The sequence below is a fragment of the Lynx rufus genome, unplaced genomic scaffold (genome assembly GCF_022079265.1).
Source record: "Lynx rufus isolate CCGP_SWC_20201006 ecotype Redwood Valley unplaced genomic scaffold, mLynRuf1.p SCAF_1, whole genome shotgun sequence".
NCBI classification, from domain to species: domain Eukaryota; kingdom Metazoa; phylum Chordata; class Mammalia; order Carnivora; family Felidae; genus Lynx; species Lynx rufus.
The window spans coordinates 117,122,323-117,187,037 of record NW_025814823.1 but is presented as its reverse complement, the minus strand read 5'-3'; the positions used below and the strand labels follow the sequence as shown (position 1 = coordinate 117,187,037).

The 64,715-nt window shown below is 41.1% G+C and overlaps 6 protein-coding genes across 7 annotated transcripts; all 6 read right to left on the bottom strand.

Annotated features, from left to right (window-relative positions):
* Positions 1-21,484: 21,484 nt before the first annotated feature.
* Positions 21,485-23,872, bottom strand: LOC124527805 (protocadherin beta-15-like). Its single transcript, XM_047101077.1, has one exon. The coding sequence runs from the start codon at positions 23,870-23,872 to the stop codon at positions 21,485-21,487; it is 2,388 nt and encodes a 795-aa protein (XP_046957033.1).
* Positions 23,873-27,207: 3,335 nt separating this feature from the next.
* Positions 27,208-29,493, bottom strand: LOC124527744 (protocadherin beta-15-like). Its single transcript, XM_047100965.1, has one exon. The coding sequence runs from the start codon at positions 29,491-29,493 to the stop codon at positions 27,208-27,210; it is 2,286 nt and encodes a 761-aa protein (XP_046956921.1).
* A 3,626-nt stretch (positions 29,494-33,119) lies between these two features.
* Positions 33,120-35,507, bottom strand: LOC124527675 (protocadherin beta-18-like). Its single transcript, XM_047100852.1, has one exon. The coding sequence runs from the start codon at positions 35,505-35,507 to the stop codon at positions 33,120-33,122; it is 2,388 nt and encodes a 795-aa protein (XP_046956808.1).
* Positions 35,508-43,726: 8,219 nt separating this feature from the next.
* Positions 43,727-48,090, bottom strand: LOC124527549 (protocadherin beta-14). 2 transcript variants are annotated; one of them, XM_047100658.1, is made up of 3 exons: positions 48,064-48,090; positions 46,475-46,483; positions 43,727-46,093 (listed from the first exon to the last, which is right to left on the bottom strand). In XM_047100658.1, the coding sequence occupies exons 1-3, from the start codon at positions 48,088-48,090 to the stop codon at positions 43,727-43,729; spliced, it is 2,403 nt and encodes an 800-aa protein (XP_046956614.1). The 2 variants fall into 2 exon arrangements, with proteins under 2 accessions (XP_046956614.1, XP_046956684.1); XM_047100728.1 differs by lacking the exons at positions 46,475-46,483; positions 48,064-48,090 and having other exon boundaries at positions 43,727-46,123.
* Positions 48,091-52,089: 3,999 nt separating this feature from the next.
* On the bottom strand, positions 52,090-54,483 carry LOC124527456 (protocadherin beta-12). Its single transcript, XM_047100529.1, has one exon. It carries the CDS (start codon positions 54,481-54,483, stop codon positions 52,090-52,092), a length of 2,394 nt encoding a protein of 797 aa, XP_046956485.1.
* Positions 54,484-61,063: 6,580 nt separating this feature from the next.
* On the bottom strand, positions 61,064-63,457 carry LOC124527317 (protocadherin beta-10-like). The gene has a single exon (XM_047100517.1). It carries the CDS (start codon positions 63,455-63,457, stop codon positions 61,064-61,066), a length of 2,394 nt encoding a protein of 797 aa, XP_046956473.1.
* Positions 63,458-64,715: the final 1,258 nt, after the last annotated feature.

The following is a 64,715-nucleotide window of genomic DNA, read 5'->3' as shown; positions in this document are numbered from 1 at the left end:
TGGAAATCTTTAGATGACTACTTAAAAATGGGGTAAATAAAATAGACACTGATTACATTAAACAAAGGTTTTAATACAGCACTACCTAAGGTTGGGCAGGCCAAAGGGACCTCCTCGTTGGCCTCCCAACATTAAAGGACCCCCAAACAAGTCTAACTCTCTTTACCCCTGTTTGGAGACATGTAAAAAGTCAGAAGGTAGAGATTACAATGAGAAACTTAACCAGAAATCCCTTGGGGACATTGGTTAGGCAGATTAATCAAGATAAAGACTGACAAAAGAGCCAGCATCCCATGACTTGGCCTCTCACAGGGGACCCAAAGCCTTTTGCACAAGAGTGGTTAAAATGGTCAGAGGGTGAAGAAGAGAAGTTTCCAGGACTCCTTGATATGGAAGTCCCACATTATGTGGTACCAAAGCCCACTGGTGAAGCCATGATTCGGGCTACAATTAGGTTGAGATTACCTAAAACCTTAATGGTTGGTCGGATTATGAAAGACAGAATGTTTAAGCAAGTATTATGTAAAGATGTTGTGTTGGGGCACCTGGGTGACTCAGTCAGCTAAGTGTCCGACTTCAGCTCAGGTCATGATTTCATGGCTTGTGAGTTTGAGCCCCACATTGGACTCTGGGCTGACAGCTGAGAGCCTAGAGCCTGCTTCGAATTCTGTGTCTCCCTCTCTCTCTCTTCCCCTTCCCTGCTCGCTCTCTGTCTCTCTGTCTCTCTCTCTCTCTGTCAAAAATAAACATTAAAAAAATTTTTTAAAAAAGAGGTTGTGTCAACTTTACTGAATGTTTTATATGGGAATGGATATTCTATATGGCTGAGGAACTCTTCCTCTACCTAGTATAGTAAAATCAAAACCTGTGGATAATATCCCAATAGAGGCTACAGTGAGGAACATATAAGTTGATAGAATTATGGTAAAATTTTGTAGAATTGGTATCTTTGAACAAGCTATACATGAAGAGGTTGTGTCTTTTTTACCTGATTGTACTTGGGCTACAGACAGTGTATCTGACTGGGGAACATTTCTCCTACTTAGTATTATAAAACAGAAGACATGTAAATCAGCTCTCTTCAAGTAAGGCTAATTGGACATGCTAAATGAGAACTAGTAAGATTGCCTGAGCCACACAGTGTGGAATGGAAGCTAGAGTACTAGTAGGGACAAATTCTCTCTGTCGATAGCCCTATGTGGAAGGAACCTCGTCTGGGACTTAAGACAAAAGCCTGTGAGTGCTTCCCAGTAATGGCTATGGTGACTTTGGACAAGAGAATTTCCATTTGACAGGTATTTGCTACCTTGCTATCAGATGTTAACCAAAGCTATCCTGATTACTGCAGGACATAGGAGGTTCTTGAAACCTGAAATACCCATAACATCTAGAGTGATATTGAAAAACACTCTAATGAAGACCACAATGCCCAGACAAGTTCTATAATAAAATGGAAGTGATTTACTTAGGAGCATGCTGCCTGGGGAGTACAGGAGATATTTACAAGTAGGAGCCTCTTTTCCCCTAGGACTGACTCTGGAATTTCATAAGGACTTTCTGCATTCTACTATCACATGGCAGTGCTCTATAAAGAGCACTCGACTAACCAACAAAAAGTTGCTTGGTTTATGGATGACAGTTCCAAGGTGGAATGGACAAATATCCTGTTTGAAAGACTAATACCTTGATAAGGTGGTCATCTGAGTCCATGAAATAAGTGGATATTAGGGCGATGTAGAGAAGGGATGAATCTAGACATATTCCTCTTGCACCCACTGAGACACAAAACGCCACTAAAGACTGTTCTGACTGTCCACAAAAGACACAGAGACTACAGGTGGCTATATGGCAGATTCCCTGGTGGGAAATCCTTGAACATAACTGGCAAGTCAAGCTGATACTGGTAGCTCCAGGGGGCTACAAATGGGTGCTGACAGGAATAGATATGGACAATGGACTAGGCTTGGCTTACCTGGTGGTAGATGCAAATGCTCAGAGTGTTATGAAAGAACCAGAACAGAAAATACTGCACCAATTTAGACAACTGACCATCATTTCTTCAAACCAAAGAAAAAAATTGGTTGTCTAAAATAGGGACAGATAAAAGCAGGAAGATCTGGCTTACATGCCTTCACAGGTGTGTCTAAAGGACTGTCCCTACTGGCTAGATTTCTCTTGTTTTTCTGATGGCTCTGGGGAAGAGGGAGTAGGGGAGGTGCTGGCATACTTTTGTCCCCGTATCACCTCAACTATTTTTTCCCTGCTTGATACAGTAGTCATAGGACCAGGTCTGCAACTACAAGGTCTGGAATCAGGGATAATTCCTAAGCAAGAAACTGTAACTATGTTTTTAACCTTTATGTCAGAATTCCTAAGGGCCTGCTCAGCCAGGATGTACCTTCACCCCGTCTGGAAAAATTGGGGTTAACAGTGAATGCAGCTATATTGCTGGTGGTATATATAGCCCCCTCATTCTGCAGCTCTGCAACCTTATTCTATGTGAATAGGAGTGGACTGAAAGGGAAGTGTTGCTAGACTAGTATTGCTGCCTGCAATCTAGACCAGCACAGTGGCCAAATTTAATGTCCCTTCCAAGCATGGAAAATTTTGAAAATAAATGCAGAGAACAAACAATAATATCTATGACTAAAGGAATGGATAAATGGGTTATGTAATGAAGGAAATACAGTATTACACAAACACCTTGAAAGAAGCTCAGAGCAAGAGATTATATACAGACTTTCTTGTTATCAACCTTCTAATCTTTCTACTCCATGACGTATAGGTCAAATCATCAGCCACTGCTCATGAATAAATGACGTTATGAGTTGAATTATGTCTTTCCTGAGACGTTCTAACCCCTGGTACCTCAAAATACAAAGGCAACAAAGTTAAAATGCGGTCATTAGGATGGACTCCAATCCAATATGGCTGACGCCCTTATAAAAAGGGGAACTTTGGACACAGACACAAATGGAGTGAAGACTGTGTAAAGATACAAAGGGAGAATTCTACCTACAAGTCCAGGAAAGGGACCCAAAACAGATTCTTCCCCCTGAGGCTTCACAAGGAACCAACCTTGCTAACATTTTAGTTTCAGACCTCCAGCTTCCAAAACCACAAGATGATAAAAATGTCCATTATTTAAGCCATCCAGTTTGTGGTACTTTGGTATGGCAGCCCTAGAAAACTAATACAAATGCAAATCTATACCTCTAGGGGCACCTGGGTGGCTTATTCCATTAGGCATCCAACTCTTAACTTTGGCACAGGTCATGATCTCACAGTTTGTGAGTTTGAGCCCCACATCAGGCTCTGCACTGAGTGTGTGAAGCCTGCTTGTGATTCTGTCTCCCTCTCTCTGTGCCCCTCACACATTTGCTATCTCTCTCTCAAAATAAATAAAAATAGGGGCGCCTGGGTGGCGCAGTCGGTTAAGCGTCCGACTTCAGCCAGGTCACGATCTCGCGGTCCGTGAGTTCGAGCCCCGCGTCGGGCTCTGGGCTGATGGCTCAGAGCCTGGAGCCTGTTTCTGATTCTGTGTCTCCCTCTCTCTCTGCCCCTCCCCCGTTCATACTCTGTCTCTCTCTGTCCCAAAAATAAATAAACATTGAAAAAAAAATTAAAAAATAAATAAATAAATAAAAATAAACTATTAAAAATTCTATAACTCTAGCCATCTTTCTTTCCAGGAAAAGTGAACAATCCGTTGTACCAGTTGAAGTTCTCTCCCATGAGGGGGAGTTCACTCCCTTTCTGGGCCAGTCCTACAGGATGCAATTCTCTAGAGGTCTTATTCTGGCTTCTGCCAGATTTCTGTGTGGAAATATTTCTAGGTTAGGCTCAAATTTCCCATCTTCAGTAATTTGATCACAGGGCACTCCCACTGAGCCCAAAGATGGAGGGTGAAAGAGAGGTGGTAATGCAGGAGCAATAGGTGCATTGCCAGTCTGAACTATCCACTAATGAAACATAAGAAACATTTACATTCTCTAGAACTTGTCATGTATGATCTTGTATTATTCCACTTGAAGATGGAATGCTGATCCACAGGAAACCAATTTTATGGTTTGATGAATCCGGTAATATCTAGTAGTCAGGGGTTCAGTCTCTACCACAGTCTAGTAACAAACCAGAAGCTGTGTTACTAAGTTGGGATCTCTAGGAAGCTGACATGGAGATAGAGTTTGAGTGTAGGGTGTCTGCTGAGAGTCCTTTGGGATTTATACCTGTGGAATTGAGGTGATGGAGGCAGGATTCAGCAGACAGAGAAGTAGGGCGTTCTGGAGCTAAAATGGCCCATTAGAGTTGTTTTGTGTTAGTCTGAAATAACCAGGTCTTCATATTTCCACCTTGATCAGTGGCTTGATGTGGCTTACCCTGGGATGGATGCGACAGCTGAAGGATGCCCACTGATAGCGCTCCTGCCACTCCCAGACACAAGTCCTTCTCTGAAGGGGAATCTTAGTGGTGCATCTCCATGTCTTTACAGTCCACCTGCTGTGCCAGTCAGATCCTCTTCATACATATATTCGGAAGACAGCTCTTTCATGGTTCTGATGGTCCTCTTCCTGGAGGGAAACTTAAAGAGAAAGTTTAATGGGATGACCTACAGGCCCTGCTACTGAACCTGGTTTCAGGGTTAAAACTGACAATCATTTCCTCACTTCTCTACTGCCCACTTTAGGTTTCTTCCAACCCTCCACTAGCATCCCTGCTGATCTCACCAGCTTACCTGGTGGTGTAATCCAGACGTTCATCCCTGAGAGATCTGAGCCATAGTCACCATGCCCTTCTCAATCTGGGATTGTTGCATATGTCCAATTACCAAAGTAAATGGCCAAAGGTGTACCAGGAGGCATCTAAGTGGGTCCATGGGATGCCAAACATATTTTTCCTTGCCCCCCAGTGTGTAATAGCAGTCCTATTTCCTCCTGATAAGAGTCAAGTTGGTCACTTCTCTTCTTGTCTGCTGGACCCTGGTCACATAGAATCCAAAAGATTGAGGCTACTGCCTTAGCTTACATTATATTGGGAATCTTGCTTTGTTTCCTGGTGGAAAATTTTCCCTTTAGGGACAAGGGCTTCTAACCATGCAGAGCTCAGAGTTCAGAAATGGGAAGCACAAATTCCCCAAATTATTTGTTAGGAGCAATGGTAACTGAGGCCATTCCTGCCATATAAAGGGTTTAGTGTTGGTCTCAATTGCTGGAAGGTTAGACATTTGGCTGTGTATGGAAGCAGCTAGATCAGCCTTGGTAAGTGAGGCACAGACACTTGCATCATTGCCAATGTGTCCTCTTTGTTCATGTGCTCATCGTGCCAGTGGTATTCTGGCTGATGAAAAAAAGCTTTCTAAAGTTCAGAGGGTATATGGGGTGCCTGGGTGCCTCAGTCAGTTGAGGGTCTCATTTTGGTTCAGGTCATGATCTCCCGGTTTGTGGGTTCAAGAGCCACGTCAGGCCCGGTGCTGACAGCTCAGAACCTGGAGCCTGCTTTGGATTCTCTATCTCCCCCTCTGTCTCTGCCCCTCCCCCACTCATGCTCTGTCTCTCTCTAAAAATAAACATTACAAATTTTTTTTTAATTTTTAAAGTTCAATGGATATATAATTTTGTCTATTTCAATGTTTAGTGACTCTTCTTGGTGGGATGCCCTCTGGTGGCCATTAACTTAGCACATATAGGTTTTCACACTTTATGTTCACTCTCACATGTCCATCAACATGCTTCTAACCCAGAGCTCCTTATACTCAATCTTCCAACTTTTCAGACCTGCAAGATTTTGTCCTCTAACACCTTTATTCAATGAAAAGGAAGCAGAGCTCTTTGTAAGGATAGTGTAATACATACTGGATCACCAATAAAAAAAAAGAATAATTTTGTGACCTCTTGCTATTACCAGAAGGCAAGAAGGATGCTTTCAAAATAATGGGTTGAGTCAAAACCCAGAGAGGCCAGTTTAAGGAGTTTCCTGCTGGCCAAGTTGTGATTAATTAGTAAAAAAGAACCAATGATGTATACTTGATTAGAACAAATTAAGTCCATAAATCCATGAGTATATAAGGATACCAAAAAAAAAAATATGTTCATTTTCTCTTCAAATAATTACTAGTACATTAAGTTCAATTTTTAGTTTGTTCACTGATCCTTTTGCTAATATATATGTCTATACAAGATGTCTTACAATATATATGTCTATACACGATGTCTTACAAATACGTATGTTTGCTTGCCAATTGCCAATTTCTACCAAACAGTCTGGTTCGATTTTGATTGGGATTGCATCTCTATAGAGGTCAACTTTGTAGTAATGGACATCTTAACAATTCTGAGTCCTCCAACCAGTGAACATGGCATATTTCTCCATTTATTTAAATCTTCTCAACTCTTCTTTGCAATATTTTATAATTTTCAGTGTCGAAACTTTGCACATCTTTGGTTAAATCTATTCCTATTTATTTTCTAATGTTATAGCAAATGGTAGTTTTTAACTTTTATTTTCCATTTGTTGCAGTTATATAGAAATGTAACTGATTTTCTGGGGCGCCTGGGTGGCTCAGTCGGTTAAGCGGCCGACTTTGGCTCAGGTCATGATCTCGCGGTCCGTGAGTTTGAGCCCCGCGTCGGGCTCTGTGCTGACGGCTCAGAGCCTGGAGCCTGTTTCAGATTCTGTGTCCCCCTGTCTCTGACCCTCCCCCGTTCATGCTCTGTCTCTGTCTCAAAAATAAATAAACGTTAAAAAAATTTTTTTTTAAAGAAATATAACTTTCTACAGTATAGAAATCAACCTTATATCCTCACCCTTGCTCAGCCTACTACTCATTAGTCCCTGTAGTTTAACAATTATGTCATCTGTAAATAAACACTAATATTTTAAGTATCTGTGTCTTTTATTTATTTATTTTTAAAAAATGTTTATTTGGGGGGGGGGGGGCATAGAGAAAGGGAGAAAGAGAATCCTGTCAGCGCAGAGCAAGCTCCGGGCTTAAGCTCACAACCAGCTGAAATCAAGAGTCAGACGCTTAACTGACTGAACCATCCAGGCACCTCAGTCTTTTATTTATTTTTCCTGTATTTTTTTAAAAAATTTTTAATATTTATTTATTTTTAAGACAGAGAGAGACAGAGCATGAACAGGGGAGGGGCAGAGAGAGAGGGAGACACAGAATCTGAAGCAGGCTCCAGGCTCTGAGCCATCAGCCCAGAGCCCGACGCGGGGCTTGAACTCACGGACCGCGAGATCATGACCTGAGCTGAAGTCGGACGCTTAACTGACTGAGCCACCCAGGCGCCCCTATTTTTCCTGTATTTTTAAATTGACTAGATCCTCCATTATAATGTTGAACAGAAGCAGTGAGAACTTACTGGCCTTGTCTCTAATATAATGGGGAAGTACTCATTATTTCACCATTAAGTATGATGTTAGTTGTAGGATTTTTGTAGATATTCTTTACCACAGTGAAGATGTTCCCATCCTCTAGAGTGTTGAAAATTTCACAGAGTGTACTTTAAATTTTTCAAAGACTTTCTATGCATTTATTGAGGTGATCGCATAAATTTTCTCCTTTATGTTGCTAATATGATGAGTTACATTAATCAATTAATTTAACACATACTATGTTTATCATTTAGGATTTTATTAGTTTTGAGTAATGTAAAATTCTCACAACATGACCCACAAACCAGCAAGGTGCTTATTTCTCTCCTGGAAGCATCCAGAAATAGTCAGTACAGGCATAGTGTAACCACTTAATACAAAAGGGGAACAAAGCTACTAATTTGTTTATGTTTATTTTTGAACTATGTGCTCACTACAGAAAATACACCTTTTACAATGTAGAGAAAAGGGAATCAGAATATTGGAAAAGTTTCAAATCATGATATCCTGAAAAGGCAGTAAGAGTAAGCAGGTTTGAGTGCATATGGAAATTCAAACAGCTGTGCATTTCTATCCATCAAAGTAGGTCTATGAAGAATGAGCTCATGGAGATGTTTGTGGAATCTACCACCTCTGAAGGAACTGAGGTTAAGTGCTTAATGATCAGCTCAGGGCTGATGTTCAACAAAGCCAATAGTCAGGAAGTCAACCTTGAAGTTTCAAACTTCTGAATGGTTCTGCATCTGTCAATCTGCTACTTCCACACCCTTTTGAGATTAATAGCTTCTTCATTTTGCATTCCAAATCTCAGGCATGTTCCTCTTGTCCACTTATAACCTAAAACCATATAGGATTCTGGAAAATGTGGTTCTAAGCCTCATATAACACAATCCAGCACAATCATTATCCTTAGCTTTCATTCTCATGGTTGAAATGGGTCTCCAACTTCAAGTGTTGTGTCCAACTTGGAAGAGCAAAACACAGAAGGTGAAATTACCAAGTCTAATGAAACCATCCTTTTTGATAACTTGGCAGTTTTTACTTATATCAACTACCCATTGACCAAAACAATTAGTTATGTACTACATTAGCTACAAAAATGCTGTAGATCTCTCAACAGTAAGAATCAATTATTTGTCCCAACAAGTACCAAAGTCAATAGCACAATGACCACATGCATTGCATATAGTGGTAATTAGAAACAATAACAAAAATAATTTCAAATATACTTACATACTGAAAATACTTTACTTAAGTTCAAAGAGACTTCACAATAGAAATGATATAATACATTTTAGTGAATCATAATGCAAATAACATCAGAAGTTGTATGATATCGCTATAAGGGTACTGGGAACAACAATATTCATACCATAAAGGTTTATATTAGAAAATAAAAAGTAGGAATTATGAGCTAAAAAATATGAGAAATTATGAGCTTATGAGTCACTTCAAAGATGAGACACTGTTATAAGTATGGAATTTCTTAAACATTTTAAAGATTTCTCTTCCAGTATGAATTTCCTTACACATAATAAAAGATTAGAGTCATTGGAAGGTTTTCCAAAATTGACGACATTCACTGCATTTCTCTCCAATGTGACTTTTCACATGCCTTTGAAGCATGAAGGAAAACTAAAGAATTTTCCACATTTTTTACAGTCTTGTATCACAGTATGAGTTCTCACTAGCTCACTAAGCAATGAGAAAAACTTCAAAGCTTTTCCACTTTCTTTACATTTATATGGTTTCTCTTCTGTGTATATGTTCTCAAATATGTACTGAAATGTTAGGAAATATACTTTTCCATATTTCTTACACTTATATGCTCTCTCTCCAATGTAAATTTTCACAAGGCTTTGAAGGAATTGGATACAAGCTAAGACTTTCCCACATTCCAAACATTAACATGGTTTCTCTCTAGTATGAGTTCTCACTACCGAACAGATGCGAAGGCAGTAAATACTACATTTCATATATTCACAGTGTTTCTCTTCCAATGTGTAATATCATGTATACAGTAAATCATATACAATTATAAGGCATCTCTCCAGTGCTCGTGGTTATTAAAAGGAGAGGGAAAACTAGTCTTTCCCACATTTCTTCCATGCATAGAGTTCCTTTTTGATAGTTTTTCTCACCTGTTGAGTAAGCTTTGAGGAGTAAGTGAAGGTTTTCCTATATTCCTTACATTCATAAGGATTCCCCTCAATGTCAATCTTACATGTACAGTAAGGAATGTGGAAGAAATAAAGATTTACTCATAATCTTCTATAGTCAAAGTCATATCTTCAATATGAGTTCTCACATGTGCCTCAAGGTTTAAGGACAACTGAATATTTTCCCACATTTTTCACATTCATGGTATTTGTCTTCATTGAGAAAGCATTCTTCTAAGAGATGAAAAAATGGAAGACTTTTTCACATTATGTGAAATAAAGCTTATTTCCACCATGAGTTTTACATGTACAACAATGGATGAAGAATGAATAATGGTTTTCCTACATTTTGTATATTCTTTTCCAAGAATTTTCACATCATGAGCCCTACACTACCAAGAATAGCTGACAGGCTCTCTATATTCCTTAAACTGATAGAGTTTGTGCCAGTGTGTGATCCCATGTGTGTTTTAACAATGAATGATTAGTTAATGCTTTCTCACATCCACTGAATTCATAGCATTTCTCTTCAGTATGAGTTCTTTTTGTGTACACTTAAAGTTGGAATCTGGCTGAAGGCTTTCTCACACTGATTATTTTTATTAGATTTCTCTCTACTATGGAGTATCTTCTACACATTGCATATTAAAATCTTTTTCAAATATTTCCCAATTTGATTACATTCAGAGTTTGTTTACCATATGAATTCTTAATTATCTCTCCTATGTCTTGTACTGATCTTCTCTGCCATGACAAAAAAAAGATGAGGATCACCTAATACAAAGTTTTTCACATTATTGGTGAAGTGAAATAATAAAAACTTAAGGTCAACTGTGTTAAGGAAAGGCTGTTTATTCATATCCTGAGATACCCCCAAAAACGTTACGGGTAAAAAGTTAATTTAGGATATAAAATGGAATACAAAAAAATACACAATTAAGCAAAACAAACTAACAAAATCCAAACCCAGTGAACAAGAAACAAAGGAATGAAAATAGATGGTACAAAAAACTGCAGTAGGGGTGCCTGTCTGGCTCAGTTGGTAGAGCATGCAACTCTTGATCTATGGGTTGTGGGTTTGGGCCCAACATTGGTTGTAGAGATTACTTAAAAAATAAAATCTTAAACCACCACAACCCTAGAGAAAACAAGCAACAACTTCTTTGACCTCAGCCACAGCAATTTCTTGCTTGACATGTCTCCAAAGGCAAGGGAATTAAAGGCAAAAGTGAACTATTGGGACCTCATCAAGATAAAAAGCTTCTGCACAGCGAAGGAAATAATCAACAAAACTAAAAGGCAATCAACGGAATGGGAAAAGATATTTGCAAATGACGTATCAGATAAAGGGTTAGTACCTAAAATCTATCAAGAACTTACCAAAGCCAACACCTGAAAAACAAATATTCCAGTGAAGAAATGGGCAAAAGACATAGACACTTCTCCAAAGAAGACAACATCCAGACGGCCAACAGACACATGAAAAGATGCTCAATATCACTCATCGTCAGGGAAATGCAAATCAAAACCACACTGAGATACTACATCCCACTGGTCAGAGTGGCTAAAATTATTAACTCAGGAAACAACAGATGCTGGAGAGGATGTAGAGAAACGGGAAACCTCTTACACTGTTGGTGGGAATGCAAACTGGTGCAGCTGCTCTGGAAAATGGTGTGGAGGTTCCTCAAAAAACTAAAAATAGAACTACCCTACAACTCAGCAATAGCACTACTAGGACTTTATCCTAAGGATACAGGAGTGTTGATGCATAGGGGCACATGTACCCCAATGTTTATAGCAGTGGTTTCAACAGTAGCCAAATTATGGAAAAAGCCTAAATGTCCATCAACTAATGAATGAATAAAAAAGATATGGTTTACATACACAATGGACTACTACTTAGCAAAGAGAAGGAATGAAATCCTGTCATTTGCAGCAACGTGGGTGGAACTGGAGGGTATTATGCTAAGTGAAATAAATCAGTCAGAGAAAGACAGGTATCATATGTTTTCACTCATATGTGAAACTTGAAAAACATAACAGAAGACCACGGGGGTAGGGAAGGGGAGAAATAGTTACAAACATAGAGGGAGGGAGGCAAACTGTAAGAGACTCTTAAATACAGAGAACAAACTGTTGGGGGAGAGGGGAAAATGGGTGATGAGCATTGAGGAGGGCCCTTGTTGGGATGAGCACTGTGTGTTTGTATGTAAGCGATGAATCATGGTAATCTACCACCAAAACCAAGAGCACACAGTATACACTGTATGTTAGCCAACTTAGCAATAACTTCTATTAAAAACAAAAAATATTTTAAAAATTGCAATAGACACAATATAAATAATTACATTAAATATAAATGGAACTAACTCTACAATTAAGAGACAAAAATGATAAAACTGGATTTAAAAAAGCAAGATCCAATTCTGTGTTTACATATGATGTATTTAAAATATTAAGACGGCAATCAGCAAAACTAAAAGGCAATGGACAGAATGGGAGAAGATATTTGCAAACAACCTATCAGATAAAGGGTTAGTATTGAAAATCTATAAAGAACTTATCAAACTCAACACCCCCAACACAAATAATCCAGTGAAGACATGGGCAAAAGACATGAATAGATACTTCTCCAAAAAAGACATCTAGATGGCCAACTGACACATGAAAAAATGCTCAACATCACTCATCATAAGGGAAATACAAATAAAAACCACAATGAAATACCACCTCACACCTATCAGAATGGCTGAAATCAACAACTCAGGCAACAGATGTTGGAGAGGATGTAGAGAAAGACGATCTTTTTTGCACTGCTGGTGGGAATGAAATTGGTGCAGCCACTCTGGAAAACAGTATGGAGGTTCTTCAAAAAATTAAAAATAGAACTACTCTACAGCCCAGCAATTGCACTACTAGGTATTTATCCAAGGGATACAGGTGTGCTGTGTCGAAGGGACACATGCACCCCAATGTCTATAGCAGCACTATCAACAATAGCCAAAGTATGGAAAGAGCCCAAATGTCCACCGATGAATGAATGGATAAAGATGTGGTATACACACACACACACACACACACACACACACACACACACACACACACACAATGGGAGTATTACCCGGCAATCAAAAAGAATAAAATCTTGCCATCTGCAACTACATCAGTCAGAGAAAAACAAGTATCATATGACTTCACTCATACGAGGACTTTAATAGACAAAACAGATGAACCTAAGGGAAGGTAAGCAAAAATAATATAAAAACAGGGAGGGGGACAAAACATAAGAGACTCTTAAATACGGAGAAGAGGGTTATGGAGGGGTTGAGGGAGAGGGGATAGGCTAAATGGGTAAGGGGCACTGATAAATCTACTCCTGAAATCATTGTTGCACTATATGGTAACTAATTTGGAAATTTTAAACTAAATTTTAACCAAATTTTAAAAATAAATAAATAAAATTAAAAAAGAAAATAAAAAGGATGAGAAAGTAAAAGGAGGGAAAAGATATATCATATGAACTCTAAGCATAAGAAATATAGAGTGATTATAGTAATATCAGATTAACAGTATTACCAGACACTAAACGGGATGTTTCATACTAGTGTCAGTTCATCAAGAAGATAAAATAATCCGGGGCACCTGGGTGGCTTAGTCGGTTAAGCATCTGACTTTGGCTCAGGTCATGACCTTTTGGTTCATGAGTTCAAGCCCCGTATTGGGCTCTGTGCTGACAGCTCAGTGCCTGGAGCCTGCTTTGGATTGTGTCTGTCTCCTTCTCCCTCTGCCCCTCCTCTGATTGTGTGCTCTCTGTCTCTGTCTCTGTCTCTGTCTCTGTCTCTCTCAAAAATAAACATTAAAACATTTTTTTAATTAAAGACAAATTTAAAAAAAGACAAAATAATCCTTGTGCATATCTAATAACAGAGCTTCAAAATGTACAAATTTTTACAAAATGCTACACCAGAAGGGAGAAATAAATTATGATTGTGAATTTGTCTAAGAATTTAACATTTTATCTCAATAATTGACAGAAAAACATGTAGGAGAAATGGTAAGAATAAAGAAAAATCAAACAACATTATCAAGCAACTTGGTTTAATTGATATAGCATACTAAATACACATTTAAGCACACATGGGAAACTCACCAAGATAACCCATATATTGGATAACAACAAAACCCAATAAATTTCAAAGGATCAAAATCATAATGAGGATGTTTCCAGACCAAAACAATTATTTTCACTATGAAAAATGTTATCTCTGGATATTTGGACATGAAGCAACATACTTCCAGTTAACCAGTAGTTTAAATAAGAAATCAACAGGGAAATTACAGATGAATTCAAACTGAATGTTTCAAAATTCATGAAATGTAGGGGTGCCTGGGTGGCTCAGTTGGTCGAGCATCTGACTCTTGGTTTTGGCTCCAGTCATGATCTCACAGTTTCAAAAGTTCGAGCCCCCTGCCTGGCTCTGCACTGGCGGGTTCTCTTTCCTTCTCACTCTGTCCCTCCCCTGCTCGTGCTGTCTCTGTCTCTCTCAAAAGAAATAAACTTTGAAAAATTCATGAAACGTAGCTTCAATAATGCATGGAAAGAAATGTATAGGTTTTATTTATATATTTTGATCTATATATATATGTATATATTAAAGAAGTTTAGCAACCATTATCTAAATCTTCAGAGAAACTAGGGGAATAAAACTAAACCCAAAGTAAGTATAGAGAAAGAAATAAAAATATAAGAGTGGAAGTCAATGAAATAAAAAACAGAAATAGGAAAATAACAAAGAATAAGATTGGTTTTTTAAAAAGATTAATAAAATTGATACTGTTAAACCAATACTGATAAAGACAAAAGGAGAGATAATGTATTTTACCAATACCCAGAATGAAAAAGGCGCATTACAGATTCTAAATATATTGAACAGATGATAAAGGAGTATTAGCAATAACTTCATGTCAATAAATTTAACATCTGATAAAATAGATAAATTGTTTTAAAAAACACAAGTTACCAACTGACACAAGAGCAAACAGAAAGGGAGAATTGCAGCCTATCAATTCAAGCAATTGATTTTACAATTCAAAATCTTTCCACAAAGAAAATGTTAGCTACGTGTGTCTTTTGTGGTAAATTCTATCAGATACATAAAGAAGAACTAGTATCTTACACAAACTCTTTCATGAAAGAGAGGAGGAGCAAACAATTGCCAAATCATTTTATGAGACCAATATAACCCTGAAACTAAACCTGCTAAGAGTATAACATGAAAAAAATAGATAGGTCAATATTACTCATGAACATAAATGCAAAATTCTCAACAACATAGTAGCAGATCGAATCTACCTAACAGAATATTTTTCACACAGCTGCATGCCACTTGGAAGAAAATTGTAAACAATTTGCCTGGCCAGTCACAGCCATAGGTGTGCTTTTCTCTTCTCAGTCTGTAGGACTCCAGTTCATTGGATCTCCTTGGGTATATTTGTATTCTTCTATCCTTGCTGCAGCTATCCCATAATCAGAATGGAGAGGCAACTGATTCAGATTTCAGTGCTCAGATTCTAGCTCTGACTATAACACAAGTACTGCAATGGCCATTTGAACTTGCAAGTTGGAAACAACCAATAGGACCTGGACCAGGCTAAGTCAAGTGTCTCAGAAACAAAATTAATGTCACCCAAAAATGTAGTACTAAAGACAGATACTATTTAATGCAATATTCTAAAAAAAATAAAACTTAATGAACAAAATCAATGATGGACAAAATATCAGAATATTAAACAAAGAAAGGATATAACCACACACTTGCACAAACTTGGTCTCATCCTAATCCCATCCCTGTCACATTCTGATGTCACCTTTATTGTTTCCTGAACTCATTGAGGGAAAAAATTACCATACCTACTGTACAGTTCGCTCTCCTGGGCTGTTCCTTCAAGGACAAGAGGGCTATCAAACATCTAGATATAATAATGCTGGCACTGTTAAAATTACAAAAATAAAGCTCCTTTAGTTTGCAAATAGGATCTCTTCTAGACTACGTTATCAATGCCAAGTTTATTACATGCATTTATGCATTAAAGGAAAATATCTTTAAAAGTGGAAAAGCTATGGAAAAGCAATGTTACTCTAGTAGTTATATGTGCATGCAGGGCATCTCTACCATCTACTAAAGCTACTTCCCCCCGCCCCCCGCCCCCCGCCACACGCACATATACAAACATACATAGACACACAAACACTTAGTGCAGCCCTGGCGTTCTAAAATTGGGCCAGGCATTACCAGTCATGTATCATGAAAGATTTTTATTGCTTTTTCATGACTCTGCTGATAAATTGGAAGCAATGGTCTTTTTGAGGCATTCCAGATGAATCCAAGAAAGACCTAAGTATTTATTCTTGGGAGATGGCTTTAAATTCTATACTAATAAAATATTTGTGAAGTAACATAAGAAAGGAGTATTGAATACTGACACATGGGGGTCTCGGAGCCTGTTACAAAACACACATCTCTGTGTTTTGAAAAGGTTGTTAGGAATTTCTGATCTTTCTACCAAGCATATTTTACCTAGATATTTAGATTGATGATCTGCTTATGAAGATTTTTAGGACACATGACTCGGTAATTTATTTTACTAAGTCAACTTTTTGGTCCTGCTGCTTCCCTGCCTGAGAAGGAAACCAGTTCTGGATTATTCCATAAATATCATAGTCATTTTGTCAGGGCACCACTCCCACAGGTTTTAAAGTATAGCTTATCAGCTCACCTTCTCATTCTCTTCTTTAGAACTTAACCTTGGCATTGCTACTAGCCAAAAACATTCCTTTGAAAGTTCAGTTTTTATGTATGTCTGTATTAGCCAAATTGGAAAATGACTAAATGAAGCTATAAAGTCAGCTACATTATCTCTGAGTATTCATCTCATGGCTGCAAACTGGCTGCTTCAACTCAAGGCTTACTCACCAGTACATACACTGGTTATGAAAAAGGAACATGGGCAAAAGACCTAAGAACATGCCACCTCAGACTAACCCTCTGAGAAATATTTGCCTTAATTATACCAAAATTGAAAGCTTTTCACAGTAAAAAAAAAGCATCAGCAAAATAAAAAGGCAACCTACTAAATGGGAGATGATAATTGCAAATGACATACCCCATAATCAAAATATATAAAGAACTTCTACAACTCAACACTAAAAAGCAAATAATCCAATTTAATGGGAAGAGGACCTCACATTTTTTTTCAAAGACATACAGATATCCAATACATACATGAAAAGATGCTTGACACCACCAATAATGAAGGAAATGTAAATCAAACAAAATAAGATATCAACCTACACCTGTCAGAATAGCTGGTATCAAAAAGACAAGAAATAGCAAGTGTTGGCAAGGATGTGGAGAAAAAGGAACTCCCCTGAACTGATGGTAGGAATGTAAATTGGTGCAACCACTGTGGAAAACAGTATGGTGTTTCCTCAAAAAACTAAAAATAGAAATACCATACAAGGCAGTAATACACATTGGTTATTTAACCAAAGAAAACAAAAACACTAATTCAAAAATATATATGTACCTTTATGTATAATGCAGCTTCATTTACAACAGCCAAGGTATAGAAGCAACTTAAGAGTCCATCAACAGATGAATGGATAAAGATAATGTGATGTATGTATGTATGTGTGTGTGTGTATATATATATATATATATATATATATATATAAAACAGAATATTATTCAGCCCTTAAGAAGAACAAGATCTCACCATTTTCAACAACATGGACCTAAGTGTATTATGCAAAGTGACACATGTCAGACAGACAAATACCATATGATTTCACTTACATGTGGAATCTAAAAAAAAAAAACAAAAAAAACCTGAACAAACCAAAAACCGAAACAAAAATAGACCCACAAACACAAAGAACAAACTGGTGTTTGCCAGAGAGGAGGGAAGTGCCGATGTGTACAAAAGGTGAAGAAGAGTGGCAGACACAGGCTTCCACTTATGGAATGTATAATTCATGGGGATGAAAGGTAGGGCATAGGGAATACAGTCAACGGCATTGTAATAGTGTTGTAAGATGGTACCTACATTTGTGATGAGTAAAGCATAATATATGGAGTTGTTAAATTACTGAATTATACACCTGAAACTAATTTAACATTGTGTATCAACTATACTTCAATTTAAAAAAGGAAAAGAAAAAAGCTTTAAAAAAAGAAAAATTTCCCTTAAGCAAAATTCCCCAAAAGCACTTTCAAATCATTAACAACAGCTGAATACTATATTCCTACCTGCAAGAGATCATGGGAACATGAATATTTTGGCCTAGAATAGGGGAAGGCAAAGAAAAATGGGTTCAGAAATGGCTTTTTAGTAGTCACTTCTCTCTGCTTCCTATTGTTGCTGTAACAAATTACAAAAAAATTGTGATTTAAAAACTCAAGTTTAATATTTTACAGTTCTTTCTAGAAGTCAGAAGTGAAAATGGGTCTCACCAGGCTATATTTAAGGTAGGGCTGCATCCCTTTCTGTAGGCTCTAAGGGAGAATATATTTTTGCCTTATCTAGCTTCTAGTGCCTCCCTGAAGTCCTTCACTGGAGGGTCCCTTCCATCTTCAAACTCACCAAAGGCTGGCCGAGTCTTTCCTAAAACATCTCTCTGATAATGACTCTTATTAAGGGCTCTTGTGATTGCATTGGATTCACCTGGATTGTCTAGGGTAATCTAGTTTAAGGTCAGCTGATTATCAACTTTAATTCTATCAGCAACTTTAATTCCTTTTTGCCACTTAACAAACTTGATACTCACAGTTCCAGAAATTACTTTGTGGGGCCATTATCCTTCTTACCACACTCCATTCTCTGCCCCCCCAAAGATCCACATTCATTCCACATTAAAAAAAATGTATTCGGGGCGCCTGGGTGGCGCAGTCGGTTAAGCGTCCGACTTCAGCCAGGTCACGATCTCGCGGTCCGGGAGTTCGAGCCCCGCGTCAGGCTCTGGGCTGATGGCTCAGAGCCTGGAGCCTGTTTCTGATTCTGTGTCTCCCTCTCTCTCTGCCCCTCCCCCGTTCATGCTCTGTCTCTCTCTGTCCCAAAAATAAATAAACGTTGAAAAAAAATTAAAAAAAAATATATTCAAGGTCCCCAAAGATTTCATCTCATTATAGTATCAACTCAGTCCATAATTTCATCTAAATCTCATCAACTCAAAAGTTCCAAATTTCACCAGTGACATCATCTAAATTAGGTATGGTTGAGACTCTAATTATCTATCCTGAGCATAATTCCTCTCCATCTGTGGACCAGTAAAACTAATTATCTGTTCTTCAAACTGTATAATGACAAGAGGGCATATGTAACAATAGTTATTCCAGTTCAAAAAAAAAGAAAATGAAAGCAGTCATATGTTCCAAGAAATGTAGAAATCCATGCAGGAAAACTCTCCAGGCTCCAGCTCTGTCTTATGAGCCATCTTTTGCATGAGAGGGTAGTACATGTTTTAGCTAAGTAGTTTTTTCAGTCGTTTCTTGCTTATATAATTGTGAAGTACAACAGGTTTCTTTTCTATCATTCTCTCTGTATCTTCCAACTTATGCTGGTAATGCTTCTGCCGGTATAACATTCTCAAGAACCTTTTGAGTCCCTTGTGTATGTCACAGGGATTTTCTCTCCTATACAAAGGGCTGCTTCAGAGTTCTTTCCTGGGTAATCTCATCTCTATTCCTGACTTGGGCTGAGATGTTTGGGATTTCCATGAAACACATGCCTAATCTCTTTAAAAAACCTGCTGCATGACTGAATACTCTTACCTATTAATTCTTCCAAAGCACTATCAAAAGGTTGTCCTGTGACACCCTTGGCTTTCTCTCTAAAGCATGCTTTCCTAATAGTGACTTTCCTTTTTGAGCCCCTTTGCCATTTGAATAGGCTGAGAATTTCCCACATGACCAAGTTCTAGTCCCTTTTTGCTTAACAGTTCTTCCCTCCATCTGTCTCATTACTCTCATATTTTATTATAAGCATCAAGAAGAAATGAGGTTGTGCCTCCAACTCCTTGCCTGGAAATCTCCTCAGTTAAATAACCAAGCTGATTATTTACAAGTCCTTCGGTAAAAATGCAGGACACAACTCAGCCTAGTTTTCTGCTACTATATAACAAGGATTCTCTTTACTTTCCAATATCACCTTCTTCACCTCATTTCTTTCTGAGCCCTCATTATCAATGACTTTAACATCCATATTTCTACCAGCATTCTCTTTACAAGGATTTAGGTATTCCGTAAGGCAACGTATATTTTCTCCACCATGCTCATTTCCTCCTGAGACTTTGATAGCAGAATTGTTAACATCCATATTTCTACTAACAGTCTGTCCAAAACAATCTAGACTTTTTCCATCATGCTTTTCAAAATCCTTCCAGCCTCTGCCTTCCTTCCAGTTCCAAAACAACTTTCATGATTTTAGTTGTTACAACAGCATTCCACTCCCAGGTAACAAAACCTGTGGCATTCAGTGTTCAACTGCAGAAACAGAACCATTAGGAGATACAAAATGAAAGATTTGTTGCAAGGAAGTGACTTACTCAATTGTGAGAGCTGGCTAGGCAAGTCCATTATCTGTAGGGCAGGCAATTACAGGGCTGGCTGAAACTCTGGAGCACAAGCTGAAGCCACTGCCCACAGACAGAATTTCTTCCTCATCTGGGGAAAACTCAGATGTGTTCTTAAAGCCTTCTGACTTATAAATCACTCCTACACAGAACATCTGGGATATTCTCCCTATTTTAAAGTTAGCTAATTAGCAACCTTAATTCCATCTGAACCTAATTCCTCTTCACAGTATAGCATAACATCTTCACAGGTTCCGGGAATTAGGATGCAGATGTCTTTAGGGGGCCATTATTCTTCCTACGCACACCATTTTATAGCATTTCCAAAATTAAGAGGCTCCTGAAGGTTGAGATAAATTTTCTTTGGCTAACTAATAGTAATATACAATGTATTTTCTTTCAAATCCCTTAACAATAAGCACAATGTCATCATCCAAAGGCAAGTAGATACTGGCATATTGTATCATCAAAAGCTCCACTAGGCCTAGAATTTGGAACTCATTTGAGAATTACTCTGCAATCCCAGGGGACAACTGTAAGCAATGTATTACTCGATACTAGAGTCTTTAGAGTATCTAGGAACGTCCTCAACACAGTCAATCTGGGTATCAGCAAATCTGCCCAGGACTCTTAACAGGATTGTAATTTAAGTTACATGTAAGTGACAACCCATAAGTCTTTTCAACATTAATTAATATGAGAAAGAAATCATAATAAAGATATACTTTCATGAGGTGACATATATATTTCAGAGTGAAAATCTAATGATTACAAGTGTGATTTTTTAAAAAATAAATAGCATGAAAATATATACATTGATGCCTATTAGTAAAAGAAAAATCCAAACAGAACTCAGAAGAAACTAGACATTAGTATATACAAACTGATTTCACCCAAAACTCACAAGGGGTTATACAAAAGTTGTAGCTGTGTTACTAATAGAAACTAAAAGGATTCCAGTAATTTAAAAACGAAGTATGTTAAAAGGAATCAGACATTCTTATGTAATATCATATAGTCAGTAAAATACCTTCAAAATGAGAATTGTTTATTCTAAGAGGTTAATTTTCATATTATCCTTTAGGAATGAGTATGAAAATTTTAATCAGAAATGTGAATTTCCTGATATGAAATATTTGCTGATTATACAATAATTGTAAAAATAATCATAAGACAACCAAGCCAACAAAGCAAAGTAAATTTACTATGGAAAATGGGGGGGGGGGGGAGTAGAATTAAAATTACTACTGGATTAAAAAATAAACAGAAAGGTGAAGGAGACAAAGCTAATGTAAAAGCAAACAGGAAACTTTCAGATACCTAAACTATTCTGGAACGTTGGATTTCCCTCTGACTTCCTCCCAAGGTCCTGGTTTAGAATACTGGGGAAGAAGGGCTTCAAGAACTTGAACTCATTGGTCCCCGAGTCTCCCGTCAGACACACCTCGTACTGGTAGCTCTGGGACAGCGTCCCCGCGCCGCTGACGTCCACCAGGTGGCCCGGAAAGTGGCCCTCGGGCGCCGAGCAGCGACCCGCAGACGCCGCCCGGCTCCGCCTGCACAGCCGCACCGCCACGAACACCAGCACCGAGAACAGGAAGAGCGACGACACGGACGCCAAGGCGACGACCAAGTAGACGGTGAGCGGGTCGGCCCGCGCCTCGGCCGCCGCCACCTCCGGGAGCGGCAGGTAGGGCTGCGAGAAGCCGTCCACCAGCAGCACGTGCAGCGTGACGCTGGCCGAGCGCGGCGGCTCGCCATTGTCCCTGACCAGCACCACCAGCCTGTGCTTGACGGCGTCGCGCTCGCTCAGCAGCCGGGCCGTGCGCACCTCGCCGTTGTGCGCCCACACGCCGAACAGCCCGGGCTCCGTGGCCTTGAGCAGCTGGTACGACAGCCAGGCGTTCTGGCCCGAGTCGCCGTCCACCGCCACCACCTTGGTCACCAGGTAGCCCGCCTCGGCCGCCCTGGGCACCAGCTCGGTGCAGGGCGCAGAGCCGTTCTGCGGCGGGTACAGCACGAAGGGCGCGTTGTCGTTGTCGTCCAGCACCAGCACGCGCACCCGCGCCTGGCTGCTGAGCGCGGGCGAGCCGCGGTCGGCCGCGCGCACGCCGAACTCGAACGCCTGCAGCGCCTCGTAATCCAGGGACCTGAGCGCGAACAGCTGCCCGTTGTCCGCGTTGATGGACACCAGGGAGGCCAGGGGCAGCTGCGGGTCCGCGGGCGGCAGCAGCGAGTAGGTGACCTGGGCGTTGGCGCCCGAGTCCCTGTCCGTGGCGCTCACGCTGCCGATGTGCAGGGCGGGGCTGTTGTTCTCGCGGACGCGCAGGGTGTAGGTGGTTTGGCTGAAGGCGGGGGCGTTGTCGTTGACGTCGGAGACCGTCACGGTTATGTTGTGCTGCGTTTTCAGCTTGGGGGTCCCCAAGTCGGTGACGGTGATGGTGATGTTGTACTCGGGTCTTGTCTCTCTGTCTAACGCCCCATTTGTTACCAGGGTGTAGAAATTCTCTTCTGATGGCTTCAGGACGAAAGGAAGATCTTCCTGGATGGAACAAGTCATCCTTCCGTTGTCCCCCGAGTCTCGGTCTCGAATTCTAAACAAGGCCACTTCTGTCTCTGGAGAATTTTCAGGAATGGGGCTGGTGAGTGATGAAATCGTTAGTTCTGGGAAGTTATCGTTAACATCCACCACCTCAATGGAGACAGAACATCTTCCAGAAAGCCCCCCACCATCAGTCGCATCTATTTCCAGCTCATATGAAGATATTGTCTCAAAATCTAATTTTTTAAGTAGGCGAACTTCTCCTGAAAGGTTGTTTAGCTCAAAAGTTGCGCTTATTTCTTGGGAACTATAAAAATAGGAGTATGATATTTCCCCATTTGTCCCAGTGTCTAAATCTCTAGCAGAGACCTTGACTACTAGCGTGCCTACAGGGCTGTTCTCTGGAACTTGCACCTGGTAGAGTGTCTGTGCAAACTCAGGGGCATTGTCATTGACGTCTAAGACCAAGATGCGAACCTGGGCGGTGCCAGACCGGGGTGGAGAGCCGCCATCCAGCGCTGTGAGGGTTAAGCTGAGTTCGGCCTGCTTTTCTCGATCCAGCTCTTTGTCCAGTACCAGCTCTGGGTATTTCCTGCCATCCCCCCGGGTGCGGGTAGAAATATGGAAATGAGGGTTGGAACTGATACTGTAATTTTGGATGTTGTTGTTGCCCACGTCCAAGTCCTGGGCTTTTTTCAGTGGAAACACGGTTCCAGGAGGGCTAGTCTCTGAGATTTTCAGAGTCATTTCTCTTTCAGGAAACTCAGGAGAATGATCATTTATGTCTCTCACCAGTAGTTCAGCTCGAAATACTCCCAGTGGTTTTTTCAGTAACACTTGGAAATGCATTACACATGGATCTGTGGGGCCGCACATCTCCTCCCGATCCAGTTTCTCATGCAGTATCAATTCCCCGGTATGCAGATCAAGCTGCAAGCGGGGTTCGTTATCCTCAGAGACCACCCGGGCTCCCCGCGCGGCTAGCTCCCCAACTCCTAGCCCCAGGTCCTTGGCCAGATTGGCCACAAACGAACCACTCTCTGTTTCCTCCATCACGGAATAGCGTCGGGATTTCCAGCCTGCCAGAGCCACTCCCAACATGAGAAAGAGAATCAGGACTTGCCTTTGTTTAGGAAAACACTCTTTTCCGACCTCCATCTTTAATTCCATAAATGCTTTCCAGAAACGGGGCTCAGCTCTACCTTAGGGACGGTGATAGATCTCTTAGTCGGTAACCTGTCCAGAAATGATGGTGAGTAGTAAGACTTACAGTCCGGAACTCTGCTTACAGGCTTTTGTCTTCGGCTATAGATCTAAGGTAGAGTTCGTAGCAGTTCCTGGGCTTTTTTTTTTTTCTTTTTTTCTTTTTTTTTACGCCTTAGCCTGCAGCGCCACCATGTGTTGTCTTCTAAAAGAATTGCTACAATTTATTCCCTCTGTATGATATCTAGCCAGCTATTAGGAGTTTGGAAATGGTTTGGAGATGATGTAATCAGAAAACCATGCAATTATAATTATTCATTCCTTCATTTAAAAAAAAGTGTTATTGATATCTATGTACTAAGTTCTGAAACAGATCAGCAAAAAACCTAAACATGGTCCTTACTTTTTAAAACCTGTAGTATGGGTGAGGTGCTCCGAAAGATGAGAAGTGAAAGAAGACAATAGTGGTATGTCATTCTTATAAAAATAACAGCATATGCTTACGTGATTTCTTAAAATTGCCTCAGCAAAAAGGAAAGGGTTAATTCTTCTGGATTTTCTTTCAAATTCTAGGCAGTGTAGGTGACAGAATTGTGGTTCCCATTGGTTGAATCATATCAAAGAAAAAACTACCAGTTAGTTCCAGTTTATGATGCCATTTCAACATAAGGCCAGAGAATTATGATTTTATGAAACTATCAAACTATGGGAAAATGCATATAAGTCCTATAACTCTTACCCTGCTTTTTCTCTTTAGTATTGACCACCATCTGATATAGCATATACATACATAATTAGTTTTTTCTTTTCTGTGTCATTTTTGTGCTTGAGAACTTTGTTTTGTTGACTTCCACATCCCCCAACATCTATAAGAGTCCCTGACACATGGTGGATACTCAACAAATATTTGTTGAATAGATCAATCAATAAATCACAATTAATTTTAAAATTCTCATAGATGGATTCTCCTCCTAATGTAGAAGACCCCCTTTTTTTCTGGGACCCTAGTTCATTATATGAGCTGGATAAACAAGACCCCATATTCCCAAGTAGCCATTTTCTATGCTCTTTTGAATAGTAATTTGCAATAATTCAGAGTGATCTAAATGTATTTCATCAAATGGCAAAACACTCTGGCTTCCACTATGCAATGGAATAGATTCTAAAATACAAACAAAAACCAGAACATAACAACCAGGTTATAAAGATTCTACAAAAAAGGTACACATCTCTTTTAGAACACATTTCACATTGTCAATGTTATTTCACCCTAATGCTATTATGACACTAATTATATTCAAAAACTCCTATGTAGAATTTTCATAAGACATTCCAAAAACTGTAAAATTTGAAAATAGCCACCAATTCTTCTCAAAATCATACATTTTAACAAAAGCTTGTGCTTATCCCTTACTAATATTCCACAAACTTTTTATCCCAAATATTACATTAATATAAAAACCCTAAGTTAAAAATTTCCAATTAATAGTAAAGTTCAACCCATGAAAGAATATCTAAACATGCTTTTGACAAGGGAAAAATCCACTTAGCTATCATAATTAAAAGGAGATTTATTAAAAGAGCACATATTTGTTTCCAAAAACCCAAGGGAGAAAGCAGACTGGGGAGAGATTGGATAATCTGTAAAGTTGCTTTTTAGGCATCTCCTTTCTTCTTTTCCCTAAGTGGATTGACTTTCTGTGTTTCTTTCCATTTATTTAGCCAACATGATATCACATTCTTGTTAAGTTCTTAACAGAAAAACCATTTTAAAACATTTTTTTAGGGGCGCCTGGGTGGCTCAGTCGGTTAAGCAACCGACTTCAGCTCAGGTCCTGATCTCACAGCTTGTGAGTTCAAGCCCCGCATAGGGCTCTGTGCTGACAGCTCAGAGCCTGGCGCCTGCTTCAGTTTCTGTGCCTCCCTCTCTCTCTGCCCCTCCCCTGCTCACGCTCTTTCTCTGTCTCAAAAATAAATAAACAAAAATAAATAAATAAAACATTTTTTTAGTGTTTACTTATTCTTGAGAGAGAGACAGAGACAGAGACAGAGCATGAGTGGGGGAGGGTCAGAGAGAGGAGACACAGAATCCGAAGCAGGATCCAGGCTCCAGGCTGTCAGCACAGAGACTGATGAGGGGCTCTGAGCCACCCAGGTGCCCAACAGAAAAACTATTTTAGATCTGATTTCTAAAGCCATTTTTTAAACAAAAGAGTCAGATTTGCTCAGTTTGGATTAGCAATATCTACCATCTGGTCTGAGTGTCTGAGGTCACAAGGGGAAATGAGTGAAATAAATGTAGCTGCAACAGTACACTTCAACTGAAGAGAGAAGTTTACCGAACATGATGGGGTGGGCTAGACAAAAAGGATCTATCATTTAAGTATCTTGAAATAATCTAATAATCTTTTAACAATACTCATATGATATATTGAAGGTTGTTATAGAAGAAAAGCCCTTAAATATGGGAGAAATTGTAGCCTTTCTATTTAATACTACCGTGAAACAAAAATATGCATTTTTTTGCAGAACTTTTTTCCATTTAAAAATTTAAGATAGGTAAGCTTAATATCAGATTAAACATAGGCTTTATTATGTTAATGAATGATACCTCCTAAGTAACCACAACCTCAAAAATTTAGAGCTTCCATATAACAACCAAATAGAGGATGGAGCTGGAGTCATCTTCAAATCAACAGTGCTCGATAATGAAAAGTTGATAGGGGCGCCTGGGTGGCGCAGTCGGTTAAGCGTCCGACTTCAGCCAGGTCACGATCTCGCGGTCCCGGAGTTCGAGCCCCGCGTCAGGCTCTGGGCTGATGGCTCAGAGCCTGGAGCCTGTTTCCGATTCTGTGTCTCCCTCTCTCTCTGCCCCTCCCCCGTTCATGCTCTGTCTCTCTCTGTCCCAAAAATAAATAAACGTTGAAAAAAAAATTTTTTTAATAAAAAAAAAAGAAAAGTTGATAAACTGAACCACATGTTCATGATTTTTCAGTAATGCAATAAATTTGAAATTTCTTTGTTTCCATCAAAATAGAAATAAAAAAAGAGTAAATATGAGGATATGCTTAAAGAATATTTCTAATCCCTTTAATAGGAATGTGGAATCAGCAAAACACCCAAGAAAGACATTCTATATGGACCAAAGCAGTAATGGAGACCTATCATATTTAGAAAGAACTAACCTTCATCCAAATTCGTAATTGAATCCAAAATTTACAAAATGTGTGTTTTCCTCCACATCATTCACAGACTTCTGTTGAGCAATGGAGACAACAGATTTCAAAAACTTAAATTCCTTGGTCCCAGATCCTCTCCTGACACACCTCGTACTGGTAGCTCTGGGACAGCGTCCCCGCGCCGCTGACGTCCACCAGGTGGCCCGGAAAGTGGCCCTCGGGCGCCGAGCAGCGACCCGCAGACGCCGCCCGGCTCCGCCTGCACAGCCGCACCGCCACGAACACCAGCACCGAGAACAGGAAGAGCGACGACACGGACGCCAAGGCGACGACCAAGTAGACGGTGAGCGGGTCGGCCCGCGCCTCGGCCGCCGCCACCTCCGGGAGCGGCAGGTAGGGCTGCGAGAAGCCGTCCACCAGCAGCACGTGCAGCGTGACGCTGGCCGAGCGCGGCGGCTCGCCATTGTCCCTGACCAGCACCACCAGCCTGTGCTTGACGGCGTCGCGCTCGCTCAGCAGCCGGGCCGTGCGCACCTCGCCGTTGTGCGCCCACACGCCGAACAGCCCGGGCTCCGTGGCCTTGAGCAGCTGGTACGACAGCCAGGCGTTCTGGCCCGAGTCGCCGTCCACCGCCACCACCTTGGTCACCAGGTAGCCCGCCTCGGCCGCCCTGGGCACCAGCTCGGTGCAGGGCGCAGAGCCGTTCTGCGGCGGGTACAGCACGAAGGGCGCGTTGTCGTTGTCGTCCAGCACCAGCACGCGCACCCGCGCCTGGCTGCTGAGCGCGGGCGAGCCGCGGTCGGCCGCGCGCACGCCGAACTCGAACGCCTGCAGCGCCTCGTAATCCAGGGACCTGAGCGCGAACAGCTGCCCGTTGTCCGCGTTGATGGACACCAGGGAGGCCAGGGGCAGCTGCGGGTCCGCGGGCGGCAGCAGCGAGTAGGTGACCTGGGCGTTGGCGCCCGAGTCCCTGTCCGTGGCGCTCACGCTGCCGATGTGCAGGGCGGGGCTGTTGTTCTCGCGGACGCGCAGGGTGTAGGTGGTTTGGCTGAAGGCGGGGGCGTTGTCGTTGACGTCCGAGACCGTCACGGTTATGTTGTGCTGCGTTTTCAGCCTGGGGGTCCCCAAGTCGGTGACGGTGATGGTGATGTTGTACTCAGATCTTGTCTCTCTGTCTAGCACTCCTTCTGTTACTAACTTGTAGAAATTTTCAACAGAATGTTTCAGAGTGAACGGCACATCTTCCTGGATGGAACAAACCATCCTCCCATTTTCCCCAGAGTCTGGGTCTTGAATACTGAAAAGAGCTATCGTGGTCTCAGGGGAATTTTCAGGGATGGAACTTATAAGGGAAGCCACCGTCATTTCTGGGGTGTTGTCATTTATATCCACCACCTCTATTATGACAGTGCATTTTCCCGAAAGACCTGCCCCATCAGAAGCCTTAATATCCAGCTCATATGACTTAATTTTTTCAAAATCTAATTTCCTAATTATTTTAATTTCTCCTGTGAGTTCATTAAGTGCAAATGTCCTAGTAATCTCTTCATCGCCATAGAAAAATGAATAGACTACTTCACCGTTTATTCCTGTGTCTAAATCTCTAGCGGAAACAGTGACAATAAGAGATCCCAGGGGACTGTTTTCCAGGATCTGCACACGATAGAGTGGCTGCACAAACTCAGGAGCATTGTCATTGATGTCCAAAACATCAATGAGGACCAGGGTAGTCCCAGTTTTGGGAGGAGTTCCACCATCTACTGCCATGAGAGTTAATCTAAACTCGGGCTGCTGTTCTCGATCTAGGGCTTTGTCCAGAACCAGTTCCGGGTATTTTCTGCCTTCACCGCTGTTGCGGGTGAGCACGTGGAAATGGGAGTTGGGATAAATGGTGTAGTTTTGAACATTATTGACACCTACATCCAAATCTTGCGCATTTTTCAGGGGAAACACAGCGCCTGGAAGAGTATTTTCCATGATTTTTAAAATCATTTCTGCCTCTGGGAACACAGGGGAATTGTCATTTATGTCAGTGACCAAAAGCTTATACCTATATACCTCCAAAGGTTCTTCCAGTAACACTTGAAATTGCAGTACACAAGGTTCAGTGGGGCCACACAATTCTTCCCGATCCAGTTTCTCATTTACTTGTAAATCTCCAGTCTGAAGGTTCAGCTGAAAATGCTTTTTGTCATTGTTAAAAATGATCCGAGCCCTCCGCCGAGAGAGCTCTCTTGCCCCTAGCCCTATATCCTTTGCTAGATTGGCCACAAAAGAACCACTCTCTGTTTCTTCTGTAATAAAATAATCTTCCCGCTCCGCGCAAGTGTGAGCCAGCAAAACAAAGAGAAGAAGAACTTGCCTTAGTCTAGGAAAACGCTCCTCTTCAGCCTCCATTTCTCCAACGCCAAAAGCCTTTAGAATCTGGGTACTTATTGGGTCTTTAGGCAAACTGCTCTGCAAGTCGATCCCTGCCGCAAGGTTAATTCTCTTCTCTTAGATCTGCGTATGACTGCAGGAACAGTAACCATCCTGTCTGGTATTCCCAGCCTTAGCTTACAGCGCCACCATGTGTTGTACTTAAACCTAGTTTGCTGACGATGCTACAAAACGTATCACTCATTTTATTTACACGCACACACAAAAACATACCACAGATTACACATGGGATGGTTTATAAATAAAATAACTTGTATTCTCCTGTGAAGTTATAAATGTGGAAATGGTGACAGGCACTTTAGGAAAGGATGTTGGCAAGAACAAAGCCAACTGTATTTGTTCAACAAACACTTATTTCATGTTATACGTCAAATATTGTACTAAGTGTTGGAAATACAAATACCTTCTCTGACCTCATGGACTTGTCTATTATATTGTATAATCTGTGCTCTGGAGAAAAATTAGGTAGAAAACGGTGTTGCTATCAGTCTATTCCTAAACAAAGAATATACACAAACTCACTGCCACTACAGTAGGTGAAGAGATTCATTCACATGTTTCAGGAGTATAAACTTAAGTGATAGACCAGCTAGAATTGGTTTACTATGCAAATTCAATAGAAAGTTTAAGGGGTGGGGCACCTGGGTGGTTCAGTGGGTTAAGCATCAGTCTCTTGATTTCTGCTCAGGTCATGATCTCAGGGATGGTGGGATCCAGCCCTGCATAAGGCATGCTGACAGCGTGGAGCCTGCTTGGGATTCTCTGTCTCTCTGCCGCTAACCTGCACTTGCTCTCTCTCTCAAAATAAAGAAATAAACTTAAAATTTAAGAAATAAAATTTTAAAAAAAGAAAGTTTAGGAGTGCCTGGGCAGCTCAATAGGTGAAGTGTTGGGACTTTGGCTCAGGTCATGATCTCAGGGTTCGTGAGTTCCAGCCCCACATTGGGCTCTCCACTGTCAGCATGGGGCCACTTGGGATCCTCGGTCCCCAGATCACTCTGTTCCTCCCCCCACTCTCTTTCTTTCAAAAATAAATAAACATAAAAAAAGTTGAAGGGGTTATGGATGACTTATGTGTAAATATTGTCTAAGGAGAACGTGTCTGTACCTATGTGAGCATACTGTATTGATTTGTTCCATTGTCCAAAACAATTTGTGAAGATATCTACATTTATTCCTAAAATCAAGACACATGTTGAAGCAGAGATTCACTGAGATCTTGAAAAATAGCATGGTGAAGATCATAAAAATAAAGGGCTGAACTTAAACCAATAAATAAAGTGCAGAAGAAAATAAGTTGGATGCATCTGAAAGAGCAGGTAAAACTTATATCAAATAAGGAAGATCACAACTCATTTTTAGCAAGCAGCTCACATGTCTCTGAATAGCTTGGGATCCTGGCACCCTAGCAAGACTTCAGAGTCCTAGCAATGGGAAAAACATCTTGTGGTAGGGGATCTGTGTCTCCCCAGTTGCATCAAACTTTAGCCAAAATTTTAATAACTTTTAAATAGATACTATCATGTACTCTGGTATACTAATATGTGGCTAACTGGGAAAACAGCATGGGCCAGGTGTAAAAACTGTTGCATATTAGTTTAATTCTATTAAGGTACAAATCACTCAAATTGACATTCTATTTTATAATGTTTTCCTCTACACAGCAAAACAAATTTGATTATGTAAATCCAAAATGTGAGAACATACTGGTAACAATTAAAATCTGACAATTTTCCTCATAGAAAGATGTTGGTCATGCATCAAACTCTTTATTATAGAATCAAAAGTCCAAGAAAATGTGCCCTTAATGTCCATGCACTTTAAAAAATATTAATAGGTAGATGCTGGTACCTGTATCAGTAAATTAATGGATCAAAATTAGTTTTTCATTCCCATTTGTCATCTCTCGGATAAATTTTCTCATTATTTTCTCTTCTGAGAAGAACATTTTAAGCCCATATACTTGGTAGAAAGCTTGAAATTTTTTTCATGAAAGTTCTAGTAATAGACTAGCATCAATCAAATTACTACTAATGAAATCATGAATTACCCCATATTATTTATAAATGGGATTATTTATAGATCCTGAAGATTTTACATTAAATGATAAAATAATTCTGTTCGCATTGAACTTAGTTATTTTTAAAAGAGATGCTAAGGAAGGTTTGATGTATAGATATCCAAACAATAACAAATTCAACGTTACTTTTTAAAACTAATCCTGAAGCACATTTTAAAAAAGGAGGGATACCTGTTAACAAAATATTCCATAAAACATTTTATAACATCTTTAAGTTGAAAGATCTTATAAATTTACAAAATTAGGTTTTGTAACAAAACTCTCTAGTACAGATTAGTTATCTCTAAGCTTGTACATTTTTATCCCATTCATTGATTAAGTTAATATTAAAAACCTGCAGTAAAAGACCAGAGTTTATGGTAGTCTAATTGAATACTCAAAATTGCATGTATCATTCCAAAAGAGTTTGGTTTCAACAAATGCCTTCTCCCCAAGATGCGTTAAATAAACGAGTTTTATTATTAGGGAACTGGAGTTTCACTGCAAATGTGAAGGACAATTAGACATTAGGGACTTAGGAACACTAGAATCAGGAACTAACATGCCTAGAATCAAATGGCTCTTAGTCTCTTCTGTTTCTTAGGCTTCTGCCTCCACCACTCCCTTATTCCTTCTCATTTTCCTTCCAGTCCTCCTTTCTTTCTTCCCTCTCTACATGCCACTCTGTGCTGCCAGCTTACACAAGTATAACATAGCTACCTCAGCCCATACTTAATATTTATTTCCTAGTTACAAGCAATCAAGAAAAAAATAAATAAACTACATGATAAGTAGAAATTTAGAGGCTTGGAGAATGTGACTATGCCTACTTTAATCAGGAGTCTATTACTAGGCTAATCAAAAATGGCCAAGAGAGGTAAAGAAAAGTATAATAAACATCTCAACAGTGATTACCTGCCTTGGGAAGTCCCAGGAAGTTCTCAGACAAGAAGTGTGGGCTGGATATGTATCTTAATCCAAACAAGATTAAATTTTATTTTAATACATCTTCCAGCAATATATACAGTTCCAAAGTGTTTACAAAGAAAAATACCTAAATGCAGAAAAATTACTCAAATATTTGGTTGGAAAGATTGGCAAAATTGATTATGGTTTTTTAAAAAATCTAAATAAGATAACATCTCAGAAACCATGCATGGTTTTTATTTATATCATGCACTTTCCTCTATCAAACATATAAAAACAGTTTCAGTGAGAGGATCTACAGCTTAGACACCCAGAGAATATGACTGAACCCAGTGTACCATTAAGCTTGAAGGGAAAATGCTGTATATTTGAATAAATTACTTGAGGTTACATTTTGGAAGAAAGTCTAAGCAAATCCTAGCTCCCTTAGTTTTTCCACAGTTAATATTTAAAAAGTAGATAGCAGAAAATTCATCAAAACTTCTGGAAACTCTTAAGTAAAATGAAGTTACCCAAAACAAAGAATTTTACATTACAATGAACATATTTTACAAAGAAATAGCACTCACTCTAAAAGTTCTGCAGAGTAATCAAATCCCTAAATGAACTCAAAGCCATTCAGAAAGGTGTGGCTTTCCTCCATTTTACCTTCTGGGGGAGAGACGTTGGGGATAGCGGGTTTAAGGAACTTGAATTCACTGGTCCCCGATCCTCCCCGCAGACACACCTCATACTGGTAGCTCTGCGACAGCGTCCCCGCGCCGCTGACGTCCACCAGGTGGCCCGGAAAGTGGCCCTCGGGCCCCGAGCAGCGACCCGCAGACGCCGCCCGGCTCCGCCTGCACAGCCGCACCGCCACGAACACCAGCACCGAGAACAGGAAGAGCGACGACACGGACGCCAAGGCGACGACCAAGTAGACGGTGAGCGGGTCGGCCCGCGCCTCGGCCGCCGCCACCTCCGGGAGCGGCAGGTAGGGCTGCGAGAAGCCGTCCACCAGCAGCACGTGCAGCGTGACGCTGGCCGAGCGCGGCGGCTCGCCATTGTCCCTGACCAGCACCACCAGCCTGTGCTTGACGGCGTCGCGCTCGCTCAGCAGCCGGGCCGTGCGCACCTCGCCGTTGTGCGCCCACACGCCGAACAGCCCGGGCTCCGTGGCCTTGAGCAGCTGGTACGACAGCCAGGCGTTCTGGCCCGAGTCGCCGTCCACCGCCACCACCTTGGTCACCAGGTAGCCCGCCTCGGCCGCCCTGGGCACCAGCTCGGTGCAGGGCGCAGAGCCGTTCTGCGGCGGGTACAGCACGAAGGGCGCGTTGTCGTTGTCGTCCAGCACCAGCACGCGCACCCGCGCCTGGCTGCTGAGCGCGGGCGAGCCGCGGTCGGCCGCGCGCACGCCGAACTCGAACGCCTGCAGCGCCTCGTAATCCAGGGACCTGAGCGCGAACAGCTGCCCGTTGTCCGCGTTGATGGACACCAGGGAGGCCAGGGGCAGCTGCGGGTCCGCGGGCGGCAGCAGCGAGTAGGTGACCTGGGCGTTGGCGCCCGAGTCCCTGTCCGTGGCGCTCACGCTGCCGATGTGCAGGGCGGGGCTGTTGTTTTCGCGGACGCGCAGGGTGTAGGTGGTTTGGCTGAAGGCGGGGGCGTTGTCGTTGACGTCGGAGACCGTCACGGTTATGTTGTGCTGCGTTTTCAGCTTGGGGGTCCCCAAGTCGGTGACGGTGATGGTGATGTTGTACTCGGCCTGGCTTTCTCTGTCCAGTGGGAGTCCTGCTACCAGAGTGTAGAAATTCTTGAAGGTAGGCTTCAGGAGAAAGGGGAGATCGTCCTGAATTGAGCACACCATCCTCCCGTTGTCCCCAGAATCTTGGTCTCTTACACTGAAAATAGCGACCACCATCTCAGGCGACGAATTTTCTGGTACGGGGCTGGTAAGAGATGTCATGACTATTTCTGGTGGGTTGTCATTCACATCCACAACCTGAACTAAAACTGCTGATTTTCCCGAAAGGCTACCACCATCTGTTGCCTGAACATTTATTGTAAATGACTGAATTAATTCAAAATCCAGAAGCGCTTTTAAGCGGATTTCACCAGAAATTGGATGGATTTCAAATGTTTTCCGTATGTCTCTGGAGACATGGGAAAATGAGTATGATAGTTCTCCATATATTCCCGCATCCAAATCTGTAGCAGACACCCTAACGACCAAGGAGTCCAGAGGGCTGTTTTCTGGTACCTGAACCTCATAGACAGACCTCTCAAACTCTGGAGCATTGTCATTGATATCGAAGACCAAAATACGAACAAGTGTAGTTCCAGACCTGGACGGGGACCCGCCATCCAAAGCTGTTACAATTAATGTAAACTCAGATTCCTTTTCTCGATCCAGAGATTGGTCCAGGAACAGCTCTGGGTATTTTCTTCCGTCATCACTGTCTTGTAATTTAAGATGGAAATAAGGATTGGGGCTTAATGTGTAGTTTTGGACACCATTCTTTCCTACATCCAAGTCCTGGGCACTGTCCATTGGAAATGAGGCTCCTGGAGCAGTACCTTCTGAGATTTTCAGAAGTATATGTTTGTCTAGGAATGCAGGGGTATGATCATTTATGTCATTGACCCAAAGCTCAGCCCGAAAAAACTGTAAAGGATTTTCAAATAATACCTGGAAATGCAATATACATGGTTCTGTGAGATGGCAAAGTGCCTCCCGGTCCAGTTGTTCATTTAAGAGCAAGTTGCCAGTCTGCTGATCCAACTGTAAATATGGTTTATGGTCATCAAAGATGACTCTTGCCCCCCGTGCAACCAAGTCTTCAACACCCAAACCTGTATCTTTCACCACATTGGCTATAAAGGAGCCAATTTCCATTTCCTCTGATACAGAATAGCGCCAGGGCTCTGAACACACCAAAGACCCTCCCAGGAAAACAAAGAAAAGCAGCACTTGCCTTATCTGCTGAGGGCACCTCTCTCCTGACTTCATGGCTCCTTAGCCAAACGTCTTTCTGCAGAAATGTTTCAACTCAGTCGCAAACAGCTCCTAAATTGCTCCTCTCATCTATCAGCCTGGACCACTGGTAATCTGTGGATTTGTAATCCTGCCACGAAGGTGTTGTTGGTTCCTTAGCTTTCTCTTGAAATCCTCTTTTCCCCCTTCCTGCTTCTCCTGTGCTCTTAGTTCCACCGACTAATGGAGACCAGAGCATTTGATGATACAGAAAAGTCCCCATCTTATCCTGCAGCGCCACCACGCGACTGCAGATTCTCAGGTTTTAAACAGTCAAGTAAGTGTGAGACAAAATATTAATTTATCTTCTGTATTGATTAATTTAAATTACACTTTCTCCTATATTCTTATTTTCTGAGTTGCATTCTTTGTGATATGCGATGCTATTACTATTCAGTCTTTAACAGAATAAACCACAATCTGTTAAGAGCTGGGTGAATACAAAAATCATATGTAAGATATAGCCCCCAATTCAAGTAAGTTATGATCTCTCTTTGAAGACAATGTATAAAATAATTACAAATAGTTAAGTGGATTCATGTAATTGATTTTGTAAGCAGAATGTTCCCAGGAAAATTGGAAAGGAAAGGGGAACCAGAGGCTTTAGTCTTCTTTAGCTATCAGCAAAGTCTCTTAGAAAAGACAATAAGATCATGCATTTGTAACTGAACCTGATACATGCAAATAGTTGCTTTGGGGAGGCTGGGCATTTCAGGTTCGGTAAATGGTACTATTTACTTAGGGATACTCTGTAGGAGACTTACCTGTCAGCAGTAGAAAGTAAATACTCAACAGTAGTTAATAAAGTAAGATATGTCGAGTTTCTGACATTCAAAAGTTGAACAAACTAGATCCAAGTTTAGTTGTGGAAAATAAACCTATTTTGTAGACCCAGGCCTTCCAGAGACATAATCATAAATATTTTACTCATCCATTCATTACTTTGTCGAGCAAATATTTATTGAGCATATAACTTGTGCTAGGAATAGTAGTGAGTATTAGCGATACAGTGGTAAGCAGACAGACATAGTTCCTGTCCTGAAAGATGGAGGCAGAAAAGTGACTACACATTTAAAAATAGAACATAATGAATACCATGATAGCAAAAGTTCATATGCTATTGTTAACGACATAGATAAGGGTCATCTGACCAGAATTTGGAAATACAGGAAACACTTTCCTGGAACAAAAATTGGGGGTTAAGTAAAATTTCCAGACAATTTCAAAAAACACTTGTACAAATCTGAGATGACAGAACTGTTTTGGAATAACTAAAATAGGATCAATATGGCTGAGCCATAGAGCAAGAGGAAAGAAATGAGAACTGAGACTGGAGAGATAAGCAAATATTTTGTAAGCCCTGCCAAGGCATTTGGACTCTACATCAGTGGAAATGCAATGTTTTAAAGGCTTTTAAATATAAAAGGAGATGATATTAACCTCAACTAGAAATGCAATAATAAGATTGTATTAAAAAGATGACAAGGGACGCCTGGATGGCTCAGTCGGTTAAGCATCCAACTTCGGCTCAGGTCATGATCCCATGGTTCCGGAGTTTGAGCCCAGTGCAGAGCCTGCTTTGGATCTTCTGTCTCCCTCTCTGTCTGCCCCCTCCCTCTCTCAAAAATAAGCATTTTAAAAAATGATAACTTTACAGGATGTGTGACAGATTTAAACATGGAGGAGGTCTGATAAGAAAAAGTGAAGTAAATGTACCTTTTTTCAGGTTTAGGGAATGGAGTGAATGTCGGTGCTATTAACTGATAGAAAAAAACAGGAAGAGGAGAAGAAAGGAACAGGTATAGAGTTGGAGGTAATGTTTAGGTTTGAGGAAGGAAAAATTTTAATTTAAAACATGTTGAGTTTGAATTATCCATAGAGCATCCCATATAAATAGTTCTATAAATGATCTTACATTATATAAATAAAGTTGAGAAGAGACGTTTGAGGGGCAGAAGCTAATTTGGGGTTTATTGGTATAAATAGTGATTGCAGCCCTTAAAGAATGTAAGCTGTACATTAGGAGTGTGCTTGGTTTTGTGATTTCAGAGATGATGTAGCTCTGAGAGACTACCATCTCCAGAAAGTGACCATGATCTTAAGTGACTAAGACTAGACTAGAAGTGAATGTCACCAGAAACGAAGAAGGCTAGAAGAGAGGTCAGACTCCTGGACTTGAAATTGTGGCAAGGAATGGACAGAGGAAAACTGTAAGAAGTTATATTTGAGAAATCAAATGTCTTTACACCACCTCTCTCCTATGATCTTGTTTAATATTTTAGTTTATTTATTCTGAGAGAGAGAGAGAGTTCAAGCAGGAGAGGGGCAGAGAAAGAGTTAGAGATAGAACCCCAGGCAGGCTCCAGGACAGTGTGCGGAGTCCAGAGTCTAACTAGGGGCTTGAGGGTGGGTCTTGAATCCACAAGCCAGGATATCATGACCTGAGCTGAAATCAGTAGTCCCTCGGCCAACCGACTGAGCCACCCAGGTGCCCCCCCATCTTGTTTAATTTAAACCCAAACTGATCTCTCTCATTTGATTCTCTCATTTGATGACTCTTATGTGCAAAGACTGTTAAGGCAGGAAGATTTGCTAATCTCTTTCAGCATATTGAAGATATCTTACTTTTAGTTTTCAGTGCCATAGTTTAGAGATTGTCAACATGGAACATAGCTGTCTGCCTAACTGTCATGTATTTAAAGATTACATGTCTTTTCCCTATGCGTTTTCATTTTTATATATTTTTTTAATTTATGCAATCTCTATATAATATATATTATATATATATAATATATAATATATATAAATTTTTTACGTGGGCTCCACACCCAACGTGGGGCTTGAATTCACAACCCTAAGAGTCATGTGCTCCACCAATGAACCAGCCAGACATCCCTACAATATTTTTCAAATATTGCTTCTGATCCTATCTTAAACCTTTTTAGTCTGTCCTATGTTTCTAACCATATCCTCCATATTTTTCATCTTCTGAACTCTCTGAGCTATATGCTAGATAAATTATGTTCTGACCTATCTTTCACTTCTCAAATTATTCATCTGGTAATACCTACTTTCCTAATAAACCTTTTATTCAGTTTTGATTGAATTTAAATTTTGGTTATATATTTCAGATCTAGGATTTCTATTTGGTTCTTTAATAATCTGTCACATTTCTTATTCCCTATACATCTTCAAGTATAACCTTTAAGTGTTCAGTATATTATTAGATTATGTCTGCTAATCAAAATGTTTGAGGTATACTTCTGTGTTCTGTTTTTTTTTCTGCTGGCTCTCACTCATGGTGTCATGTTTCCTTGTGTATGCAGTTATCTTTGTTCAAGTTAAGAATGGAAAACTTATTTATATGAATGTTTTTAGCCTTAGGATGAGCTTTCTTACATAGAAGGTCTGCTTTTGGTTCCATCAGGATCTGGAAGCACTACTTGTCAACAACCACTAACAAGTTCAGAGCTGAATTTCCACACAAGGACTTGCCCATTTCCAGTTTACTTTCATCTCAAAGGTATATCTCTTAGGGATCCATTTTTATTAATGCAGAACTCTTCTATAAACTTCTCACTTTGTTATGCTTTGATTTCCTCCCTTATTATACAAACCATCAAAATAGGGGTTCACACTTTCCAGCATTCTATAGATTCCAGGGAAAAGGTAGTTTTTAGGTTCATTTATCTCCTTGGATTACCCTTAGACATTAATTGTGACCTGATAATATATTAGTGTCTTATTAGCTAATTTTTTTCAGTGGAAGCATTGGTCTACATAATCTATACCATCCTTATGAAAAATAAGTCTCAAGGATATTATTATGTCTCAAAGTTACAACTCTTAGCTTCCTAGAGTATGGGCAATTGACCTCAGGAAGATAGAGAAATAATATGCATTTTTTACCAACTTCAACTAATCAATACTAAATCAACTCTATAATGCTGCAATCAATTAAAACAATCTCTTGGAAGACACATTCTCTGTCATTGACATTGGTATATCTCCCACTTCTGTGTCCCTTATTCTGCTTTAAACACATCTTCTTTCCTGCATTTCTTCCTTATTTCTCTCCCTCCAATATGCTTATTTATATATTTATAAATATATAAGATATTATGTATTACATAGATACGTATGGCACTGTGCCATAAACTTCAGTATCTTTCTTCCTTTCAAAATATCTGGGGGGGGGTGCCTCGGTGGCTCAGTCAGTTAAGTGTCTGACTCTTGATTTTGGCACAGGTCATGATCTCATGGTTCATGAGATAAGCCCCACGTCAAGGCCTGCATTGGCAACTCAGAACCTGCTTGGGATTCTCTCTCTGCCCCTCCCTGACTCATGCTGCCTCTGTTTCTCTCAAAATAAATAAATAAAAATAAACTTTAAAGTATTTGGGATTTAGGGGTGACTGGGTGGCTCATTCGGTTAAACGTCCAACTTCAGCTCAGGTCATGATCTCGCAGTTCGTGGGTTCGAGCCCTGCATCAGGCTCTGTGCTGACAACTCAGAGCCTGGAAGCCTGTTTCAGATTTTGTGTTTCCCTCTCTCTCTGCCCCTCTCCCGCTCACGCTCTGTCTCTCTCTCTCTCTCTCTCAAAAATAAAATAAACACTAAAAAAACTAATAAAATAAAAAATAAAATATCCTTCAGAAACCTTTTCCACATTTATCAGTTGTTTCACTGATGGATATGTAGGATTGACTCCTATTCTTGGTATTGATTCCCAAGATGAACATTCTTATATATATCATTTGTGAAGCCGTGAAAGAAATTTTCTGGCTTATACCTCTTAAACTTATAACATTGTGTGTCAACTATACTTCAATTAAAAATGAAAGAATTTTCTGTCTTATTTACCCGAAGTAGAATTCCTGAATCAGAGGGTATATTCATTCTAAATTTCATTAAGTCCTATGAAAATCTCTCAAAGTGGGTTGTACATGTGATTTCCTGTTGTTCCACTTGATATTATGCAAATTTCTCATTTTTACGCATGCAATGGGTGTAAACTAGTGTCTTATTGTAGTATGTTTTTTCACCAACTAATGAGGTCAAGCATCATTTCAAGTTCTTTTCAGACTTAAGTTTCCCTTTTTAAAATTTCTTTTCCCTTTATCCTTTAAAAAATCTTATTGTCTCAGGGGCGCCTGGGTGGCGCAGTCGGTTAAGCGTCTGACTTCAGCCAGGTCACGATCTCGCACTCCGTGAGTTCGAGCCCCGCGTCAGGCTCTGGGCTGATGGCTCAGAGCCTGGAGCCTGTTTCCGATTCTGTGTCTCCCTCTCTCTCTGCCCCTCCCCCGTTCATGCTCTGTCTCTCTCTGTCCCCAAAAAAATAAATAAAACGTTGAAGAAAAAAAATTAAAAAAAAATCTTATTGTCTCTCGACTTTTTGATTTTTGCTTATCTGCAATAATTATTTGAATAATCTGAATATTAATCCTTCTCAGGTAAACTGCTGGAAGTAGCTTCTACCTGTCTTTTATCTTGCCTATGCTGTCCTCTAGTTCTGAGATAGAAATATTTGTCAACTTTCATCTTTATTTTGTACTTTTAAAGCCTTGTTTAAGAAATTCAAACTAATAGTATGGTCATAAATATATTTTTACCTAGATTTATTACATTTTCTCAATTAAAATACTTTAACCTCTTAGATCCATATAAAGTTTATTCTTATATGGCATGAGATCAGGATTTTCTTTATATAGTGACCCAATTTTCCCAATAACATTTTCTAAGTAATAGGACTTGCTCCTACCTCCTAGTGATTTTAACACCTCCCCTACTACAACCAAGTTCTCTTAATCAAACTCAACATGGCCAAAAATAAATAATCCAGTTAAGAATTAGCAGAAGACATGAACAGACATTTCTCCAAATAAGACATACAAATAGCTAAGACACATGAAAAGATGGTCAACATGACTCATCATCTGGGAAATACAAGTCAAAACTGCAATGAGATACTATGTCCCATCTGTCAGAATGGCTAAAATTAACAACTCAGGAAACAATAAAAGTTGGCAAGGATGGAGAGAAAAGGGAACCCTCTTACAATGTTGGTGGGAACATGACCTGGTACAGCTACTCTAGAAAATAGTGTGAGGGTTCCTCAGAAAATTAAAGATAGAACTACCCTATAACTCAGCAATTGCACTGCTAGGTATTTATCCAAAGGATACAAAACTACTGATCCAAAGGAGCACATACACCCCAATGTTTATAGCAGCACTATGAACAATAGCCAAATTATGGAAAGAGCCCAAATGTCCATTGACTTATGAATGGATAAAGAAGATGTGCAATATTACACAACTATCAAAAGAATAAAATCTTGCCATTTGCAAAGATGTGGATGGAGCTAGAGTGTATTATGCTAAGCAAAATAAGTCAGTCACAGAAAGAAAAATACTATGATTTCACTCACATGTGGAATTTAAGAAAAACTGATGAACATAGGGGAAGGGAAGGAAAAATAAAATAAGATAAAAACAGAGAGGGAGGCAAACCATAAAAGACTCTTAAATATAGAGAACAAACTGATGAAGGTTGCTGGAGGGGAGGTGGATGAGGATAAGGGCTAAATGGGCAATGGGCATTAAGGAGGCCACTTGTTGGGATGAGTAGTGGGTAACAACATGTAAGTGATGAATCACTAAATTCTACTCCTGAAACCAATACTACAGTATATGTTAACTAACTTGAATTTAAATAAAAAATCTTGGAATTAAAAAAAAGAGACCAAGTTCTCATATAAAAGGATCTGACCCTGGATTCTATTCTCTTCTACTCTATCTGGTAGTCTACAAATTTGTTCCCACATTATTCAAATAGGTTATTCTGTTCTTATCTATTCTTATTAGTGTGTAAGAAGCATAAGATTTACTTCTTATGAGTCTGAGGGATTAAGAGGGCCCAAACATTGTTTTTCAAGATTTTACTGTTTAAATATCTATTTATATGAAATTCTCACAACTAGTAAATACCTATTGCAACACAAAATAAGTAAAAATTTAATGAAGGAAAGAAAAAAATTCCTAAGGAAATTGGTATTTGTTTCACCCATTTCACAATGTCAAATTCCATTTTATTAGACCATCTAATCTATAATATCTAATTTTAAGAGAGAAATTACAAAAATGTAAGGTACACTAGCTCTATATCCACATTGCATTATAGCTATGAAAATCTCTACCTATAATCTTCCATTAAACTGTCTACTCTATGTTAGAGACATAATCTGTAATACCATGAGATATCTATAAACCATAAATACAGACGCATTCCTTCTTTGTGGATATCTGAGAGAGACCACAAAGTATGTAAGATTTTTTATATTTACTCTTACAAATCAATAGAAAAGCGAACCTCATTCATTTCTTTAACAGTTTGAATTTTCATTTCAATTTCTTAAGAAGTTTCTCTGTACTCTTCTGAAGGAGAGTTATTATCATACCCAGGATGATACCATGACCTACATTCTAGTTAAATCATAAACTATAAAAAAGCAAACATGGTATTTAAGAAAACAAAACAGTGACATCAAGGCCCACAGCATTATAAGGCTCCTTCCCCACAACAGCTTAACAAGAACAACAAAGGAAACTTACTTAAGAAATCAATAATTTTCAATGTGGTCACTTTTATTTTGTCATAAAGTGAATTCTTGAAAAACACTACAAAAAGCAAGCAAATAAGGTATCCTACGTACTGAATATGGAGGAGTATCATTTTTTAAACTTTATGATGAAACTTTGCAAAGTGAATAGTGCAATAAAATCCAATATGCTTCCACCCCGATCCAACAGCACTTTTTATTTTTTCTTTATGATTTAATGTAATGTCTAGTAGTCAATCACATATATAGGAGCATTCACTCTTAATACATCAGTTTGTACCTCCAAATAATTAGTAACATTATCTTGCAAAATCACACCATTATCAAAACAAAAAATTACTAATAACTCTGTTAATATAATATTTATGACCAAATAAGTGTAAAAAAACAGAAAACACAGATTATATTTCCATTTCTTTATGACCACTAATAAAGATTTTCAAAGCAACTATAAGGAGAGCACAAGAAGTGATAGTGCATGCAACTATAGTACAGCCTAATATTCATTATAGACTGGCAAAAAGTATCCACAGATTGTCAAGAATAACAAAAGATTCAAAGTTTAAAGTAATTTTATTGAATGTTGAATCCAAAGCTATTCCTAAAGTTCTCATTTCCCCCTATATTCCTACCAGTGTCAGGGACGGGAAGGCTGGGGATAATTGGCTTCAGAAATTTAAACTCATTGGTCCCCGAGTCTCCCGTCAGACACACCTCATACTGGTAGCTCTGCGACAAGGTCCCCGTGCCGCTGACGTCCACCAGGTGGCCCGGAAAGTGGCCCTCGGGCGCCGAGCAGCGACCCGCAGACGCCGCCCGGCTCCGCCTGCACAGCCGCACCGCCACGAACACCAGCACCGAGAACAGGAAGAGCGACGACACGGACGCCAAGGCGACGACCAAGTAGACGGTGAGCGGGTCGGCCCGCGCCTCGGCCGCCGCCACCTCCGGGAGCGGCAGGTAGGGCTGCGAGAAGCCGTCCACCAGCAGCACGTGCAGCGTGACGCTGGCCGAGCGCGGCGGCTCGCCATTGTCCCTGACCAGCACCACCAGCCTGTGCTTGACGGCGTCGCGCTCGCTCAGCAGCCGGGCCGTGCGCACCTCGCCGTTGTGCGCCCACACGCCGAACAGCCCGGGCTCCGTGGCCTTGAGCAGCTGGTACGACAGCCAGGCGTTCTGGCCCGAGTCGCCGTCCACCGCCACCACCTTGGTCACCAGGTAGCCCGCCTCGGCCGCCCTGGGCACCAGCTCGGTGCAGGGCGCAGAGCCGTTCTGCGGCGGGTACAGCACGAAGGGCGCGTTGTCGTTGTCGTCCAGCACCAGCACGCGCACCCGCGCCTGGCTGCTGAGCGCGGGCGAGCCGCGGTCGGCCGCGCGCACGCCGAACTCGAACGCCTGCAGCGCCTCGTAATCCAGGGACCTGAGCGCGAACAGCTGCCCGTTGTCCGCGTTGATGGACACCAGGGAGGCCAGGGGCAGCTGCGGGTCCGCGGGCGGCAGCAGCGAGTAGGTGACCTGGGCGTTGGCGCCCGAGTCCCTGTCCGTGGCGCTCACGCTGCCGATGTGCAGGGCGGGGCTGTTGTTTTCGCGGACGCGCAGGGTGTAGGTGGTTTGGCTGAAGGCGGGGGCGTTGTCGTTGACGTCGGAGACCGTCACGGTTATGTTGTGCTGCGTTTTCAGCCTGGGGGTCCCCAAGTCGGTGACGGTGATGGTGATGTTGTACTCAGATCTTGTCTCTCTGTCCAGTGCTTTTTCCGAAACTAGAGTGAAAAAGTTCTTGAAGGTTGGTTTCAGAAAAAAAGGGAGCTCGTCTTGAATAGAGCAAACCATCCTCCCATTGTCCCCAGCGTCTTGGTCTCGGACGCTGAAAAGAGCAACCAGAGTCTCTGAGGCGTTCTCTGGAACTGTCTTTGTAAATGATGAGATGGTCACTTCTGGTGTATTATCATTTATATCTACTACTTTAACCAGAAGACTGCATTCTGCTGAAAGACCCCCACCATCTGTTGCCTGAATATTTATAGTGTAGAACTGTATTACTTCAAAATCCAGGCATGATCTCAAGTGAACCTCCCCAGATATTGGATTGATTTCAAATGTTTTACGAATATCTTCTGATGCATGCAAAAATGTGTATGATATTTTCCCATAATTTCCTGAATCCATATCCTTAGCAGAAATGGTGATAATCCAGGAGCCAGCAGGTGTGTCCTCCAGGACATGTACTTCATAGAGCCTCTGAGCAAACTCAGGGGCATTGTCATTGATGTCCAAGACCTTGATGAGAACCAAAGTTGTTCCAGTCCTGGGTGGAGATCCACCATCCAGTGCTATGAGTGTTAATGTGAGCTCAGGCTCCTCCTCATGATCTAATGCTCTGTCCAGGACCAGTTCTGGGTATATCTTTCCATCACCACTGTCTCGAATTTTAATGTAGAAATGAGAATTAGGGCTAAGTGTGTAGTTTTGGAGACTGTTGGTTCCTACATCCAAATCTTGGGCACTCTCCATTAGGAATGTGGTTCCACTACTGGTACTTTCTGATATTTTAATAAGTATTTCCTTGTCCAGAAACATAGGGGAGTGATCATTTATGTCTTTGACATGCAGCTCACCCCGAAAAAACTCTAAAGGATTTTCCAATACCATCTGAAAGTGTAGCACACACGGCTCGGTGAAGCCACAGAGCTCTTCTCGGTCCACTTTCTCATTTAGGAGCAAATCCCCCGTCAGTAAATCAAGTTGTAAGTGCTTTTCATTATCATCAGACACTACCCGGGCCTCCCGTGAGGACAGCTCCTCCACCCCAAGCCCTAGATCCCTTGCAAGATTTGCCACAAAAGAACCAACTTCTGTTTCCTCTGCCACTGAATATCGCACCGATTCAGGACCCGCCTGAGATAATCCCAGCAAAACAAAGAGAATCAGGACTTGCCTTTTCTGCAGAGCGAGCACCCCTTTGATCTCCATGGCTCCTTCCAGCAACCTCTTTTGTAGAAAAATTTAAGTTCAGCCCTAATTTTGGAAGCTGAAGCTGAATTTTAAAAAATAAGATCCCCCCCCCCCCAGAGAGTATATAGTCCTCCAGCAGCTTTAGTAGATGAAGCTCCTTTACTCCCTCTCTTCTCAGTGGCTTGGATGTTCTCTGTTCCCTGAATAATGGAGCCCACAGTGTTGTCCATGCACTGATTTCATCTTATCCTACAGCGCCACCATGTGTTTCCATGAATTTTTAAAAAATTTTTGTTTTCTTTCAACAAATTAATTCATGAATACCTCTGGAGTATTTTAAAGCAAATCCCAGACATCATATATCTTCACCTCTAAATACTTCACCAAGTATCTCTAATAGATAAAGGCTTTAAAATATAAATACGATACCACTATTAAAACCAGCAAATTTAGCAATAATTCCTTGATATACTTTATACTCAGTCTGTGTTTGGTATTCCTCATTTTTCTCCAAAATGTTTTTTACTGTTGGTTTGTTTGAATCACGATCCAAACAAAGTCTATACAGGGCATTTAATTAGTGCTGTTTTGAATGCTGACAAGAAGACTCTATTAAAATGTCTTGAACTGAAGGGAGGTTGGGAAGAAAGATGTCCTGAATTGAAGAAATAATATTTTATTTAGGCCATTTCTTGAGAATTTCAAATATACTATCTCCTTTACTCTTGTAAATACTTTTGAATTCAGTTAACTATAGTTAGTAATGTCATTACCTTTTTCTCACATATTTTAAAAATATACATGTGGGGCACCTGGGTGACTCAGTCAGTTAAGCCTCCAGCTCTTGATTTCAGCTCAGGTCATGATCTCACCGTTTGCAGGATCCAGCCTCCACATCGGGCTCTGCACTGACAGTGTAGAGCCTTCTCACGATTCTTCCTCTCCTTCTCTCTCTGCCCCTCCCCTGCCTGTGCTCTGTTTCTCTTTCTCAAAATAAATAAATAAACATTTTAAAAAATTTAATTTACATGTAAGAATGTGGAATAAATAAAATAGATTTAGTCCTTGTCTTTATGGAGTTCACTGGCTGAAAATTTGGCAGACACATTATTAAAATATTTCACAATGTATTCATAGGTAAAGAGTAATAGAGAAATACCTAGAAGGGCCATCTTGTACCTAGGAGGCAGCATAGCATATGAACATGGATTCTGGAACCAAAATATTTACATTTGAATCCTACTTCTACCATTCAATATCTTCAGTCTTAGACAAGTAATGTACCTCTGTTTCCTTACCCGTAAAATAGGGGTGATAATGGTATTTACCTCCTAGGATTATTATAGTAGGAATCAAATGAATTAATATTTACAAAATTGCTAGTAAGTGCTAGTTAAGTACCTACTAAAAAATAAAGTCTAGCCCAGATTTTTGAACATCAGTGAAAGCTTTCCTAAGGTAGTAAACTATAAGTTGTGATCTGAAGGAGCTAGCCAGGAGAAGGAGTGTTTCCGGCAGACCTTTTGAAGAACAGAAAGAAGTTAAATATGCCCTGAACTTTAAACCATAGAAGGGGATAATTTAAAAATGAGACTGGGGGGAGCACTGGGTATTGTATGTAAGCGATGAATCATGGGAATCTACCCCCCAACCCCCACAAACCAAGAGCACACTGTATACACTGTTTGTTAGCTTGATAATAAATTATATTTAAAATATAAAGGAAACTGATACTAAATGTTTTTGTTCCCCCAAATTCACATGTTTAAACCTAATCCCCAGTATGATGTTATTTGGAGAGGTAAGGCCATTGGGAGGTGATTTGGTCATTAGGTTGGAGCTCTCATGGGTGGGATTAGTGACCTTATAAAAGAGATCCTAGAGAGCTCCCTTGTGAGGACACAGCAAGAAGAGAACCACTAGGAAGTTGACTCACCAGACATAGAATCTGCTTACACCCTGACCTTGGACTTCCCAGCCTCCATAACTGTGAGAAATAAATGTTTGTTGTTTAAAAAAAAAAGGGAGGGGCGCCTGGGTGGCGCAGTCGGTTAAGCGTCCGACATCAGCCAGGTCACGATCTCGCGGTCCGTGAGTTCGAGCCCCGCGTCGGGCTCTGGGCTGATGGCTCAGAGCCTGGAGCCTGTTTCCGATTCTGTGTCTCCCTCTCTCTCTGCCCCTCCCCCGTTCATGCTCTGTCTCTCTCTGTCCCAAAAATAAATAAACGTTGAAAAAAAAAAAGTAATGCTGGTGTGGATGGAGAGAAGAGGGATGCTTAGAAAGATACTTAGGATCTGGTCACTGATAGGTTGCATGTGGAGAAAAAAAAGGAAAGAATCAAGGATGATTAACACACTTCTGGACTTGGCAACTGGATGGTTAGTTGTGTCATTCCCTAAGACAGAGAACACTGAAGAACAAAAAAGACTGAAGTAGAAAAAGCTGAAGTCAATTTTGTACATGCTGATACTAACATGAATGCCTTTGGGAGATATGTGTAAGTGTTCGCACATGCATGTCCCTATGTGGAGCTGTATGTAATTATATATAGAATATAAACTGGGGTAGATATGGACTTTGGGTTTCACCAGCATGTATATGGTGGTTGAAACCATGAGAATTCTAAGATAATCAAGCAAAAGTATGTCAGGTAACAACAGAAGAGGCAAAAGTCTGAAAAAAACACCTTCATTAGAGGAGAGGGGAAATAAAGTATCTTTTAAAAGACAAAGACAGCTCAGAGTTGAGAATCATGAAACCAAAAGCAAATAGCATTTCAAGGATATGAGGAAGATCAATGGTAGCAAATTCTTCAGTAAACTCAAGAAATGAATGTTGAAATGATTCCTTGGATTAAGAAGATGGTCATTGTGGAGGATTCTAATAGATGTCTGCCAAAACCTGTTCCCTTTATAGAACAGGCAACCTGTTCCCCATACCCAGGCACATTGGCTATTCATAGTTGCCAGTCCCAGTCTCCCTTGTAGTTAGGCATGGCCAATTGAATTAAGTTCTCACTAACATTGTGAATAGAATTTTTGTTTGCCACTCCTAGGTCTAGAATAGAAGACATCTGGATGTGTTTCCTCCCTCCCAGCCAACTAGAACCTAGATGTGGCAGTGACTCAGCTACAGTCATGCAGATTATGACATTGCAGTAGGAAATGTAGGAGCAATTACTTGGAACAAAGGACTGTAATGAGCAAAGCTGCCTCATATACCTAGTCATTTACACTTGAACTGTTTTAAGGAGATACACACTTTTACAAGCCACTATGTAATTGTACTGCTTTGTTCAGCAGTATAACCTTATCTAACTTGTACAGAAATCTTCAATCACTTTTACAGTAGCGGTTTAGAATGGTCACAATGAAAATCAGATTGCACTTGGTTGAAAAGAGAGAAGGATAAGGAAGTAAAGATGACAATCCTTTCAAATTTAGCTCCAAAGAAAAAAAATTGATAGTCTCTGGAGGAGTTTTGAGACTCAGTAGGGTTTTTTTTTAAACCTAGGGAAATTTGAACTTATTTAAAATGCTGATTTGTGGGGCGCCTGGGTGGCGCAGTCGGTTAAGCGTCCGACTTCAGCCAGGTCACGATCTCGCGGTCCGTGAGTTCGAGCCCCGCGTCGGGCTCTGGGCTGATGGCTCGGAGCCTGGAGCCTGTTTCCGATTCTGTGTCTCCCTCTCTCTCTGCCCCTCCCCCGTTCATGCTCTGTCTCTCTCTGTCCCAAAAATAAATAAACGTTGAAAAAAAAAATTAAAAAAAAAAAAACAATGAGATCACGACTTGAGCTAAAGTCAGACACTTAACCAACTGAGCCACCCAGGTACCCCAAGAGAGGAGGTAATCTTAATACTTTACTTTATAATTTTTTTTATGAATCTTTGTTCTCTATGTAAAGCAGCTTTCATTTAGGGGAGGAAAGAACTTGCTCCTAGTTCCACTTCTAAAAATAGGAAATTAGAATTTAATTAGCCTGCAGAAGAAACTTCTGTTCCCTCCATTTGTCTTGAATTGAAAGCATTATGAATCAGTTCATGCAGTTCAGAAGAACTGGTAGTGAAATTGTAGCTTTCAGAAAGTGTGAACATTATTTTGGATATGCTAGAGCAAGAGATTCTGCTTCCCGACATTAACTAATACCTAGCCCTGCTAATTGATAAGATAAAGTTTTTAAATTTATTAAAGAGGCAGTTTCTGGCACTGATTCTAGAGGTACTAGAGGTAACAGAACAATCATTTTCCTCACCCTCACCCATTTCATCCTTTCTGTGCCTACTCTCTCTCTCACACACACACTTCCTTTCCTCAATAGCCTCACTCATTTTGTTTCTCTACACTTTCCTTCCACAATGTATAGACTTTGGGCTTATTGATGAGATTCACTGGCAAACTCTTGCCCCAACAATGAAAGCTTTCTCTTCTGTAATGTAGTCACATTACTAAAGCCAAGAGTGGTTTGTTGGTACCTGTGCTGCATTAGACAAAACTTTCTCTTACAATGTGTTCGAAAAAAAAAAATGTTTTGAATTAGAACCTTAAAGGATTATTTTTGATATTTCCAATGCTCTCCAAATACTTACATATATTTCTGAGAAAAGTGGTTTTCACACTTTGGATTACAGTCCATTATTAGTAGGGTCATGAAATCACTTTAGTGGATCATAACCATGCTTGAAAATTGAGAATGGAATAATATGGGCAATTTCAGACTTCATAAAAAATCTAATAATTATTTACAAAACATTTCTTTCTATTATGTTTGTATATTACATAATATATACAACATAACTTTTCTGTTGGCTGTCATTTTACGTTTAGAAATTAGTACCCAGGAGCACTGGCTGGCTCAGTCGGTAAAGTGTGCAACTCTTCATCTTGAGTCATGAGTTCAAGCCCCACGTTAGGTGTAGAGAGGACTTAAAAATGAATTAAAAAAAAAGAAATTGGTGCCCAGTGTGTGTGTGTGTGTGATTCTGGGAGGATACAGAAAGCAAAAATTATAAATATTAGCACACAGTCCACTTTATGCTATACAAATAATTATTCAGATGGATTCAAGTGGATTGTATCATAGCTTTGCAATATCAACAAGAAATCTGGAAAATTATAACTTCATATTCCAAGACTCTCTGGGTAGCCACAATATTGATATGCTTTCACAATCACTCTCCAAGATGCATGAAGAAGAGATGCTAAAAATTTGGCTCTGGCCCTTTCTAACAAGGTGATTACACTTACAATTCTATTAAGGACATGATTTTTCAGATGTATTTTAAGCAGCAATAAACATTTTTAAATGTTAATATAAATGCAGTGAATTTAAGGAAACAAAAATTACATTTCTGAATAGTAACCATTACTACACCGCAAGAAAAAAAATGCAAGAAAGAATGAAGAAATACTTGCACACTTGAAATACTCTGAAAATGGTCTGCTTTATTTTACCATAAGCATAATTGTGGGTGAAAGTTCAAAATTCAACTGGAGAGAGGGTCATGGACAAAAAGTGATTTGGTTATAACCTAAGGACGCAAACTCATTACACATTAAGACGCCTTGGATTACAAAATAAATTACCATCTCATTACAATCACGAAGATAAACATTCTCTTAAAAGTAAAAATGGGTAGAATTTGTGACAGTATAAATGTACACTGAATACAATTTAAAATACACACAAACTTGGGGCGCCTGGGTGGCGCAGTCGGTTAAGCGTCCGACTTCAGCCAGGTCACGATCTCGCGGTCCGGAGTTGGAGCCCCGCGTCAGGCTCTGGGCTGATGGCTCAGAGCCTGGAGTCTGTTTCCGATTCTGTGTCTCCCTCTCTCTCTGCCCCTCCCCCGTTCATGCTCTGTCTCTCTCTGTCCCAAAAATAAATAAACGTTGAAATAAAATACACACAAACTAGGGGAAATAGCATTGATTTGGAAGGGACAACACAAAGTGTCATATGTGGAATATAAAAGCTACTTATGTCACTATATATTGAACCCAAAGCTATTGCGGAAGGTAGGATTTTCTTCCGTTTCTTTCCCAGAGCACTGGGGTGGGAGGTTCGGGATAATCGGCTTCAAGAACTTGAATTCATTGGTTCCAGATCCTCCCCGCAGACACACCTCGTACTGGTAGCTCTGCGACAGCGTCCCCGTGCCGCTGACGTCCACCAGGTGGCCCGGAAAGTGGCCCTCGGGCCCCGAGCAGCGACCCGCAGACGCCGCCCGGCTCCGCCTGCACAGCCGCACCGCCACGAACACCAGCACCGAGAACAGGAAGAGCGACGACACGGACGCCAAGGCGACGACCAAGTAGACGGTGAGCGGGTCGGCCCGCGCCTCGGCCGCCGCCACCTCCGGGAGCGGCAGGTAGGGCTGCGAGAAGCCGTCCACCAGCAGCACGTGCAGCGTGACGCTGGCCGAGCGCGGCGGCTCGCCATTGTCCCTGACCAGCACCACCAGCCTGTGCTTGACGGCGTCGCGCTCGCTCAGCAGCCGGGCCGTGCGCACCTCGCCGTTGTGCGCCCACACGCCGAACAGCCCGGGCTCCGTGGCCTTGAGCAGCTGGTACGACAGCCAGGCGTTCTGGCCCGAGTCGCCGTCCACCGCCACCACCTTGGTCACCAGGTAGCCCGCCTCGGCCGCCCTGGGCACCAGCTCGGTGCAGGGCGCAGAGCCGTTCTGCGGCGGGTACAGCACGAAGGGCGCGTTGTCGTTGTCGTCCAGCACCAGCACGCGCACCCGCGCCTGGCTGCTGAGCGCGGGCGAGCCGCGGTCGGCCGCGCGCACGCCGAACTCGAACGCCTGCAGCGCCTCGTAATCCAGGGACCTGAGCGCGAACAGCTGCCCGTTGTCCGCGTTGATGGACACCAGGGAGGCCAGGGGCAGCTGCGGGTCCGCGGGCGGCAGCAGCGAGTAGGTGACCTGGGCGTTGGCGCCCGAGTCCCTATCCGTGGCGCTCACGCTGCCGATGTGCAGGGCGGGGCTGTTGTTCTCGCGGACGCGCAGGGTGTAGGTGGTTTGGCTGAAGGCGGGGGCGTTGTCGTTGACGTCGGAGACCGTCACGGTTATGTTGTGCTGCGTTTTCAGCCTGGGGGTCCCTAAGTCGGTGACGGTGATGGTGATGTTGTACTCGGCCTGGCTCTCTCTATCCAGCATTTTCTCCGTTTCCAAAGTGTAATAATTCTCAACTGAAGATTTTAGCATGAAAGGGAGGTCTTCTGGGATAGAACAAATCATCCTCCCATTGTCCCCAGAGTCTCTGTCTCGGATGCTAAAAACCATAACCACAGTCTCAGGCGAATTTTCTGGGATTGGACTGGTAATTGACGATATGGCTATTTCAGGAGCATTGTCATTCACATCCATCACCTGAATTCTGACTGTTGATTTTCCAAAGAGACCTCCCCCATCTGTAGCTTGAATGATTACTGAATATGATTCAATTGTTTCAAAATCCATGGATGCTGTTAAACTGACTTCTCCAGACTTTTGATTAATTTCAAATGTCTTGCGAATATCTTCTGAGGCATGGGAGAAAGAATATGATATTTCTCCATTTTTTCCTGAGTCTAAATCCCAAGCTGAGACGGTGACAATGAGTGAGCCTAATATGCTATTCTCTGGAATCTTCACCTCATAAAATGGTTGCTCAAACTCGGGGGAGTTGTCATTAATGTCCACAACCACCACCCGGACAGTTGCAGTCCCAGACCTAGGTGGAGACCCACCATCCAGAGCAGTAAGGATGAAACTGAGCTCCGACTGCTCTTCATAATCCAGTGCCTTGTCCAGAACCAACTCTGGGTATTTCCTATTGTCCGGATTGACTCGTATTTTAATGTGGAAATGAGAGTTGGGGCTTATCATGTAGTTCTTCAGAGCATTGATTCCTACATCTAAATCCTTCGCACTTTCTAGTAAGAACACAGCACCAACAGGACTATTCTCTGGGATTTCTAGGAGCATTTCTTTTTCTAAGAATATGGGAGAGTGGTCATTTATGTCCGTGACCTGGAGCTCAATGCGTAAAAACTGCAAAGGGTTTTTCATTAATACCTGGAAATGCAGCACACAAGGCTCAGTGGAGCCACAGAGCTCCTCCCGGTCTAGCGATTCGCTTAAGAGCAAATCCCCGGTGTTTTTGTCCAGCTGCAAACGGTTTTTGTTATCATTAGAGACCACCTGAGCCCCCCTTGAGAACAGCTCACCCACTTCTACTCCCAGGTCCTTTGCCAAGTTGCCTACAAAGCTCCCACTCTGCATTTCCTCTGCCACAGAAAAGCGCCCAGACTCGGAACCCGCCTGAGATATTCCTAGCAAAACAAAGAGAAGCAGGACTTGCCTTATCTGCAGAGTGTCTGCTCTTCCGTTCTCCATAGCTCCTTTCCTGAAAGCTTCCTGCAGAATCGCTTCAGCTACCCTTCGCAGTTCTGGGAAATGTGCCTCTGATAATGTCCGTCGAATCTTCGGAGGCCTAAGGATTTTAACCCCGTTGAATAGCTTGTAGTTCGCCCTTTGAAGGTGTGTTCTTTTTGTCTTCCCAACGCTCTGTGCGCACTGGGTAACAGGGTCCAGAACATCATCCAATTCAGTTTCTTTTCCCCCGGCGCGATGTTATCCTGCAGCGCCACCATGCGTCTCCACAGGTTTTCAGTTAGATGAAAGCTACCTAAATTCCACTAATATAAATGTCCCTTTAGAAACAAATGTTGTTTTACTCATTGTGTGTAGTGATTAAAAATATATTCTATCTTCCATAAGAATTGTTTTCTACTCTTTACAGTTTCTGATGTTGTTAGTATTGTTTTAAAAACAAGATGTGATTCCTGGCCCCCAGAAGTTTGTAGTATTTCTGAGAGGACTGAAAACCTGAAAGAAGATTGCATCATTACTTGGCCTTCTTTCGGTTGTAATGCAAAGGGAAAGTATACATGAGTCACTTTGAGAGTCTTCTCAGAGGATATGAAATTGGATAAACTGTAAGATGGAACACAAATAGTTATTATAGTACAAGAAGGCATCTCTGTAGATTTCCTTAACAGCAGTGAACTGTGAACTGGGAGAAAATGAAGTAAAATATTGGGGTGGAACGCATTATGTAAAGTCATAATTTAGTTCCAGCTTCTCATAATTTACCAAAGTATTTAATAAGTACACAAACATGCTAGTTTTGTTTAAAGCAGGCTTACTCCTAAAGCCACCTTCCCTTAGGTTCACAAGATTTATTCCACCTACAACTATGGTCACCTGCTTTCATTTTCCGCCCCACAAGAGATTCCCATTCCCAGTAATAGAGCAAAACTTAGTTTTACTCTGATTAGACTAATTAAGATCGTATACCTGCTATTGAAGCAATCATTATTTCATGAGGCAGAGAATTATAACGTGGAGATTTTAGTCTCAGAATCTGAAGACCCATCTTTGGCCTTGCTTTAACTGTCTGGGACCACCTCGGAAGCTTTGGGTGGTCTGAGTCCTAGCCAAAGTGAAAGGTTGCTACATAAGGAGGGAAATTGTTTGGAATAGATGCTATAAATTCAATGATCTCAAAAATGCTCTCAAAAATGGATTAAGGAGGGATCTAAAAAATTTGCATCTAAAAATGTTAAGTTCAAATTACATTTAAAAAATGTAAGATTGGGGCGCCTGGGTGGCACAGTCGGTTAAGCATCCGACTTCAGCCAGGTCACGATCTCGCGGTCTGTGAGTTCGAGCCCCGTGTCAGGCTCTGGGCGGATGGCTCGGAGCCTGGAGCCTGTTTCCGATTCTGTGTCTCCCTCTCTCTCTGCCCCTCCCCCGTTCATGCTCTGTCTCTCTCTGTCCCAAAAATAAATAAAAACGTTGAAAAAAAATTAAAAAAAAATGTAAGATAGATACGTTATTGAAAAATTGACCACTACAAGGGTAGAAATAGAAAAGTAGGTGGGTTGACTACTCTTAGTTATTCTCCCTCCTTTAAAAATACTCACTAAGGGGCTCCTGGGTGGCTCAGTCAGTTGAGCATCCTATTTCTGTGAGTTTGAGCCTCAAATCTCTGCTGTCGGTGCAGAGCCTGCTTCAGATCCTGTCCCCCCCTCTGCCCCATCCCCAATTGTACTCTCTTTCAAAAATAAATAAACATAAAACCCATAAAATACTAACTAAAATGACAGAAAAGAGGAAAAGTGGTATGAACACATAAAGACTAAGAATGCACAAGTGAACACCCAAAATTTTGATGACAGCCGAAAGAAGAGCAATTGAGTTAGCAGTTCTAAGAAACATGTAAAGTGCCTGCATTGGAAATGTTCATACAAAACTAGTGGGTTTGTCCTACAGTATTCCATTTAGGTACAAGATTTAGAGGAACCATGTGTAAGAAAGCTGAAGTCAGTTGAGAACTAAAAAGGAAAGTTGGATAGTCCAACCATTTCATCAGCCTATATAGACAGGAAAGTATCTCAGAAGCAGAGAATGGGAAGTTACTTCTTTGGAGAAATTAAATGGGATGACCCCTAGTTTCGGAGACCTTAGGCAAAGCTGAGTAAAAGTTGAAGCATGAAACTAAAAATAGGGAGGTGAAGCAAAACTTTGCATCCTGAATGATGAAATTTCCAGATCACCCTTATCATGCAATACTCTCCAATTGTAGAACACTGGGTATATACCTGATCTCCTGTCTAACTTTCCTTCACACAGCAGATATTGTAGAATTCTAACCTGGAGAATATGAAAAGCTTAGATAAAGATTTACACATAATGGGGCGCCTAGCTGGCTCAGTCAGTAAAGCATACAACTCTTGGTCTCTGGGTTGTGAGTTCAAGTCCCACATGAGATGTGGAGATTACTTAAAAATTAAAAAAATCTTATAAAAAACCATTTACACATACTAATATTCGGAAGGGTCTCCCAAGATAATAGTCTTATCCTAGCATGGTTACATTAGAGTGAAGTCCTACCATCAACAGGCCTCACGCACTCACAAAGAGCTGACAGGATGGTATCTCTTCGTCCTTCCATCCAAACTTCCTTCCTTCCTTCCTTCCTTCCTTCCTTCCTTCCTTCCTTCCTTCCTTCCTCTGTCTCTCTGTCTGTCTCTCTCTTTCTCTCTTTCACTGATGCTGGGATGGGCTCAGTCCCACAACCGTGAGATCATGACCTAAGCCGAAATTGAGAGTCAGAGGCTAAGCCATCTGAGTGACACAGGAGCCCCTCTCATCACTCTTAAATATGAGAGCATCATCCTTCTTTAAAGTTTATTTATTTATTTTGAGATAGAAAGAGCACAAATGGGGTAGGGACAAAGAGAGAGGGGAGAAAGAGAATCCCAAGCAGGTTCCACACTGTCAGCACAGAGCCTGATGGGGGGCTTGAACTCATGAACCATGTGAGATCATGACCTGAGCCAAAATCAAGAAGAGTTCGATGATTAACCTACTGAGCCACCCAGGCGCCCCTGAGAATATCATTCTTAATAATGAAAAGATAGCCCAGGACCACAAGAAATTTGAAGAAATACCTATGACATGACATAGCAAGGTCAAACCACCATCTCCAAAAACAAAAACAAAAACAAGAGGAAATAGACATAATAGAGAAAACAGAAGAAAGTCTTTAAAAATGTCTAATATCCCCAGAGTAGTAAAATCTCATAAGAGCTAACACTTACTGAAAATTTGCTCTGTGATATCCATTGTTCTAAGTGACACATATGCTTTTATTCATTTAATATTAACAGTAACTTCATGAAGTATGTGTTCTTACTATAAGATTGAGAATAGATTATGGCTTAAGTCCCCCTTACTAACTATATAACCTTGGATAAGTTCTTAACTTCCCTGTAACTCACTCTCATTTTAATAATGGATGTAACGGTTTCTACTGCATAATGCATTTTGTGTATAATGTATTTTAAAAGAATAAATTAATTATAGATGAGAGAAGATAATACATTTACATATCTACAAAAGGATCCTATGCAAAACACTCAGAGAACCAAAAGAGCTATTAAAAATATAGTCAGCCAAAAAGAAAAACTTAAATATAAAGGTTGGATTATAAAATAAATTGTCCAAAAAAGTAGAGCAACAGACAGAGAAAATAAGGAAAAAATTTAGTGTCTTAGTGTGTCAATCTAGAAGATCCAATATTTAACTAACGAAATTCTGGATAAAGTGAGAATGTAGAAAATTCAAGGGAGAACTTATTATCAAAAGCATAACAAGAAAATTTCTCAGAACTGGAAGTGAGAGTTTAAATGTTAATAGAGTACACCCCTGTGACCAGATAAATAGATAAGTGATAATAGAGTATTTTCAGAATATGAAGAAAAAGTTTCCGATTCTTCCAGAATGAAAAACTAGGGGTGACATTAAAAGAGATCAGAATTAGAAGGGACTCAGTATTCTGAACAGGAACTCTAATTGCAATCAGTAAAAAGAACACTGCTTTCAAAATGTGAGGGAAAATTATTTTCAACTTAGAATTTTACACCCAAAGTACCACTCAAAAGAAAAACAAGAGTGCTTTACTAAGCAAATTGTCAAAAACTTTCACCTCCTCTGAATCATTTTTATGAAACTAGTGAGAGATGTGTGTTAGTTAAGTAAGGAATACACTAATAAAAAAGAATATATTGGATCTTGTAAAAGGGGACCAACACAAGAAAGTAATAAAGGAAAAAGTTCTAGGGTGACAGCCATTAGAAAAACCAATGTTGGAAAAAATTAACAAAACTAAAAGGCAACCTAAGTGATGGGAGAAGATATTTGCAAATGACATATCTGATAAAGGGTTAGTATCCAAAATATATAAAGAACTTATACAACTCAACCCCCCCAAAAAAAGTTTAAAAAGGGGCAGAAGACTGAATAGACATTTTTCCAAAGAAGACATTCAGATGGACAACAGACACCTGAAAAGAAGCTCACCATCATTCATCATTGAGGAAACATAAATCAAAAGTACTGTGAAATATCACCTCATACCAGCCAGAATGGCTAAAATTAACAAGACAAACAACAGGTGTTGGTGAAGACACAGGGAAAAGAGAACCATCTTACACTGTTGGTGGGAATGTACACTGGTGCAGACACTCTAGAAAACAGTGTGGAAGTTTCTAAAAAAGTTAAAAATAGAACCACCTTATGATCCAGCAATTGCACTACTGGGTATTTATCCAATGAATACACAAATACTAATTTGAAGGGATACATGCACTCTCATATTTATGGCAGCATTATCAACAATAGCTTAATTATGGAAAGAGCCCAAGTGTCCACTGACTGATGAATGGATAAAGTAAGATGTATGTGTGTATGTATATATGGAATGGAATATTACTCAGCCATAAAAAGAGTGGAATCTTGTCACTTGCAAACACATGGATGGAGCTAAAGAGTATTACGCTAAGTGAAATAAGTCAGAGAAAGACAAATACCATATGATTTCACTTGTAAGTGGAATTTAAGAAAACAAACGATCATAGGAGAAAAAAACCAAAAAACAAACTCTTAACTATAGAGAACAAACCAATGGTTACCAGAGGGGAGATGGGTGGGGGATGGGTGAAATAAATGATGAGGATTAAGAAGGGCACTTGTACCAATGAGCACTGGGTGTTGGATGGAAACACTGAATCACTAAATTTTACATCTGAAACTAATATTTACTCTGTATGTTAACTAACCAGAATTTAAATAAAAACTAAAAATTAAAAAAAAGAACAACCAATGTTAATGAATCAGAGATACAAAAGGTTCTGGGTGAAAGATCTAAAATAAATTAATAGGTATCTGGCATTTTTTAATATTTAAGAGAATTATTGTTATTGAAATGAGACTTAATGTGAAAAATCAATAATAGTAAATAGAAAATGATGCAAGTAAAAACAAGGATCAACTCTAGGAATTAAGTTTTTCAAGAAAAGAAATGTAATCATTACACTAATGTGTATTTTGAAGTAATTTTTGCAATATACCTAAAAACTACTAGTTTAACCTAAAAAAATGACAGCTCTATTGGGAGAACAGGAGAAAGGGCACATGCAATGTTGTATGTGTATTAGTTGGAAAGTAAGGAAGTGAAATCGTCTTTTGTCATATGAAGGAGTGATTAAAGTATAAAACTGTTAAGATATAGTGCCATACATATTACTTCAAAAGATGATCAATTCTAGAGAAACGACTCCATAAGAGGGGCCAGACATTGAAGAATTTATTGTTTTTCTTTGTGATTTTTAGTTCATCGTGATTTAAAAATTTCATAACAACTAAAATATATTTATAAAATGAAATGAAAAGTGAGTACCTTTCCAACAGTCCACAAATATTCTTCACAAATTTTCAAAATGCTTTTATTTATTTTCATGCAGGTTATTACATTTTGTTGCCATTAAGAGACACGACCTATTTTTTAACATATGTCAGCAAAAGTGAACACTAGAAAATAGTAAGAGTAGTGTATTTAAAGGAAACGGAATAATAATATGACTACAAGATATGACTGTAGTCCCATATCACTCACAAAATGATCTCTCTCATTTTCTCATGAGCAGAGTAAGAGAGAAATATCTTTAAAATGCTAGATGACATGATTTTTTTTCACATGATTAAACAGAATGTTAGAGAAGATCAGAAGTGGAGGGATGTCTGCTGACATGAAGGAAGTACAAGGTGATGAGGACAGAGATTAGTCTATGAAATATACTAAAAGGAAAAGACAAATTTCGATTTTCTAGGTAAGAATAACTACATCCTTGTACATTTTGAAATGATTAAACCTTAAACTATTATTTACAAATGGGTGCTAATTAAAGCTACCTATTGATTAAATGCAAAAAAGGATGAAATGACATTGTAAATCATAGATATATAGTACTTAAAATTAGGCTTAAAATAACTAGGAATTTTAAAACTAAACTGATATTGATATGATTGTACACCACTTAAAAGTGCGTGAAAATATAAAAAAGAATTTTTACTCTAAGTTAAATCCAAAGCTATTTCGAAAGGTGGGATTTTCTTCGCTATGCCCCCCAGAGTCCTGTGCCTGGATATTGGGGATAATGGGCTTGAGGAACTTGAACTCACTGGTCCCCGAGCCTCCCCGCAGACACACCTCATACTGGTAGCTCTGCGACAGCGTCCCCGCGCCGCTGACGTCCACCAGGTGGCCCGGAAAGTGGCCCTCGGGCGCCGAGCAGCGACCCGCAGACGCCGCCCGGCTCCGCCTGCACAGCCGCACCGCCACGAACACCAGCACCGAGAACAGGAAGAGCGACGACACGGACGCCAAGGCGACGACCAAGTAGACGGTGAGCGGGTCGGCCCGCGCCTCGGCCGCCGCCACCTCCGGGAGCGGCAGGTAGGGCTGCGAGAAGCCGTCCACCAGCAGCACGTGCAGCGTGACGCTGGCCGAGCGCGGCGGCTCGCCATTGTCCCTGACCAGCACCACCAGCCTGTGCTTGACGGCGTCGCGCTCGCTCAGCAGCCGGGCCGTGCGCACCTCGCCGTTGTGCGCCCACACGCCGAACAGCCCGGGCTCCGTGGCCTTGAGCAGCTGGTACGACAGCCAGGCGTTCTGGCCCGAGTCGCCGTCCACCGCCACCACCTTGGTCACCAGGTAGCCCGCCTCGGCCGCCCTGGGCACCAGCTCGGTGCAGGGCGCAGAGCCGTTCTGCGGCGGGTACAGCACGAAGGGCGCGTTGTCGTTGTCGTCCAGCACCAGCACGCGCACCCGCGCCTGGCTGCTGAGCGCGGGCGAGCCGCGGTCGGCCGCGCGCACGCCGAACTCGAACGCCTGCAGCGCCTCGTAATCCAGGGACCTGAGCGCGAACAGCTGCCCGTTGTCCGCGTTGATGGACACCAGGGAGGCCAGGGGCAGCTGCGGGTCCGCGGGCGGCAGCAGCGAGTAGGTGACCTGGGCGTTGGCGCCCGAGTCCCTGTCCGTGGCGCTCACGCTGCCGATGTGCAGGGCGGGGCTGTTGTTTTCGCGGACGCGCAGGGTGTAGGTGGTTTGGCTGAAGGCGGGGGCGTTGTCGTTGACGTCGGAGACCGTCACGGTTATGTTGTGCTGCGTTTTCAGCCTGGGGGTCCCTAAGTCGGTGACGGTGATGGTGATATTGTACTCGGCTTGACTTTCCCTGTCCAGCCCTCCTTCTGTCATGAGGATGTAAAAATTTTCCACAGAGGGTTTCAGAAGGAATGGCAGATTATCTTGAATGTAGCAGTGCATTTTTCCATTTTCTCCAGAGTCTCTGTCTTTAATTCTAAAAACAGCCAGTACCGTCTCAGGAGAGTTCTCAGCGACATGGTTGGAAAGTGATGACATGATCAGTTCTGGGGGATTGTCATTGATATCTAATACTTCCACCAAGACGGTACATGTTGCAGTAAGACCCCCTCCATCCATTGCCTGTATATTTATTTTGTAAGACTTTACTAGCTCATAATCAAGCAACACTATGAGGACAATTTCTCCAGAAAAAGGATTGATTTGAAAGGTTTCTCGAATATCTTCAGAAGCATCAAAAAATGAATAGGATATGTCTGCATTGACTCCAGAATCTATATCTCCTGCAGAGACTTTTGCAATAAGGGACCCTACTGGGCTGTTTTCTGGGGCCTGGGTCTCATACATTGTCTGAGAAAACTGGGGAGCATTATCATTGATGTCCAGGATCACAATTCGTATTGTGGTGGTCCCAGACCTGGGTGGAGACCCACCATCCAGTGCCGTGAGTGTTAAACTGAGTTCGTGCTGCTTCTCCCGGTCCAGTGCCTTATCCAATACTAGTTCTGGATATATCATGCCTTCATCACTGTCACTAATTTTAATATGGAAAAAAGGGTTCGGGTTGATGATGTAGCTTTGTATACCGTTAAGTCCTCCATCTGAATCCTCTGCTCTTTCTAGTCGAAATGCTGTCCCTTCAGCTGTATTTTCTAATATTTTTAAGACTGTCTCTTTGTCCCGAAACATTGGTGAATGATCATTTATGTCCCTGACCCTCAGCTCAGCCCGGTAAATCTGAAAGGGGTTCTCCATTAAAATTTGGAAATACAGCAAACAGGGCTCTGTGAGGCCACACAGCTTTTCCCGGTCCAGTTTCTCATTTGTGAGCAAATCTCCAGAATGAGGATCCAGGAGCAAGTGTTGTTTGTTATCAGAGACCACCCGGGCTCCCCTTGAAACCAATTCCTGGTCCCCTAGCCCCAGATCCTTTGCCAGATTAACCACAAATGATCCTCTCTCTGTTTCCTCTGTCACAGAATATTGTCCAAACCCAGAACCTGCTAAGGATACTCCCCCAAACATAAAGAGAAATAGGACTTGCCTTTGTCTTGGGCAGCACAACATTCCAGCCTCCATTGCTTTTTCAGAACACGTCTTTTGTCAATGTTGGTCACAATCACAGCTCCCAGCATACAGAACCAGCAGTTGCAACCCCCAGACCTATGCCATTTGTAGCAGGAGTCTGGGTTTTTTTCCTTTTCCCATCTTGGGCCAGTACAGGTTTTCTCCCAGCTCATCTGCCTTGATCCTTTTTGTTAATGCCTTCCGCAGCATTCTCAGTTCATGGTCGATTTTTTTTTTTTTTTTGTCTTTTTAGCCTGCAGCGCCACCGCGTGGCCTCCAACAGACTCAAATGGCTCTACCCAATTTGTGTGTGTATTTTCAATTTTTTTCTTTAGTGGCTCATTTAAGTATTTCATTTTTCTTTTCTTTTGTTTGGTAGAAAGTAATGTTGAGATAGAATACTGCTCACATTGTTGAGATTTTTCACTGATTCATGGGAAAAGTTAAAAATTCAAAACTTGGAAAATGTTTCTAGCAGTTAACTCTGTCCACCTCAATGTGCTACATTTAGTTCTGTAGTAGGCCTTTCACTCCTGAAACTACTCCCATGCAATGTCATGAACCAAAGTGGAAAACAGTGGTGACCTCTGGGACCAAAATAACAGATTTTACTTTTCCAAAAACATTGACCAAACTGAAAAAAGAAACTTGTTTCACACATTCTTCAACAATTTCCTTAAAATCTAATCATATTGCCTAAATATAATCATCCAGAGGGAAGGGTTTAGGCTTTCCCTCCTCTGTGCTCCCATAGAAACTTGTATAATTGCTCTGTACATATTACTGCTTCCTGTTTCATGCCAATTTGTCCCTTATTCAAGTCACCCTGTCCCTATGTAAGGATGGAAGGATGCCTTAATCATCTTAAATTCACAAATCAGACACTCAATGCTTGCTATATTAAGGAATGGATAAATAAGCTCTACTTACTAGGATATGAAATGACCTTCTGTGCCTTAAATCCATACCATTTGAAAATTGTATTCTTTCACTTAACTCATTCTTATCAACTTGTTTCTTTTTTTCATATGTCTTTGTTTTTCTTATATTAGCTTTATTTTTTTTTTAATTTTTTTTTTCAACGTTTATTTTATTTTTGGGACAGAGAGAGACAGAGCATGAACGAGGGAGGAGCAGAGAGAGAGGGAGACACAGAATCGGGAACAGGCTCCAGGCTCCGAGCCATCAGCCCAGAGCCTGACGCGGGGCTCGAACTCCCGGACTGCGAGATCGTGACCTGGCTGAAGTCGGACGCTTAACCGACTGCGCC

Bases quoted from the DNA above. Each gene is read 5' to 3' on its own strand.
- LOC124527805 (XM_047101077.1), bottom strand. From the start codon at position 23,872: ATGGAGGTCGGAAAAGAGTGTTTTCCTAAACAAAGGCAAGTCCTGATT.
- LOC124527744 (XM_047100965.1), bottom strand. From the start codon at position 29,493: ATGGAGGCTGAAGAGGAGCGTTTTCCTAGACTAAGGCAAGTTCTTCTT.
- LOC124527675 (XM_047100852.1), bottom strand. From the start codon at position 35,507: ATGAAGTCAGGAGAGAGGTGCCCTCAGCAGATAAGGCAAGTGCTGCTT.
- LOC124527549 (XM_047100658.1), bottom strand. From the start codon at position 48,090: ATGGAGGCTGGGAAGTCCAAGGTCAGG.
- LOC124527456 (XM_047100529.1), bottom strand. From the start codon at position 54,483: ATGGAGAACGGAAGAGCAGACACTCTGCAGATAAGGCAAGTCCTGCTT.
- LOC124527317 (XM_047100517.1), bottom strand. From the start codon at position 63,457: ATGGAGGCTGGAATGTTGTGCTGCCCAAGACAAAGGCAAGTCCTATTT.